Raw genomic sequence first — 72,089 nt, 5'->3', positions numbered from 1 at the left:
GACATCATCAAATGATTATGACATCAAATGATTATGACATCATCAAATGATTATGACATCAACAAAATGATTATGACATCATCCAATGATTAAGACATCATCCAATGTTTATGACATCATCAAATCATTATGACATCAACAAAATGATTATGACATCATCAAATGATTATGACATCAATAAAATGATTATGACATCATCAAATGATTATGACATCAACAAAATGATTATAACATCATCCAATGATTATGACATCATCCAATGATTATGACATCAACAAAATGATTATGACATCAACAAAATGAGTATGACATCATCAAATGATTATGACATCAACAAAATGATTATGACATCATCAAATGATTATGACATCAACAAAATGATTATGACATCATCAAATGATTATGACATCAACAAAATGATTATGACATCATCCAATGATTATGACATCATATGATTTTGACATCATCAAATGATTATGACATCAACAAAATGATTATGACATCATCAAATGATTATGACATCATCCAATGATTATGACATCATCAAATCATTATGACATCAACAAAATGATTATGACATCAACAAAATGATTATGACATCATCAAATGATTATGACATCAACAAAATGATTATGACATCATCCAATGATTATAATATCATCAAATCATTATGACATCAACAAAATGATTATGACATCATCAAATGATTATGACATCAACAAAATGATTATTACATCATCCAATGATTATGACATCAAATGATTTTGACATCATCAAATGATTATGACATCAACAAAATGATTATGACATCATCCAATGATTATGACTTCATCCAATGATTATGACATCACCAAATCATTATGAAATCAACAAAATGATTATGACATCATCAAATGATTATGACATCAACAAAATGATTATGACATCATCAAATGATTATGACATCAACAAAATGATTATGACATCATCCAATGATTATGACATCATATGATTTTGACATCATCAAATGATTATGACATCAACAAAATGATTATGACATCATCAAATGATTATGACATCATCCAATGATTATGACATCATCAAATCATTATGACATCAACAAAATGATTATGACATCAACAAAATGATTATGACATCATCAAATGATTATGACATCAACAAAATGATTATGACATCATCCAATGATTATAATATCATCAAATCATTATGACATCAACAAAATGATTATGACATCATCAAATGATTATGACATCAACAAAATGATTATTACATCATCCAATGATTATGACATCAAATGATTTTGACATCATCAAATGATTATGACATCAACAAAATGATTATGACATCATCCAATGCTTATGACTTCATCCAATGATTATGACATCATCAAATCATTATGAAATCAACAAAATGATTATGACATCATCAAATGATTATGACATCAACAAAATGATTATTACATCATCCAATGATTATGACATCAAATGATTTTGACATCATCAAATGACTATGACATCAACAAAATGATTATGACATCATTCAATGATTATGACATCATCCAATGATTATGACATCAACAAAATGATTATGACATCAACAAAATGATTATGACATCATCAAATGATTATGACATCAACAAAATGATTATGACATCATCAAATGATTATGACATCAACAAAATGATTATGACATCATCAAATGATTATGACATCAACAAAATGATTATGACATCATCAAATGATTATGACATCATCCAATGATTATGACATCAAATGATTATTGCATCATCAAATGATTATGACATCAACAAAATGATTATGACATCATCCAATGATTATGACATCATCCAATGATTATGTCATCATCAAATCATTATGACATCAACAAAATGATTATGACATCATCAAATGATTATGACATCAGCAAAATGATTATTACATCATCCAATGATTATGACATCAAATGATTTTGACATCATCAAATGATTATGACATCAACAAAATGATTATGACATCATCCAATGATTATGACATCATCCAATTATTTATTACTTCATCAAATCATTATGACATCAACAAAATGATTATGACATCATCAAATGATTATGACATCAACAAAATGATTATTACATCATCCAATGATTATGACATCAAATGATTTTGACATCATCAAATGATTATGACATCAACAAAATGATTATGACATCATCCAATGATTATGACATCATCCAATCATTATGACATCAACAAAATGATTATGACAACATCTAATGATTATGACATCATCAAATGATTATGACATCAACAAAATGATTATGACATCATCAAATGATTATGACATCAACAAAATGATTATGACATCATCAAATGATTATGACATCATCCAATGATTATGACATCAAATGATTGTGACATCATCAAATGATTATGACATCAACAAAATGATTATGACATCATCCAATGATTATGACATCAAATGATTATGACATCATCAAATGATTATGCCATCAACAAAATGATTATGGCATCATCAAATGATTATGACATCAACAAAATTATTATGACATCATCCAATGATTTATGACATCAAAAAAATGATTATGACATCATCAAATGATTATGACATCAACAAAATGATTATGACATCATCTAATGATTATGACATCATCTAATGATTATGACATCAACAAAATGATTATGACATCATCCAGTGATTATGACATCAAATGATTATGACATCATCAAATGATTATGACATCAACAAAATGAATATGACATCATCCAATGATTATGACATCATCAAATGATTATGACATCAACAAAATGATTATGACATCATCCAATGATTATGACATCAACAAAATGATTATGGCATCATCAAATGATTATGACATCAACAAAATGATTATGGCATCATCAAATGATTATGACATCAACAAAATGATTATGACATCATCAAATGATTATTACATCATCCAATGATTATGACATCAAATGATTTTGACATCATCAAATGATTATGACATCAACAAAATGATTATGACATCATCCAATGATTATGACATCATCCAATCATTATGACATCAACAAAATGATTATGACAACATCTAATGATTATGACATCATCAAATGATTATGACATCAACAAAATGATTATGACATCATCAAATGATTATGACATCAACAAAATGATTATGACATCATCAAATGATTATGACATCATCCAATGATTATGACATCAAATGATTGTGACATCATCAAATGATTATGACATCAACAAAATGATTATGACATCATCCAATGATTATAACATCAAATGATTATGACATCATCAAATGATTATGCCATCAACAAAATGATTATGGCATCATCAAATGATTATGACATCAACAAAATTATTATGACATCATCCAATGATTTATGACATCAAAAAAATGATTATGACATCATCAAATGATTATGACATCAACAAAATGATTATGACATCATCTAATGATTATGACATCATCTAATGATTATGACATCAACAAAATGATTATGACATCATCCAGTGATTATGACATCAAATGATTATGACATCATCAAATGATTATGACATCAACAAAATGAATATGACATCATCCAATGATTATGACATCATCAAATGATTATGACATCAACAAAATGATTATGACATCATCCAATGATTATGACATCAACAAAATGATTATGGCATCATCAAATGATTATGACATCAACAAAATGATTATGGCATCATCAAATGATTATGACATCAACAAAATGATTATGACATCATCAAATGATTATGACATCATCCAATGATTATCACATCAAATGATTATGACATCATCAAATGATTATGACATCAACAAAATTATTATGACATCATCCAATGATTATGACATCATCCAATGATTATGACATCATCAAATCATTATGACATCAACAAAATGATTATGACATCAACAAAATGATTGACATCATCAAATGATTATGACATCAACAAAATGATTATGACATCATCCAATGATTATGACATCAAATGATTATGACATTATCAAATCAATATGACATCAACAAAATGATTATGACATCAACAAAATGATTATGACATCATCCAATGATTATGACATCAAATGATTATGACATCATCAAATGATTATGACATCAACAAAATGATTATGATATCATCAAATGATTATGACATCAACAAAATGATTATGACATCAACTAATGATTATGACATCATCAAATGATTATGACATCAACAAAATGATTATGACATGATCCAATGATTATGACATCATCCAATGATTATGACATCAAATGATTATGACATCATCAAATCATTATGACATCAACAAAATGATTATGACATCAACAAAATGATTATGATATCATAAAATGATTATGACATCAACAAAATGATTATGGCATCATCAAATGATTATGACATCAACAAAATGATTATGACATCATCCAATGAATATGACATCATCCAATGATTATGACATCAAATGATTATGACATCATCAAATGATTATGACATCAACAAAATGATTATGACATCATCCAATGATTATGACATCATCCAATGATTATGACATCATCAAATCATTATGACATCAACAAAATGATTATGACATCAACAAAATGATTATGACATCATCAAATGATTATGACATCAACAAAATGATTATGACATCATCAAATGATTATGACATCAACAAAATGATTATGACATCATCAAATGATTATGACATCATCCAATGATTATGACATCAAATGATTGTGACATCATCAAATGATTATGACATCAACAAAATGATTATGACATCATCCAATGATTATGACATCAAATGATTATGACATCATCAAATGATTATGCCATCAACAAAATGATTATGGCATCATCAAATGATTATGACATCAACAAAATGATTATGACATCATCCAATGATTTATGACATCAAAAAAATGATTATGACATCATCAAATGATTATGACATCAACAAAATGATTATGACATCATCTAATGATTATGACATCATCGAATGATTATGACATCAACAAAATGATTATGACATCATCCAGTGATTATGACATCAAATGATTATGACATCATCAAATGATTATGACATCAACAAAATGATTAAGACATCATCCACTGATTATGACATCAAATGATTATGGCATCATCAAATGATTATGACATCAACAAAATGATTATGACATCATCAAATGATTATGACATCATCCAATGATTATCACATCAAATGATTATGACATCATCAAATGATTATGACATCAACAAAATTATTATGACATCATCCAATGATTATGACATCATCCAATGATTATGACATCATCAAATCATTATGACATCAACAAAATGATTATGACATCAACAAAATGATTATGATATCATAAAATGATTATGACATCAACAAAATGATTATGGCATCATCAAATGATTATGACATCAACAAAATGATTATGACATCATCCAATGAATATGACATCATCCAATGATTATGACATCATCAAATCATTGTGACATCAACAAAATGATTATGACATCAACAAAATGATTATGACATCATCAAATGATTATGACATCAACAAAATGATTATGACATCATCCAATGATTATGACATCAAATGATTATGACATCATCAAATGATTATGACATCAACAAAATGATTATGACATCATCCAATGATTATGATATCATCCAATGATTATGACATCATCAAATCATTATGACATCAACAAAATGATTATGACATCAACAAAATGATTATGATATCACAAAATGATTATGACATCAACAAAATGATTATGGCATCATCAAATGATTATGACATCAACAAAATGATTATGGCATCATCAAATGATTATGACATCAACAAAATGATTATGACATCATCCAATGATTTATGACATCAAAAAAATGATTATGACATCATCAAATGATTATGACATCAACAAAATGATTATGACATCATCTAATGATTATGACATCATCGAATGATTATGACATCAACAAAATGATTATGACATCATCCAGTGATTATGACATCAAATGATTATGACATCATCAAATGATTATGACATCAACAAAATGATTAAGACATCATCCACTGATTATGACATCAAATGATTATGGCATCATCAAATGATTATGACATCAACAAAATGATTATGACATCATCAAATGATTATGACATCATCCAATGATTATCACATCAAATGATTATGACATCATCAAATGATTATGACATCAACAAAATTATTATGACATCATCCAATGATTATGACATCATCCAATGATTATGACATCATCAAATCATTATGACATCAACAAAATGATTATGACATCAACAAAATGATTATGATATCATAAAATGATTATGACATCAACAAAATGATTATGGCATCATCAAATGATTATGACATCAACAAAATGATTATGACATCATCCAATGAATATGACATCATCCAATGATTATGACATCATCAAATCATTGTGACATCAACAAAATGATTATGACATCAACAAAATGATTATGACATCATCAAATGATTATGACATCAACAAAATGATTATGACATCATCCAATGATTATGACATCAAATGATTATGACATCATCAAATGATTATGACATCAACAAAATGATTATGACATCATCCAATGATTATGATATCATCCAATGATTATGACATCATCAAATCATTATGACATCAACAAAATGATTATGACATCAACAAAATGATTATGATATCACAAAATGATTATGACATCAACAAAATGATTATGGCATCATCAAATGATTATGACATCAACAAAATGATTATGACATCATCCAATGAATATGACATCATCCAATGATTATGACATCATCAAATCATTGTGACATCAACAAAATGATTATGACATCAACAAAATGATTATGACATCATCAAATGATTATGACATCAACAAAATGATTATGACATCATCCAATGATTATGACATCAAATGATTATGACATCATCAAATGATTATGACATCAACAAAATGATTATGACATCATCGAATGATTATGACATCATCCAATGATTATGACATCATCAAATCATTATGACATCATCAAATGATTATGACATCAACAAAATGATTATGACATCATCAAATGATTATGACATCAACAAAATGATTATGACATCATCAAATGATTATGACATCATCCAATGATTATGACATCAAATGATTGTGACATCATCAAATGATTATGACATCAACAAAATGATTATGACATCATCCAATGATTATGACATCATCAAATCATTATGACATCAACAAAATGATTATGACATCATCTAATGATTATGACATCATCAAATGATTATGATATCAAATGATTATGACATCATCAAATGATTATGACATCACCAAAATGATTATGACATCATCAAATGATTATGACATCAACAAAATGATTATGACATCAACAAAATGATTATGACATCATCTAATGATTATGACATTATCAAATGATTATGACATCAACAAAATGATTATGACATCATCCAATGATTATGACATCAAATGATTATGACATCATCAAATGATTATGACATCACAAAATGATTATGACATCATCTAATGATTATGACATCATCAAATGATTATGACATCAACAAAATGATTATGACATCATCTAATGATTATGACATCATCAAATGATTATGACATCATCTAATGATTATGACATCAACAAAATGAATATGACATCATTCAATGATTATGACATCATCAAATGATTATGACATCAACAAAATGATTATGACATCATCCAATGATTATGACATCAACAAAATGATTATGGCATCATCAAATGATTATGACATCAACAAAATGATTATGGCATCATCAAATGATTATGAAATCAACAAAATGATTATGACATCATCAAATGATTATGACATCAACAAAATTATTATGACATCATCCAATCATTATGACATCATCCAATGATTATGACATCATCAAATCATTATGACATCAACAAAATGATTATGACATCAACAAAATGATTGACATCATCAAATGATTATGACATCAACAAAATGATTATGACATCATCCAATGATTATGACATCAAATGATTATGACATTATCAAATCAATATGACATCAACAAAATGATTATGACATCAACAAAATGATTATGACATCATCCAATGATTATGACATCAAATGATTATGACATCATCAAATGATTATGACATCAACAAAATGATTATGACATCATCAAATGATTATGACATCAACAAAATGATTATGACATCAACTAATGATTATGACATCATCAAATGATTATGACATCAACAAAATGATTATGACATGATCCAATGATTATGACATCATCCAATGATTATGACATCAAATGATTATGACATCATCAAATCATTATGACATCAACAAAATGATTATGATATCATAAAATGATTATGACATCAACAAAATGATTATGGCATCATCAAATGATTATGACATCAAATGATTATGACATCATCAAATGATTATGACATCAACAAAATGATTATGACATCATCCAATGATTATGACATCATCCAATGATTATGACATCATCAAATCATTATGACATCAACAAAATGATTATGACATCAACAAAATGATTATGACATCATCAAATGATTATGACATCAACAAAATGATTATGACATCATCAAATGATTATGACATCAACAAAATGATTATGACATCATCAAATGAATATGACATCATCCAATGATTATAACATCAAATGATTGTGACATCATCAAATGATTATGACATCAACAAAATGATTATGACATCATCCAATGATTATGACATCAAATGATTATGACATCATCAAATGATTATGCCATCAACAAAATGATTATGGCATCATCAAATGATTATGACATCAACAAAATGATTATGACATCATCTAATGATTATGACATCATCTAATGATTATGACATCAACAAAATGATTATGACATCATCCAGTGATTATGACATCAAATGATTATGACATCATCAAATGATTATGACATCAACAAAATGAATATGACATCATCCAATGATTATGACATCATCAAATGATTATGACATCAACAAAATGATTATGACATCATCCAATGATTATGACATCAACAAAATGATTATGGCATCATCAAATGATTATGACATCAACAAAATGATTATGGCATCATCAAATGATTATGACATCAACAAAATGATTATGACATCATCAAATGATTATGACATCATCCAATGATTATCACATCAAATGATTATGACATCATCAAATGATTATGACATCAACAAAATTGTTATGACATCATCCAATGATTATGACATCATCCAATGATTATGACATCATCAAATCATTATGACATCAACAAAATGATTATGACATCAACAAAATGATTGACATCATCAAATGATTATGACATCAACAAAATGATTATGACATCATCCAATGATTATGACATCAAATGATTATGACATTATCAAATCAATATGACATCAACAAAATGATTATGACATCAACAAAATGATTATGACATCATCCAATGATTATGACATCAAATGATTATGACATCATCAAATGATTATGACATCAACAAAATGATTATGACATCATCAAATGATTATGACATCAACAAAATGATTATGACATCAACTAATGATTATGACATCATCAAATGATTATGACATCAACAAAATGATTATGACATGATCCAATGATTATGACATCATCCAATGATTATGACATCAAATGATTATGACATCATCAAATCATTATGACATCAACAAAATTATTATGACATCAACAAAATGATTATGATATCATAAAATGATTATGACATCAACAAAATGATTATGGCATCATCAAATGATTATGACATCAACAAAATGATTATGACATCATCCAATGAATATGACATCATCCAATGATTATGACATCAAATGATTATGACATCATCAAATGATTATGACATCAACAAAATGATTATGACATCATCCAATGATTATGACATCATCCAATGATTATGACATCATCAAATCATTATGACATCAACAAAATGATTATGACATCAACAAATTGATTATGACATCTTCAAATGATTATGACATCAACAAAATGATTATGACATCATCAAATGATTATGACATCAACAAAATGATTATGACATCATCAAATGATTATGACATCATCCAATGATTATGACATCAAATGATTGTGACATCATCAAATGATTATGACATCAACAAAATGATTATGACATCATCCAACGATTATGACATCAAATGATTATGACATCATCAAATGATTATGCCATCAACAAAATGATTATGGCATCATCAAATGATTATGACATCAACAAAATGATTATGACATCATCGAATGATTTATGACATCAAAAAAATGATTATGACATCATCAAATGATTATGACATCAACAAAATGATTATGACATCATCCAGTGATTATGACATCAAATGATTATGACATCATCAAATGATTATGACATCAACAAAATGATTAAGACATCATCCACTGATTATGACATCAAATGATTATGGCATCATCAAATGATTATGACATCAACAAAATGATTATGACATCATCAAATGATTATGACATCATCCAATGATTATCACATCAAATGATTATGACATCATCAAATGATTATGACAACACAAAATGATTATGACATCATCTAATGATTATGACATCATCAAATGATTATGACATCAACAAAATGATTATGACATCATCTAATGATTATGACATCATCAAATGGTTATGACATCAACAAAATGATTATGACATCATCCAATGATGATGACATCAAATGATTATGACATCATCAAATGATTATGACATCAACAAAATGATTATGACATCATCTAATGATTATGACATCATCAAATGATTATGACATCAACAAAATGATTATGACATCATCCAATGATTATGACATCAAATGATTATGACATCAACAAAATGATTATGACATCATCCAATGATTTTGACATCATCAAATCATTATGACATCAACAAAATGATTATGACATCAGCAAAATGATTATGACATCATCAAATGATTATGACATCAAATGATTATGACATTATCAAAATATTATGACATCAACAAAATGATGATGACATCATCCAATGATTATGACATCATCCAATGATTATGACATCATCAAATCATTATGACATCAAAAAAATGATTATGACATCATCTAATGATTATGACATCATCAAATGATTATGACATCAACAAAATGATTATGACATCATCCAATGATTATGACATCAAATGATTATGACATCATCAAATGATTACGACATCAACAAAATGATTATGGCATCATCAAATGATTATGACATCAACAAAATGATTATGACATCATCCAATGATTATGACATCAAATGATTATGACATCATCAAATCATTATGACATCAACAAAATGATTATGACATCATAAAATGATTATGACATCAACAAAATGATAATGGCATCATCAAATGATTATGACATCAACAAAATGATTATGACATCAACAAAATGATTATGACATCATCAAATGATTATGACATCAACAAAATGATTATGACATCATCCAATGATTATGACATCATCAAATCATTATGACATCAACAAAATGATTATGACATCATCTAATGATTATGACATCATCAAATGATTATGACATCAAATGATTATGACATCATCAAATGATTATGACATCACCAAAATGATTATGACATCATCAAATGATTATGACATCAACAAAATGATTATGACATCAACAAAATGATTATGACATCATCTAATGATTATGACATTATCAAATGATTATGACATCAACAAAATGATTATGACATCATCCAATGATTATGACATCACAAAATGATTATGACATCATCTAATGATTATGACATCATCAAATGATTATGACATCAACAAAATGATTATGACATCATCTAATGATTATGACATCATCAAATGATTATGACATCAACAAAATGATTATGACATCATCCAATGATTATGACATCAAATGATTATGACTTCATCAAATGATTATGACATCAACAAAATGATTATGACATCATCCAATGATTATGACATCAAATGATTATGACATCATCAAATGATTATGACATCAACAAAATGATTATGACATCATCAAATGATTATGACATCATCCAACGATTATGACATCAAATGATTATGACATCATCAAATCATTATGACACCAACAAGATGATTATGACATCAACAAAATGATTATGACATCATCAAATGATTATGACATCAACAAAATGATTATGACATCATCTAATGATGATGACATCATCAAATGATTATGAAATCAACAAAATGATTATGACATCATCAAATGATTATGACATCAACAAAATGATTATGACATCATCTAATGATTATGACATTATCAAATGATTATGACATCAACAAAATGATTATGACATCATCCAATGATTATGACATCACAAAATGATTATGACATCATCTAATGATTATGACATCATCAAATGATTATGACATCAACAAAATGATTATGACATCATCTAATGATTATGACATCATCAAATGATTATGACATCAACAAAATGATTATGACATCATCCAATGATTATGACATCAAATGATTATGACTTCATCAAATGATTATGACATCAACAAAATGATTATGACATCATCCAATGATTATGACATCAAATGATTATGACATCATCAAATGATTATGACATCAACAAAATGATTATGACATCATCAAATGATTATGACATCATCCAACGATTATGACATCAAATGATTATGACATCATCAAATCATTATGACACCAACAAGATGATTATGACATCAACAAAATGATTATGACATCATCAAATGATTATGACATCAACAAAATGATTATGACATCATCTAATGATGATGACATCATCAAATGATTATGAAATCAACAAAATGATTATGACATCATCAAATGATTATGACATCAACAAAATGATTATGACATCATCTAATGATTATGACATCATCAAATGATTATGGCATCATCAAATGATTATGACATCAACAAAATTATTATGACATCATCCAATGATTATGACATCAAATGATTATGACATCATCAAATCATTATGACATCAACAAAATGATTATGACATCAACAAAATGATTATGACATCATCAAATGATTATGACATCAACAAAATGATTATGACATCATCCAATGATTATGACATCATCAAATGATTATGACATCTACAAAATGTTTATGACATCATCCAATGATTATGACATCAAATGATTATGACATCATCAAATGATTATGACATCAACAAAATGATTATGACATCAAATGATTATGACATCATCAAATGATTATGACATCATCCAGTGACTATGACATCAAATGATTATGACATCATCAAATGATTATGACATCATCCAACGATTATGACATCAAATGATTATGACATCATCAAATCATTATGACATCAACAAAATGATTATGACATCAACAAAATGATTATGACATCATCAAATGATTATGACATCAACAAAATGATTATGACATCATCTAATGATGATGACATCATCAAATGATTATGACATCAACAAAATGATTATGACATCATCAAATGATTATGACATCAACAAAATGATTATGACATCATCTAATGATTATGACATCATCAAATGATTATGGCATCATCAAATGATTATGACATCAACAAAATGATTATGACATCATCCAATGATTATGACATCAAATGATTATGACATCATCAAATCATTATGACATCAACAAAATGATTATGACATCAACAAAATGATTATGACATCATCAAATGATTATGACATCAACAAAATGATTATGACATCATCAAATGATTATGACATCAATAAAATGATTATGACATCATCTAATGATTATGACATCATCAAATGATTATGACATCAACAAAATGATTATGACATCATCCAATGATTATGACATCATCAAATGATTATGACATCTACAAAATGATTATGACATCATCCAATGATTATGACATCAAATGATTATGACATCATCAAATGATTATGACATTAACAAAATGATTATGACATCAAATGATTATGACATCATCAAATGATTATGACATCATCCAATGATTATGACATCAAATGATTATGACATCATCAAATGATTATGACATCAACAAAATGATTATGACATCATCCAATGATTATGACATCAACAAAATGATTATTACATCATCCAATGATTATGACATCAAATGATTTTGACATCATCAAATGATTATGACATCAACAAAATGATTATGACATCATCCAATGATTATGACATCATCCAATCATTATGACATCAACAAAATGATTATGACAACATCTAATGATTATGACATCATCAAATGATTATGACATCAACAAAATGATTATGACATCATCAAATGATTATGACATCAACAAAATGATTATGACATCATCAAATGATTATGACATCATCCAATGATTATGACATCAAATGATTGTGACATCATCAAATGATTATGACATCAACAAAATGATTATGACATCATCCAATGATTATGACATCAAATGATTATGACATCATCAAATGATTATGCCATCAACAAAATGATTATGGCATCATCAAATGATTATGACATCAACAAAATTATTATGACATCATCCAATGATTTATGACATCAAAAAAATGATTATGACATCATCAAATGATTATGACATCAACAAAATGATTATGACATCATCTAATGATTATGACATCAACAAAATGATTATGACATCATCCAGTGATTATGACATCAAATGATTATGACATCATCAAATGATTATGACATCAACAAAATGAATATGACATCATCCAATGATTATGACATCATCAAATGATTATGACATCAACAAAATGATTATGACATCATCAAATGATTATGACATCAACAAAATGATTATGACATCATCCAATGATTATGACATCAACAAAATGATTATGGCATCATCAAATGATTATGACATCAACAAAATGATTATGGCATCATCAAATGATTATGACATCAACAAAATGATTATGACATCATCAAATGATTATGACATCATCCAATGATTATCACATCAAATGATTATGACATCATCAAATGATTATGACATCAACAAAATTATTATGACATCATCCAATGATTATGACATCATCCAATGATTATGACATCATCAAATCATTATGACATCAACAAAATGATTATGACATCAACAAAATGATTGACATCATCAAATGATTATGACATCAACAAAATGATTATGACATCATCCAATGATTATGACATCAAATGATTATGACATTATCAAATCAATATGACATCAACAAAATGATTATGACATCAACAAAATGATTATGACATCATCCAATGATTATGACATCAAATGATTATGACATCATCAAATGATTATGACATGAACAAAATGATTATGATATCATCAAATGATTATGACATCAACAAAATGATTATGACATCAACTAATGATTATGACATCATCAAATGATTATGACATCAACAAAATGATTATGACATGATCCAATGATTATGACATCATCCAATGATTATGACATCAAATGATTATGACATCATCAAATCATTATGACATCAACAAAATGATTATGACATCAACAAAATGATTATGATATCATAAAATGATTATGACATCAACAAAATGATTATGGCATCATCAAATGATTATGACATCAACAAAATGATTATGACATCATCCAATGAATATGACATCATCCAATGATTATGACATCAAATGATTATGACATCATCAAATGATTATGACATCAACAAAATGATTATGACATCATCCAATGATTATGACATCATCCAATGATTATGACATCATCAAATCATTATGACATCAACAAAATGATTATGACATCAACAAAATGATTATGACATCATCAAATGATTATGACATCAACAAAATGATTATGACATCATCAAATGATTATGACATCAACAAAATGATTATGACATCATCAAATGATTATGACATCATCCAATGATTATGACATCAAATGATTGTGACATCATCAAATGATTATGACATCAACAAAATGATTATGACATCATCCAATGATTATGACATCAAATGATTATGACATCATCAAATGATTATGCCATCAACAAAATGATTATGGCATCATCAAATGATTATGACATCAACAAAATGATTATGACATCATCCAATGATTTATGACATCAAAAAAATGATTATGACATCATCAAATGATTATGACATCAACAAAATGATTATGACATCATCTAATGATTATGACATCATCTAATGATTATGACATCAACAAAATGATTATGACATCATCCAGTGATTATGACATCAAATGATAATGACATCATCAAATGATTATGACATCAACAAAATGATTAAGACATCATCCACTGATTATGACATCAAATGATTATGGCATCATCAAATGATTATGACATCAACAAAATGATTATGACATCATCAAATGATTATGACATCATCCAATGATTATCACATCAAATGATTATGACATCATCAAATGATTATGACATCAACAAAATTATTATGACATCATCCAATGATTATGACATCATCCAATGATTATGACATCATCAAATCATTATGACATCAACAAAATGATTATGACATCAACAAAATGATTATGATATCATAAAATGATTATGACATCAACAAAATGATTATGGCATCATCAAATGATTATGACATCAACAAAATGATTATGACATCATCCAATGAATATGACATCATCCAATGATTATGACATCATCAAATCATTGTGACATCAACAAAATGATTATGACATCAACAAAATGATTATGACATCATCAAATGATTATGACATCAACAAAATGATTATGACATCATCCAATGATTATGACATCAAATGATTATGACATCATCAAATGATTATGACATCAACAAAATGATTATGACATCATCCAATGATTATGATATCATCCAATGATTATGACATCATCAAATCATTATGACATCAACAAAATGATTATGACATCAACAAAATGATTATGATATCACAAAATGATTATGACATCAACAAAATGATTATGGCATCATCAAATGATTATGACATCAACAAAATGATTATGACATCATCCAATGAATATGACATCATCCAATGATTATGACATCATCAAATCATTGTGACATCAACAAAATGATTATGACATCAACAAAATGATTATGACATCATCAAATGATTATGACATCAACAAAATGATTATGACATCATCCAATGATTATGACATCAAATGATTATGACATCATCAAATGATTATGACATCAACAAAATGATTATGACATCATCCAATGATTATGACATCATCCAATGATTATGACATCATCAAATCATTATGACATCATCAAATGATTATGACATCAACAAAATGATTATGACATCATCAAATGATTATGACATCAACAAAATGATTATGACATCATCAAATGATTATGACATCATCCAATGATTATGACATCAAATGATTGTGACATCATCAAATGATTATGACATCAACAAAATGATTATGACATCATCCAATGATTATGACATCATCAAATCATTATGACATCAACAAAATGATTATGACATCATCTAATGATTATGACATCATCAAATGATTATGATATCAAATGATTATGACATCATCAAATGATTATGACATCACCAAAATGATTATGACATCATCAAATGATTATGACATCAACAAAATGATTATGACATCAACAAAATGATTATGACATCATCTAATGATTATGACATTATCAAATGATTATGACATCAACAAAATGATTATGACATCATCCAATGATTATGACATCAAATGATTATGACATCATCAAATGATTATGACATCACAAAATGATTATGACATCATCTAATGATTATGACATCATCAAATGATTATGACATCAACAAAATGATTATGACATCATCTAATGATTATGACATCATCAAATGATTATGACATCATCTAATGATTATGACATCAACAAAATGAATATGACATCATCCAATGATTATGACATCATCAAATGATTATGACATCAACAAAATGATTATGACATCATCCAATGATTATGACATCAACAAAATGATTATGGCATCATCAAATGATTATGACATCAACAAAATGATTATGGCATCATCAAATGATTATGACATCATCCAATGATTATCACATCAAATGATTATGACATCATCAAATGATTATGACATCAACAAAATTATTATGACATCATCCAATGATTATGACATCATCCAATGATTATGACATCATCAAATCATTATGACATCAACAAAATGATTATGACATCAACAAAATGATTGACATCATCAAATGATTATGACATCAACAAAATGATTATGACATCATCCAATGATTATGACATCAAATGATTATGACATTATCAAATCAATATGACATCAACAAAATGATTATGACATCAACAAAATGATTATGACATCATCCAATGATTATGACATCAAATGATTATGACATCATCAAATGATTATGACATGAACAAAATGATTATGATATCATCAAATGATTATGACATCAACAAAATGATTATGACATCAACTAATGATTATGACATCATCAAATGATTATGACATCAACAAAATGATTATGACATGATCCAATGATTATGACATCATCCAATGATTATGACATCAAATGATTATGACATCATCAAATCATTATGACATCAACAAAATGATTATGACATCAACAAAATGATTATGATATCATAAAATGATTATGACATCAACAAAATGATTATGGCATCATCAAATGATTATGACATCAACAAAATGATTATGACATCATCCAATGAATATGACATCATCCAATGATTATGACATCAAATGATTATGACATCATCAAATGATTATGACATCAACAAAATGATTATGACATCATCCAATGATTATGACATCATCCAATGATTATGACATCATCAAATCATTATGACATCAACAAAATGATTATGACATCAACAAAATGATTATGACATCATCAAATGATTATGACATCAACAAAATGATTATGACATCATCAAATGATTATGACATCAACAAAATGATTATGACATCATCAAATGATTATGACATCATCCAATGATTATGACATCAAATGATTGTGACATCATCAAATGATTATGACATCAACAAAATGATTATGACATCATCCAATGATTATGACATCAAATGATTATGACATCATCAAATGATTATGCCATCAACAAAATGATTATGGCATCATCAAATGATTATGACATCAACAAAATGATTATGACATCATCCAATGATTTATGACATCAAAAAAATGATTATGACATCATCAAATGATTATGACATCAACAAAATGATTATGACATCATCTAATGATTATGACATCATCTAATGATTATGACATCAACAAAATGATTATGACATCATCCAGTGATTATGACATCAAATGATAATGACATCATCAAATGATTATGACATCAACAAAATGATTAAGACATCATCCACTGATTATGACATCAAATGATTATGGCATCATCAAATGATTATGACATCAACAAAATGATTATGACATCATCAAATGATTATGACATCATCCAATGATTATCACATCAAATGATTATGACATCATCAAATGATTATGACATCAACAAAATTATTATGACATCATCCAATGATTATGACATCATCCAATGATTATGACATCATCAAATCATTATGACATCAACAAAATGATTATGACATCAACAAAATGATTATGATATCATAAAATGATTATGACATCAACAAAATGATTATGGCATCATCAAATGATTATGACATCAACAAAATGATTATGACATCATCCAATGAATATGACATCATCCAATGATTATGACATCATCAAATCATTGTGACATCAACAAAATGATTATGACATCAACAAAATGATTATGACATCATCAAATGATTATGACATCAACAAAATGATTATGACATCATCCAATGATTATGACATCAAATGATTATGACATCATCAAATGATTATGACATCAACAAAATGATTATGACATCATCCAATGATTATGATATCATCCAATGATTATGACATCATCAAATCATTATGACATCAACAAAATGATTATGACATCAACAAAATGATTATGATATCACAAAATGATTATGACATCAACAAAATGATTATGGCATCATCAAATGATTATGACATCAACAAAATGATTATGACATCATCCAATGAATATGACATCATCCAATGATTATGACATCATCAAATCATTGTGACATCAACAAAATGATTATGACATCAACAAAATGATTATGACATCATCAAATGATTATGACATCAACAAAATGATTATGACATCATCCAATGATTATGACATCAAATGATTATGACATCATCAAATGATTATGACATCAACAAAATGATTATGACATCATCCAATGATTATGACATCATCCAATGATTATGACATCATCAAATCATTATGACATCATCAAATGATTATGACATCAACAAAATGATTATGACATCATCAAATGATTATGACATCAACAAAATGATTATGACATCATCAAATGATTATGACATCATCCAATGATTATGACATCAAATGATTGTGACATCATCAAATGATTATGACATCAACAAAATGATTATGACATCATCCAATGATTATGACATCATCAAATCATTATGACATCAACAAAATGATTATGACATCATCTAATGATTATGACATCATCAAATGATTATGATATCAAATGATTATGACATCATCAAATGATTATGACATCACCAAAATGATTATGACATCATCAAATGATTATGACATCAACAAAATGATTATGACATCAACAAAATGATTATGACATCATCTAATGATTATGACATTATCAAATGATTATGACATCAACAAAATGATTATGACATCATCCAATGATTATGACATCAAATGATTATGACATCATCAAATGATTATGACATCACAAAATGATTATGACATCATCTAATGATTATGACATCATCAAATGATTATGACATCAACAAAATGATTATGACATCATCTAATGATTATGACATCATCAAATGATTATGACATCATCTAATGATTATGACATCAACAAAATGAATATGACATCATCCAATGATTATGACATCATCAAATGATTATGACATCAACAAAATGATTATGACATCATCCAATGATTATGACATCAACAAAATGATTATGGCATCATCAAATGATTATGACATCAACAAAATGATTATGGCATCATCAAATGATTATGAAATCAACAAAATGATTATGACATCATCAAATGATTATGACATCATCCAATGATTATCACATCAAATGATTATGACATCATCAAATGATTATGACATCAACAAAATTATTATGACATCATCCAATCATTATGACATCATCCAATGATTATGACATTATCAAATCATTATGACATCAACAAAATGATTATGACATCAACAAAATGATTGACATCATCAAATGATTATGACATCAACAAAATGATTATGACATCATCCAATGATTATGACATCAAATGATTATGACATTATCAAATCAATATGACATCAACAAAATGATTATGACATCAACAAAATGATTATGACATCATCCAATGATTATGACATCAAATGATTATGACATCATCAAATGATTATGACATCAACAAAATGATTATGACATCATCAAATGATTATGACATCAACAAAATGATTATGACATCAACTAATGATTATGACATCATCAAATGATTATGACATCAACAAAATGATTATGACATGATCCAATGATTATGACATCATCCAATGATTATGACATCAAATGATTATGACATCATCAAATCATTATGACATCAACAAAATGATTATGATATCATAAAATGATTATGACATCAACAAAATGATTATGGCATCATCAAATGATTATGACATCAACAAAATGATTATGACATCATCCAATGAATATGACATCATCCAATGATTATGACATCATCAAATCATTGTGACATCAACAAAATGATTATGACATCAACAAAATGATTATGACATCATCAAATGATTATGACATCAACAAAATGATTATGACATCATCCAATGATTATGACATCAAATGATTATGACATCATCAAATGATTATGACATCAACAAAATGATTATGACATCATCCAATGATTATGACATCATCCAATGATTATGACATCATCAAATCATTATGACATCAACAAAATGATTATGACCTCAACAAAATGATTATGACATCATCAAATGATTATGACATCAACAAAATGATTATGACATCATCAAATGATTATGACATCAACAAAATGATTATGACATCATCAAATGATTATGACATCATCCAATGATTATAACATCAAATGATTGTGACATCATCAAATGATTATGACATCAACAAAATGATTATGACATCATCCAATGATTATGACATCAAATGATTATGACATCATCAAATGATTATGCCATCAACAAAATGATTATGGCATCATCAAATGATTATGACATCAACAAAATGATTATGACATCATCCAATGATTTATGACATCAAAAAAATGATTATGACATCATCAAATGATTATGACATCAACAAAATGATTATGACATCATCTAATGATTATGACATCATCTAATGATTATGACATCAACAAAATGATTATGACATCATCCAGTGATTATGACATCAAATGATTATGACATCATCAAATGATTATGACATCAACAAAATGAATATGACATCATCCAATGATTATGACATCATCAAATGATTATGACATCAACAAAATGATTATGACATCATCCAATGATTATGACATCAACAAAATGATTATGGCATCATCAAATGATTATGACATCAACAAAATGATTATGGCATCATCAAATGATTATGACATCAACAAAATGATTATGACATCATCAAATGATTATGACATCATCCAATGATTATCACATCAAATGATTATGACATCATCAAATGATTATGACATCAACAAAATTGTTATGACATCATCCAATGATTATGACATCATCCAATGATTATGACATCATCAAATCATTATGACATCAACAAAATGATTATGACATCAACAAAATGATTGACATCATCAAATGATTATGACATCAACAAAATGATTATGACATCATCCAATGATTATGACATCAAATGATTATGACATTATCAAATCAATATGACATCAACAAAATGATTATGACATCAACAAAATGATTATGACATCATCCAATGATTATGACATCAAATGATTATGACATCATCAAATGATTATGACATCAACAAAATGATTATGACATCATCAAATGATTATGACATCAACAAAATGATTATGACATCAACTAATGATTATGACATCATCAAATGATTATGACATCAACAAAATGATTATGACATGATCCAATGATTATGACATCATCCAATGATTATGACATCAAATGATTATGACATCATCAAATCATTATGACATCAACAAAATGATTATGACATCAACAAAATGATTATGATATCATAAAATGATTATGACATCAACAAAATGATTATGGCATCATCAAATGATTATGACATCAACAAAATGATTATGACATCATCCAATGAATATGACATCATCCAATGATTATGACATCAAATGATTATGACATCATCAAATGATTATGACATCAACAAAATGATTATGACATCATCCAATGATTATGACATCATCCAATGATTATGACATCATCAAATCATTATGACATCAACAAAATGATTATGACATCAACAAATTGATTATGACATCTTCAAATGATTATGACATCAACAAAATGATTATGACATCATCAAATGATTATGACATCAACAAAATGATTATGACATCATCAAATGATTATGACATCATCCAATGATTATGACATCAAATGATTGTGACATCATCAAATGATTATGACATCAACAAAATGATTATGACATCATCCAACGATTATGACATCAAATGATTATGACATCATCAAATGATTATGCCATCAACAAAATGATTATGGCATCATCAAATGATTATGACATCAACAAAATGAGTATGACATCATCGAATGATTTATGACATCAAAAAAATGATTATGACATCATCAAATGATTATGACATCAACAAAATGATTATGACATCATCCAGTGATTATGACATCAAATGATTATGACATCATCAAATGATTATGACATCAACAAAATGATTAAGACATCATCCACTGATTATGACATCAAATGATTATGGCATCATCAAATGATTATGACATCAACAAAATGATTATGACATCATCAAATGATTATGACATCATCCAATGATTATCACATCAAATGATTATGACATCATCAAATGATTATGACAACACAAAATGATTATGACATCATCTAATGATTATGACATCATCAAATGATTATGACATCAACAAAATGATTATGACATCATCTAATGATTATGACATCATCAAATGGTTATGACATCAACAAAATGATTATGACATCATCCAATGATGATGACATCAAATGATTATGACATCATCAAATGATTATGACATCAACAAAATGATTATGACATCATCTAATGATTATGACATCATCAAATGATTATGACATCAACAAAATGATTATGACATCATCCAATGATTATGACATCAAATGATTATGACATCAACAAAATGATTATGACATCATCCAATGATTTTGACATCATCAAATCATTATGACATCAACAAAATGATTATGACATCAGCAAAATGATTATGACATCATCAAATGATTATGACATCAAATGATTATGACATCATCAAATGATTATGACATCAACAAAATGATGATGACATCATGCAATGATTATAACATCATCCAATGATTATGACATCATCAAATCATTATGACATCAAAAAAATGATTATGACATCATCTAATGATTATGACATCATCAAATGATTATGACATCAACAAAATGATTATGACATCATCCAATGATTATGACATCAAATGATTATGACATCATCAAATGATTACGACATCAACAAAATGATTATGGCATCATCAAATGATTATGACATCAACAAAATGATTATGACATCATCCAATGATTATGACATCAAATGATTATGACATCATCAAATCATTATGACATCAACAAAATGATTATGACATCAACAAAATATTTATGACATCATCAAATGATTATGACATCAACAAAATGATAATGGCATCATCAAATGATTATGACATCAACAAAATGATTATGACATCAACAAAATGATTATGACATCATCAAATTATTATGACATCAACAAAATGATTATGACATCATCCAATGATTATGACATCATCAAATCATTATGACATCAACAAAATGATTATGACATCATCTAATGATTATGACATCATCAAATGATTATGACATCAAATGACTATGACATCATCAAATGATTATGACATCACCAAAATGATTATGACATCATCAAATGATTATGACATCAACAAAATGATTATGACATCAACAAAATGATTATGACATCATCTAATGATTATGACATTATCAAATGATTATGACATCAACAAAATGATTATGACATCATCCAATGATTATGACATCACAAAATGATTATGACATCATCTAATGATTATGACATCATCTAATGATTATGACATCAACAAAATGATTATGACATCATCTAATGATTATGACATCATCAAATGATTATGACATCAACAAAATGATTATGACATCATCCAATGATTATGACATCAAATGATTATGACTTCATCAAATGATTATGACATCAACAAAATGATTATGACATCATCTAATGATTATGACATCATCAAATGATTATGACATCAAATGATTATGACATCATCAAATGATTATGACATCACCAAAATGATTATGACATCATCAAATGATTATGACATCAACAAAATGATTATGACATCATCTAATGATTATGACATTATCAAATGATTATGACATCAACAAAATGATTATGACATCATCCAATGATTATGACATCAAATGATTATGACATCATCAAATGATTATGACATCATCAAATGATTATGACATCAACAAAATGATTATGACATCATCTAATGATTATGACATCATCAAATGATTATGACATCATCTAATGATTATGACATCAACAAAATGAATATGACATCATCCAATGATTATGACATCATCAAATGATTATGACATCAACAAAATGATTATGACATCATCCAATGATTATGACATCAACAAAATGATTATGGCATCATCAAATGATTATGACATCAACAAAATGATTATGGCATCATCAAATGATTATGACATCATCCAATGATTATCACATCAAATGATTATGACATCATCAAATGATTATGACATCAACAAAATTATTATGACATCATCCAATGATTATGACATCATCCAATGATTATGACATCATCAAATCATTATGACATCAACAAAATGATTATGACATCAACAAAATGATTGACATCATCAAATGATTATGACATCAACAAAATGATTATGACATCATCCAATGATTATGACATCAAATGATTATGACATTATCAAATCAATATGACATCAACAAAATGATTATGACATCAACAAAATGATTATGACATCATCCAATGATTATGACATCAAATGATTATGACATCATCAAATGATTATGACATCAACAAAATGATTATGACATCATCAAATGATTATGACATCAACAAAATGATTATGACATCAACTAATGATTATGACATCATCAAATGATTATGACATCAACAAAATGATTATGACATGATCCAATGATTATGACATCATCCAATGATTACGACATCAAATGATTATGACGTCATCAAATCATTATGACATCAACAAAATGATTATTATATCATAAAATGATTATGACATCAACAAAATGATTATGGCATCATCAAATGATTATGACATCAACAAAATGATTATGACATCATCCAATGAATATGACATCATCCAATGATTATGACATCATCAAATCATTGTGACATCAACAAAATGATTATGACATCAACAAAATGATTATGACATCATCAAATGATTATGACATCAACAAAATGATTATGACATAATCCAATGATTATGACATCAAATGATTATGACATCATCAAATGATTATGACATCAACAAAATGATTATGACATCATCCAATGATTATGACATCATCCAATGATTATGACATTGTCAAATCATTATGACATCAACAAAATGATTATGACATCAACAAAATGATTATGACATAATCAAATGATTATGACATCAACAAAATGATTATGACATCATCAAATGATTATGACATCAACAAAATGATTATGACATCATCAAATGATTATGACATCATCCAATGATTATAACATCAAATGATTGTGACATCATCAAATGATTATGACATCAACAAAATGATTATGACATCATCCAATGATTATGACATCAAATGATTATGACATCATCAAATGATTATGCCATCAACAAAATGATTATGGCATCATCAAATGATTATGACATCAACAAAATGATTATGACATCATCCAATGATTTATGACATCAAAAAAATGATTATGACATCATCAAATGATTATGACATCAACAAAATGATTATGACATCATCTAATGATTATGACATCATCTAATGATTATGACATCAACAAAATGATTATGACATCATCCAGTGATTATGACATCAAATGATTATGACATCATCAAATGATTATGACATCAACAAAATGAATATGACATCATCCAATGATTATGACATCATCAAATGATTATGACATCAACAAAATGATTATGACATCATCCAATGATTATGACATCAACAAAATGATTATGGCATCATCAAATGATTATGACATCAACAAAATGATTATGGCATCATCAAATGATTATGACATCAACAAAATGATTATGACATCATCAAATGATTATGACATCATCCAATGATTATCACATCAAATGATTATGACATCATCAAATGATTATGACATCAACAAAATTGTTATGACATCATCCAATGATTATGACATCATCCAATGATTATGACATCATCAAATCATTATGACATCAACAAAATGATTATGACATCAACAAAATGATTGACATCATCAAATGATTATGACATCAACAAAATGATTATGACATCATCCAATGATTATGACATCAAATGATTATGACATTATCAAATCAATATGACATCAACAAAATGATTATGACATCAACAAAATGATTATGACATCATCCAATGATTATGACATCAAATGATTATGACATCATCAAATGATTATGACATCAACAAAATGATTATGACATCATCAAATGATTATGACATCAACAAAATGATTATGACATCAACTAATGATTATGACATCATCAAATGATTATGACATCAACAAAATGATTATGACATGATCCAATGATTATGACATCATCCAATGATTATGACATCAAATGATTATGACATCATCAAATCATTATGACATCAACAAAATGATTATGACATCAACAAAATGATTATGATATCATAAAATGATTATGACATCAACAAAATGATTATGGCATCATCAAATGATTATGACATCAACAAAATGATTATGACATCATCCAATGAATATGACATCATCCAATGATTATGACATCAAATGATTATGACATCATCAAATGATTATGACATCAACAAAATGATTGTGACATCATCCAATGATTATGACATCATCCAATGATTATGACATCATCAAATCATTATGACATCAACAAAATGATTATGACATCAACAAAATGATTATGACATCATCAAATGATTATGACATCAACAAAATGATTATGACATCATCAAATGATTATGACATCAACAAAATGATTATGACATCATCAAATGATTATGACATCATCCAATGATTATGACATCAAATGATTGTGACATCATCAAATGATTATGACATCAACAAAATGATTATGACATCATCCAACGATTATGACATCAAATGATTATGACATCATCAAATGATTATGCCATCAACAAAATGATTATGGCATCATTGGATGATTATGACATCAACAAAATGATTATGACATCATCCAATGATTTATGACTAGTGTTGAGCATTCCGATACCGCAAGTATCGGGTATCGGCCGATATCAGCGGTATCGGAATTCCGATACTTAATTCCGATACTTTTTTCATATCGGATTCCGGGATCGGAATCGGAATAGGAAGTTCCCATCATGCTATGAGCCTGCTTGCTTTGATTAAGCCAATGGGAATCCTCCGAAGTGTGGGCACATCCTGTTAGGCATGTAGGCATGTTAACTATTGGCATGGCTGTGATTGGCTGCCGAAATGATGTCATGATGCACTATAAAAGCCACCGCAGCCGCCATTTCTGGTCACTCTGCTGTGAATTCAGTTAGGGACAGGCTGCTGTAGAAGACTGTGAGGGACAGTTAGAAATAGCGATTCTAAAAACAATATTGTGCTTTATCCAGGCTACATAAACCACCACTGTAGCTTGCTTTTCCCTAGCAGCGCTGTTTTCACAGCTGTCTGCAAGGGCTGTGTGAGTGCAGCTCACGCTGTGGAGTGGGTCCTGCAGCCACGTCAGGCTGTAGGCCACCCAGTGTGATCACTGCTGCCTCATACATCTTTTATTTTTTGAGCTGCATTTTTTAAATAATTTCAATCTAGTGTGCTTCCATCCGTATCCATATACGTTGGTTGCAAACACTAGTAGTAGACAGCGGAGCCTTTCTGCAGCCTTTCAGTGCTAGTGTCCACTTTGCTGCACTGTTCACGGCTGTCTGAGAGGTCTCTGACTGTGTGTGAGTGCAGCTCATGCTGAGTAGTGTGTCCTGCAGCTACGTCTGGCTGTAGGACGCTCAGCGTGCGTCACTGCCTCACACATATTTTTATTTGAGTGCAGCTCATTTTTTCTTCTATTAGTGTGCATCCATCCGTCTCCATCTACGGTGGTTGCAAACACTATATAGGAGTACACAGCGGAGCCTTTCTGCAGCCTGTCAGTGCCAGTGCCCACTTAGCTGCACTGTTGACGGCTGTCTGAGAGGTCTCTGACTGTGTGTGAGTGCAGCTCACGCTGAGTAGAGTGTCCTGCAGCTACGTCTGGTTGTAGGACGCTCAACGTGCGTCACTGCCTCACACATATTTGTCTCTGAGTGCAGCTCATTTTTTCTTCTCCTATTAGTGTGCATCCATCCGTATCCATCAACATTGGTTGGTTGCAAACACTATATAGGAGTAGATAGAGGAGCCTTTTTTTCTGGCTTGTGCCCTGCCGGCGCAGCCAGATTAGTATTACCCAATTTTTTTGGAGCCTCATCTTTTGCATTGTAGGTTACCTGCCTGCATTGTAATAGCTCCAAAAAGTTGGTGATACTATCAGTTTCAATTCTTTGTTCTCATACTTTGAGTTTGTTTCAAACAAAGAAACCACATAAAAAGTTCACCAAACACTACATTTTGAACTTGTGTAGGCCACATCAGCTCCTATTAAAGTCTAGTCCACACACACACACTTCATAAAATTAGTGTTTCTTGTACCTGTAACCAGCTGTTCAGGAATAAGCACACTAAGGCCCCCCTTTGTCCTTTTTTGCCTATCTTAAGCAGTCTTGCAAGATGAAGAAGGCAGGGAGTAAGGCGCGGGGGCGTGGGCGTGGGCGTGGAGTTTCAGCAGGGAGAGGACGTGGGGATTCTGCAGGGAGAGGACGTGGGGATTCTACAGGTAGAGGACGTGGGGATTCTGGGCCTGCTGCGGGCACCAGTGGATCAGCATCCCCCAGTTTTAGCAGGCAACAGTCCTTTATGCGCAGCTTTGTAGGACCTCAACGTACCCCACTGCTGCGGGAGGAACAAATTGAAGCCGTTGTCGGATGGATGGCAGCTAACGCATCGACTTCAATTACTTCCGCATCCTCTCAGGGTCAGAGCACCGAAGAGCAACCATCTGTCTCTTCACCACCTGCCAAAGTGCCCAGGCAGTCAGAGAGACATGGACAGGAGCCATCACAATCTCTACTTCTGTTCTCGGAATCTGTTGGCTTGGAAAGAGGGGGCCAGCCAAGCAGCATTCCTGAATGTGAAGAAGAGGGAGTATGCAGTGATGCGCAACTTCTTTGTCCCTCTGAATCTGAAGAGGCGAGTGGGCCAGTGCCTATGGTCAGCACACCTCAGTACGCATCAGATGATGACGAGACTCAGTTGCCACTTTCTGGTGCGTACGGTGCTGGCGAGACAACCCCGGAGAAGCAGCTGTTTGAAGAGGGGAGGGAAGATGATGAGGTCCTTGACCCATCATGGCGTGAGCAACAGGAAGGTGGTGGGAGCAGCTCGGAGGAAGAGATTCCCCTACCGGCCAAAACAGGAGGCAGAGGGAGGGGGAAGACTTGGTTGCCTGTACCCTCCACTTCGGCACCCGTTAGGAGCATTCCTCCTTCCAAAGGCAAACCGGGCGCTCACAAGAGTTGCAGTGCGTGGTCCTTTTTTGACACAGTTGCAGAGGACATTTGCTTTGTCAAATGCAAGCTGTGTCATCAGAGAGTCAAAAGAGGGAGAAATGTCAGCAACCTCAATACCACAAATATGTGGAAACATGTGCGCACCAAGCACGAGTTGGAGTTGCATAGACACCCTCAAGACGTAGGCCAACGTACAGCACCACCTACCACCTCTTCAGTTCGTGTTGGGCCCTCTTCCTCCAGCTCACACACTGCTGGTTCGGCTTCCTCACAGGATCGCCAAGGAAGAACCTCTGCCACTGTTGTCCGGAGACCCTGTCAGATTCCACCCATAACAGCACGTTCCCATCCATCACAGCCATCGGTAGCACAGGCATGGGATAAAAGGCGCCCTTACTCGGCAAACCATCCCCGAGCACAGTCTCTGAATGCTGGCATTGCCAAACTTCTGGCAGTTGAAATGCTGTCATTCAGGCTGGTGGACACTGACACCTTCCGGGACTTAATGGCATTGGCAGTCCCCCAATACAACGTGCCCAGCCGCTTTTATTTCAGCAGGCGAGCCGTCCCTGCCCTGCAGAAACATGTTGAGGGCAAAATAAAACATGCGCTACTAAACGCCGTTAGTAGCAAGGTCCACCTGACCACCGATGCGTGGACCAGTAACCATGGACAGGGACGATACCTTTCCCTCACTGCCCACTGGGTCAATGTTGTGGAGCCGGGTACGGATCTGGAGAGTGGCGCTGTACGTGTTCTTCCAACGCCACGGATTGCAGGACTCCAGTCTGTACACATAGACTCCTCCTCCTACTCAAGTTCCTCAGAAACAGCAGAGCAGGAGCCTGTTACGACCGATATGAGCACAGCCGTGGCCAAACGTCAACAGGCTGTACTCAAATTAATTTCTTTGGGGAATCGAAGCCACACAGCGCAGGAGCTCTGGAATGCTATCAAGCTGGAGAGCGATGTGTGGTTTGGGCCAGCGAATCTCCAGCCGGGCTTGGTAGTGTGTGACAATGGCCGAAATCTGGTGGCAGCTCTTGGCCTAGGCAACCTCACACACATCCCATGTCTGGCACATGTTCTTAACTTGGTCGTGCAGAGCTTTCTGAGGGACTATCCGGATCTTGATGCACTGTTGCACAAGGTCCGCATAGAGTGCGCTCACTTGCGACGTTCCAGCACGGCAAGATCGCGCCTCGCTGCTCTGCAGCGACGATTTGGCCTTCCAGAACATCGCATCATATGTGACCTACCCACCCGGTGGAATTCAACGTTACATATGTTGGAGCGGTTGTGTGAGCAGCAGGCAGCAGTCATGGAGTACCAGCTGCATCAGGCGCAAACAAGTCGCACTGTGCGCCGTTCACACTTCAGCACCATTGAGTGGGCCTCTATGAAGGACATCTGCCTCGTTTTGCGTGCCTTCGATGAATCCACGCGGATGGCGAGTGCAGATGATGCACTAGTCAGCATGACTGTCCCCCTTATCTGCCTGCTTCAACAAACACTGCAAGCACTAAGGGATGAGGTTTCAGAAGAGGTGGAGGATGAGGAGTCCCAAATGCCATCTGCTTCTGGACAGTCTGCGCTACGTGTTTCCTCACAAAGGCCTAGGCAGGGGACACTTTGTGAGGAGGATGAGGAGGAGTCGATGGAGGAGGAAGACATCTCTCCAGAGGAGGGAGGTACACAAACCTCTACTCAGTATGTACAGCGAGGGTGGGGTGATGCAGAGCAGGTCGAGGTCACGCCTCAAACAGGGGACAGCGGTTCTTTGGCAGTTGGGAGTCTGCAGCACATGGTTGATTTCATGCTGCAGTGCCTGAGAAACGACCGCCGCATCGCCCACATTCTCGTCTCGGCTGATTATTGGGTGTACACCCTCCTAGATCCTCGCTACCGGGACAGCGTACAAAGGCTCATACCAACGTTGAACCGGGAGCGTAAAATGCGGGAGTACGAAGAGTCACTGGTGCAGTCCATAATGTTTTCCATTCCACCCGACAGCATTGTTGCAAGTGCTTTACAAAGCAGCTCTGTGCGTCGAGGCAGTGGAGGAAACTCTGCACAAAGAGGGAGCAGAGGCAGTGCCGCAGCACAAGGCAAGACCACTATGGCCCAAATGTGGCAAAGTTTTGTGTGTCCACCACAATTGTCTACACCATCAGCGACGCCTCGAGTCAGCAGGAGGCAACGCTTCCGTCAGATGGTGTCAGACTACATGTCTTGCCCTGTCGCTGTACTCCCAGATGGCTCTTCCCCCTTCAAGTTTTGGGTCTCTAAGCTGGATACATGGCCAGAGCTTAGCCAGTATGCATTGGAGGTGCTGGCTTGCCCTGCTGCCAGTGTATTATCGGAACGTGTCTTTAGTGCCGCAGGTGGTGTACTAACAGACCGTCGCACGCGACTATCTTCCGATAATGTTGACCGGCTGACTTTTCTGAAAATGAACAAGGCCTGGATCTCCAAAGACTTTGCCATTCCTCTTACAGACTAAATTAGTGGTTGGCAACTGTATCCAGGTCTGCTGGTGTGTTCATTTTTCTACCACCTGAACTATAATCCCTGTGCTTCAACACAGCCAGTTGTCGCTCAGATGTGTCGTCTGCACAGAGAAACACACTAGCTCCTGTGTTACTGGGGTTCAGTAATGCCAGCTGATCCCCTGCTGTGTGGACGGCAGAGTCACCAGCTCCATCAACATTCAAACCACTACTGATTTTTAACCGTGCCCAACTTAGGTCTCTGGCTCCACTGTCTCTACTATTTCCCCTGACCTCCAACCCCGCCATCTACATCTCTGAAGTGGCGTCAGCACAATCTACACTTGTTCCTGTGTTCCTGTGGCTCAGTCCCATCAGTTTATCCCCTGATGTGTGTCCGGCAAGGTCTCCTGCTCTGTCCACATTCCCATAACCAGTAGTGGGAATGAGGACAGAGCTGGCGAACTTGCCGGACAAACATCAGGGGATCAACTGATGGGACTGAGCACCAGTAACACAGGAACAAGTGTAGATTGTGCTGACGCCACTTCAGAGATGTAGCTGGCGGGGTTGGAGGCCAGGGTAAATAGTAGAGACAGTGGAGCCAGAGGCCTAAGTGGAGCATGGTTAGAATCAGTAGTAGTCCACAACCTCCATAAAAACCGATGCCCATTGGCCTCTGCATGCGGCATGCGTAATCCTGGGCTCCAACAGCGTCAGTTGGTGTTCAGAAGTGTCGTCTCCACAGAGCCAAACACATTCGTTCAAGTGTTAGTGGGGTTCAGCACTGCCAGCTGTTCCCCTGCTGTGGAGATGGCAAGTCTCCTGCTGCATTCACCTGCCAAAATCCAGTAGGCCCCAGCCTGCTCCTCGCCTAATCCTGGGCTCCAACAGCGTCAGTTGGTGTTCAGAAGTGTCGTCTCCACAGAGCCAAACACATTCGTTCAAGTGTTAGTGGGGTTCAGCACTGCCAGCTGTTCCCCTGCTGTGGAGATGGCAAGTCTCCTGCTGCATTCACCTGCCAAAATCCAGTAGGCCCCAGCCTGCTCCTCGCCTAATCCTGGGCTCCAACAGCGTCAGTTGGTGTTCAGAAGTGTCGTCTCCACAGAGCCAAACACGTTCGTTCAAGTGTTAGTGGGGTTCAGCACTGCCAGCTGTTCCCCTGCTGTGGAGATGGCAAGTCTCCTGCTGCCTTCACCTGCCAAAATCCAGTAGGCCCCAGCCTGCTCCTCGCCTAATCCTGGGCTCCAACAGCGTCAGTTGGTGTTCAGAAGTGTCGTCTCCACAGAGCCAAACACGTTCGTTCAAGTGTTAGTGGGGTTCAGCACTGCCAGCTGTTCCCCTGCTGTGGAGATGGCAAGTCTCCTGCTGCCTTCACCTGCCAAAATCCAGTAGGCCCCAGCCTGCTCCTCGCCTAATCCTGGGCTCCAACAGCGTCAGTTGGTGTTCAGAAGTGTCGTCTCCACAGAGCCAAACACGTTCGTTCAAGTGTTAGTGGGGTTCAGCACTGCCAGCTGTTCCCCTGCTGTGGAGATGGCAAGTCTCCTGCTGCCTTCACCTGCCAAAATCCAGTAGGCCCCAGCCTGCTCCTCGCCTAATCCTGGGCTCCAACAGCGTCAGTTGGTGTTCAGAAGTGTCGTCTCCACAGAGCCAAACACATTCGTTCAAGTGTTAGTGGGGTTCAGCACTGCCAGCTGTTCCCCTGCTGTGGAGATGGCAAGTCTCCTGCTGCCTTCACCTGCCAAAATCCAGTAGGCCCCAGCCTGCTCCTCGCCTAATCCTGGGCTCCAACAGCGTCAGTTGGTGTTCAGAAGTGTCGTCTCCACAGAACCAAACACATTCGTTCAAGTGTTAGTGGGGTTCAGCACTGCCAGCTGTTCCCCTGCTGTGGAGATGGCAAGTCTCCTGCTGCCTTCACCTGCCAAAATCCAGTAGGCCCCAGCCTGCTCCTCGCCTAATCCTGGGCTCCAACAGCGTCAGTTGGTGTTCAGAAGTGTCGTCTCCACAGAGCCAAACACATTCGTTCAAGTGTTAGTGGGGTTCAGCACTGCCAGCTGTTCCCCTGCTGTGGAGATGGCAAGTCTCCTGCTGCCTTCACCTGCCAAAATCCAGTAGGCCCCAGCCTGCTCCTCGCCTAATCCTGGGCTCCAACAGCGTCAGTTGGTGTTCAGAAGTGTCGTCTCCACAGAGCCAAACACGTTCGTTCAAGTGTTAGTGGGGTTCAGCACTGCCAGCTGTTCCCCTGCTGTGGAGATGGCAAGTCTCCTGCTGCCTTCACCTGCCCAAATCCAGTAGGCCCCAGCCTGCTCCTCGCCTAATCCTGGGCTCCAACAGCGTCAGTTGGTGTTCAGAAGTGTCGTCTCCACAGAGCCAAACACATTCGTTCAAGTGTTAGTGGGGTTCAGCACTGCCAGCTGTTCCCCTGCTGTGGAGATGGCAAGTCTCCTGCTGCCTTCACCTGCCAAAATCCAGTAGGCCCCAGCCTGCTCCTCGCCTAATCCTGGGCTCCAACAGCGTCAGTTGGTGTTCAGAAGTGTCGTCTCCACAGAGCCAAACACATTCGTTCAAGTGTTAGTGGGGTTCAGCACTGCCAGCTGTTCCCCTGCTGTGGAGATGGCAGTCTCTCCTGCTGTCTCCGCATTACAAAGACAGTAGGCCTCTGCCTACACCCTCCTATTTCCTGGGCTTCAACACAGCCAGTTGTAGTTCGGAAGTGCCGTCCACACGGAAAGAGATACTTGCTCCCGTGTCTCAGTGGGGTTCAGTAACGTCAGCTGATCCCCTGCTGTGTGGATGGCAGTCTCTCCTGCTGTAAACTCATTCAAAATACAGTAGGCCTCTGCCTACACCCTCCTATTTCCTGGGCTTCAACACAGCCAGTTGTAGTTCGGAAGTGCCGTCCACACGGAAAGAGACACTTGCTCCCGTGTCTCAGTGGGGTTCAGTAACGTCAGCTGATCCCCTGCTGTGTGGATGGCAGTCTCTCCTGCTGTAAACTCATTCAAAATACAGTAGGCCTCTGCCTACACCCTCCTATTTCCTGGGCTTCAACACAGCCAGTTGTAGTTCGGAAGTGCCGTCCACACGGAAAGAGATACTTGCTCCCGTGTCTCAGTGGGGTTCAGTAACGTCAGCTGATCCCCTGCTGTGTGGATGGCAGTCTCTCCTGCTGTCACCTCATTCAAAATTCAGTAGGCCTCTGCCTACACCCTCCTATTTCCTGGGCTTCAACACAGCCAGTTGTAGTTCGGAAGTGCCGTCCACACGGAAAGAGACACTTGCTCCCGTGTCTCAGTGGGGTTCAGTAACGTCAGCTGATCCCCTGCTGTGTGGATGGCAGTCTCTCCTGCTGTCACCTCATTCAAAATTCAGTAGGCCTCTGCCTACACCCTCCTATTTCCTGGGCTTCAACACAGCCAGTTGTAGTTCGGAAGTGCCGTCCACACGGAAAGAGATACTTGCTCCCGTGTCTCAGTGGGGTTCAGTAACGTCAGCTGATCCCCTGCTGTGTGGATGGCAGTCTCTCCTGCTGTAAACTCATTCAAAATACAGTAGGCCTCTGCCTACACCCTCCTATTTCCTGGGCTTCAACACAGCCAGTTGTAGTTCGGAAGTGCCGTCCACACGGAAAGAGACACTTGCTCCCGTGTCTCAGTGGGGTTCAGTAACGTCAGCTGATCCCCTGCTGTGTGGATGGCAGTCTCTCCTGCTGTAAACTCATTCAAAATACAGTAGGCCTCTGCCTACACCCTCCTATTTCCTGGGCTTCAACACAGCCAGTTGTAGTTCGGAAGTGCCGTCCACACGGAAAGAGATACTTGCTCCCGTGTCTCAGTGGGGTTCAGTAACGTCAGCTGATCCCCTGCTGTGTGGATGGCAGTCTCTCCTGCTGTCACCTCATTCAAAATTCAGTAGGCCTCTGCCTACACCCTCCTATTTCCTGGCCTTCAACACAGCCAGTTGTAGTTCGGAAGTGCCGTCCACACGGAAAGAGATACTTGCTCCCGTGTCTCAGTGGGGTTCAGTAACGTCAGCTGATCCCCTGCTGTGTGGATGGCAGTCTCTCCTGCTGTAAACTCATTCAAAATACAGTAGGCCTCTGCCTACACCCTCCTATTTCCTGGGCTTCAACACAGCCAGTTGTAGTTCGGAAGTGCCGTCCACACGGAAAGAGATACTTGCTCCCGTGTCTCAGTGGGGTTCAGTAACGTCAGCTGATCCCCTGCTGTGTGGATGGCAGTCTCTCCTGCTGTCACCTCATTCAAAATTCAGTAGGCCTCTGCCTACACCCTCCTATTTCCTGGGCTTCAACACAGCCAGTTGTAGTTCGGAAGTGCCGTCCACACGGAAAGAGATACTTGCTCCCGTGTCTCAGTGGGGTTCAGTAACGTCAGCTGATCCCCTGCTGTGTGGATGGCAGTCTCTCCTGCTGTCACCTCATTCAAAATTCAGTAGGCCTCTGCCTACACCCTCCTATTTCCTGGGCTTCAACACAGCCAGTTGTAGTTCGGAAGTGCCGTCCACACGGAAAGAGATACTTGCTCCCGTGTCTCAGTGGGGTTCAGTAACGTCAGCTGATCCCCTGCTGTGTGGATGGCAGTCTCTCCTGCTGTAAACTCATTCAAAATACAGTAGGCCTCTGCCTACACCCTCCTATTTCCTGGGCTTCAACACAGCCAGTTGTAGTTCGGAAGTGCCGTCCACACGGAAAGAGATACTTGCTCCCGTGTCTCAGTGGGGTTCAGTAATGTCAGCTGATCCCCTGCTGTGTGGATGGCAAAGTCTCCTGCTGCCTACACAGTCGTACCACTACTGATTTTTAACCGTGCTCCAATTAGGCCTGTGGCTCCACTGTCTCTCGTATTTCCCCTGTCCTCCAACCCTGCCAGTTACAGCTCCGAAGTGGCGTCTGCACAATCCACACTTGTTCCTGTGTTACAGGTGTTCAGTCCGATCAGTTAATCCCCTGATGTGTGTCCGGCAATGTCGCCTGCTCTGTCCACATTCCCATTATCGGAATGTGGACAGAGCAGGCGACATTGCCGGACACACATCAGGGGATTAACTGACCGGACTGAACACCTGTAACACAGGAACAAGTGTGGATTGTGCAGACGCCACTTCGGAGCTGTAACTGGCGGGGTTGGAGGACAGGGGAAATACGAAAATCAGTGAATCCACAGGCCTAAGTGGAGCTTGGTTCAAATTAGTAGTCTACAACCGATCTTAAAATTTCTTCAATGCAGCCTAAGCCTGCTCCGTGCTTGTCCCTGGGCTTCAACACAGCCAGTTGTTGCTCGGAAGTGCCGTCTTCACAGAGTAAAACACTAGCTCCTGTGTTTGTGGGGTTCAGTAACGTCAGCTGTTCCCCTGCTGTTTTGATGGCAATCTGTCCTGCTGCCTCCCAATTGACAGCACATCAGGCCTCAGCCTGCTAAGTGCTTGTCCTGGGCTCCAACATCGCCAGTTGCTGCTCATAACTGACTTTGGCACGGGTACTCCCTCCTGCCCAGCTTGGTTCCAGCCCTGCCTGCTGTTTCCGGGAAGTGTCAATGTCAGTTTGCCACCCCAAGTTGCCATGTCGTGTTGCGGTTGGGTTAGCCGAGGCTAGGGTGCCAGCAGTTTAGGTGCTTCCTATGTGGACTGCGGGTTCTGGTAAGAAAGGTTTGTTCCATAGTGCCAGTAGGACAAGCACCCCCTGTAGGACTGTGTGATTCGGTAACTGCGGCCAGCTTGCGGCATGCCAACTTTGCTTTTCAGGGGTAACTTCTGATACCCCTCCGGGTTCCAGCACCGTCAGCTGGTTCTCATCAGAGCCTTTGGCCTAGGTGCCTCCATCTCGGTATCCGAGTTCCAGCAACGTCTGCTGGTCCTTGGTAGTGCTTTGTAGCACAGGTACCTCCTGCTTAGTAACCGGGTTCCAGCACCGTCAGCTGGTCCTCGGTTGTGCCATTGGCTCTTATTCCTTCTGCTGCCCCTCCGGGTGCCAGCACTGTCAGCTGGTCCTCGCTATTTCCATTTGCTCTTGCAGCTTATGCTACCCCTCCGGGTTCCAGCACCGTCAGCTGGTTCTCGTCAGAGCCTTTGGCCTAGGTGCCTCCATCTCGGTATCCGAGTTCCGGCAACGTCTGCTGGTCCTTGGTAGTGCTTTGTAGCACAGGTACCTCCTGCTTAGTAACCGGGTTCCAGCACCGTCAGCTGGTCCTCGGTTGTGCCATTGGCTCTTATTCCTTCTGCTGCCCCTCCGGGTGCCAGCACTGTCAGCTGGTCCTCGCTATTTCCATTTGCTCTTGCAGCTTATGCTACCCCTCCGGGTTCCAGCACCGTCAGCTGGTTCTCGTCAGAGCCTTTGGCCTAGGTGCCTCCATCTCGGTATCCGAGTTCCGGCAACGTCTGCTGGTCCTTGGTAGTGCTTTGTAGCACAGGTACCTCCTGCTTAGTAACCGGGTTCCAGCACCGTCAGCTGGTCCTCGGTAGTGCCATTGGCTCTTGTTCCTTCTGCTGCCCCTCCGGGTGCCAGTACCGTCAGCTGGTTCAAGAGGACAAAGAACAGGAAGACAACCACCAAGATGCAGAACAACAAGAGAGAGAAGACAAAGAAGCATAAAAAAAACAAAGCAGAAGAACATTAAGCATAAGACTAATACTCTGAGCAAATGATATTATCTTATTTATAAGCAGAAGAAGACTAAGCAGTGTATGGGGGTGAGTCCGTTCCTCCTCGTGGTGCCCCTGGAAAAGGCCTGCTTCTGCAGGCCAAACTGAACGCGGACAAATCCTGTTGTAAATCTTTTGTGACAGGCAGAACGGAAGGTGTAAACTTCTAACTTTTCTAGATAACAACTACAGGAATGCCTGACACAAACAAGAATATGATGAAGAAGAATAGGAAGAAGATGAAGAAGCTGAATATGTAGAATAATAATTGTTGAATAAGAAGAATATGAAGAATGTAAGAAAAGGAAGAAGAAGAAGAAGAAGAAGAAGAAGAAGAAGAAGAAGAAGAAGAAGAAGAAGAATGTAAAAAAAGGAAGTAGAAGAAGAAGAAGAAGAATGTAAAAAAAGGAATAAGAAGAAGAATGTAAAAAAAGGAAGTAGAAGAAGAAGAAGAAGAATGTAAAAAAAGGAAGTAGAAGAAGAAGAAGAATGTAAAAAAAGGAAGTAGAAGAAGAAGACATACATGTCTGGCAAAATATAAATGAGGCTAACATAGTCAATATCTTTGTAACTCCTAACATCTTTAAAAAAAAAAGTTTAATTCCTGCTATTCCATTTGATTGGGCTAAACCTCTATGGCTTTAATGTCTCCTCCACCTCCCACAATACATTCTACATTATTCTTAGTTGTTTTTCTTCATGTAGAATTAACCTACAAGGAAAGAAAGGTTTTTTTTTAATTCCGATATTTTGGCCCCATTGACTTGCATTGGTTCCCGGTATCGGAATCGGCGATACCGATACTTTTTTTTAAGATCGGCCGATCCATTCCGATCCGATATTTTCAAGTATCGGCTGGTATCGCTCAACTCTATTTATGACATCAAAAAAATGATTATGACATCATCAAATGATTATGACATCAACAAAATGATTATGACATCATCTAATGATTATGACATCATCTAATGATTATGACATCAACAAAATGATTATGACATCATCCAGTGATTATGACATCAAATGATTATGACATCATCAAATGATTATGACATCAACAAAATGATTAAGACATCATCCACTGATTATGACATCAAATGATTATGGCATCATCAAATGATTATGACATCAACAAAATGATTATGACATCATCAAATGATTATGACATCATCCAATGATTATCACATCAAATGATTATGACATCATCAAATGATTATGACATCACAAAATGATTATGACATCATCTAATGATTATGACATCATCAAATGATTATGACATCAACAAAATGATTATGACATCATCTAATGATTATGACATCATCAAATGGTTATGACATCAACAAAATGATTATGACATCATCCAATGATGATGACATCAAATGATTATGACATCATCAAATGATTATGACATCAACAAAATGATTATGACATCATCTAATGATTATGACATCATCAAATGATTATGACATCAACAAAATGATTATGACATCATCCAATGATTATGACATCAAATGATTATGACATCAACAAAATGATTATGACATCATCCAATGATTTTGACATCATCAAATCATTATGACATCAACAAAATGATTATGACATCAGCAAAATGATTATGACATCATCAAATGATTATGACATCAAATGATTATGACATTATCAAAATATTATGACATCAACAAAATGATGATGACATCATCCAATGATTATGACATCATCCAATGATTATGACATCATCAAATCATTATGACATCAACAAAATGATTATGACATCATCTAATGATTATGACATCATCAAATGATTATGACATCAACAAAATGATTATGACATCATCCAATGATTATGACATCAAATGATTATGACATCATCAAATGATTACGACATCAACAAAATGATTATGGCATCATCAAATGATTATGACATCAACAAAATGATTATGACATCATCCAGTGATTATGACATCAAATGATTATGACATCATCAAATCATTATGACATCAACAAAATGATTATGACATCATAAAATGATTATGACATCAACAAAATGATAATGGCATCATCAAATGTTTATGACATCAACAAAATGATTATGACATCAACAAAATGATTATGACATCATCAAATGATTATGACATCAACAAAATGATTATGACATCATCCAATGATTATGACATCATCAAATCATTATGACATCAACAAAATGATTATGACATCATCTAATGATTATGACATCATCAAATGATTATGACATCAAATGATTATGACATCATCAAATGATTATGACATCACCAAAATGATTATGACATCATCAAATGATTATGACATCAACAAAATGATTATGACATCAACAAAATGATTATGCCATCATCTAATGATTATGACATTATCAAATGATTATGACATCAACAAAATGATTATGACATCATCCAATGATTATGACATCACAAAATGATTATGACATCATCTAATGATTATGACATCATCAAATGATTATGACATCAACAAAATGATTATGACATCATCCAATGATTATGACATCAAATGATTATGACTTCATCAAATGATTATGACATCAACAAAATGATTATGACATCATCTAATGATTATGACATCATCAAATGATTATGACATCAACAAAATGATTATGACATCATCCAATGATTATGACATCAAATGATTATGACATCAACAAAATGATTATGACATCATCCAATGATTTTGACATCATCAAATCATTATGACATCAACAAAATGATTATGACATCAACAAAATGATTATGACATCATCAAATGATTATGACATCAAATGATTATGACATCATCAAATGATTATGACATCAACAAAATGATTATGACATCATCCAATGATTATGACATCAAATGATTATGACATCATCAAATGATTATGACATCAACAAAATGATTATGACATCATCTAATGATTATGACATCAAAAAAATGATTATGACATCAATAAAATGTTTATGACATCATCTAATGATTATGACATTATCAAATGATTATGACATCAACAAAATGATTATGACATCATCCGATGATTATGACATCAAATGATTATGACATCATCAAATGATTATGACATCAACAAAATGATTATGACATCATCTAATGATTATGACATTATCAAATGATTATGACATCAACAAAATGATTATGACATCATCTAATGATTATGACATCATCAAATGATTATGACATCAACAAAATGATTATGACATCATCCAATGATTATGACATCAAATGATTATGACATCAACAAAATGATTATGACATCATCCAATGATTATGACATCAAATGTTTATGACATCATCAAATGATTATGACATCAACAAAATGATTATGACATCATCCAATGATTATGACATCAAATGATTATGACATCATCAAATGATTACGACATCAACAAAATGATTATGACATCATCTGATGATTATGACATCAACAAAATGATTATGACATCATCCAATGATTATGACATCATCCAATGATTATGACATCATCAAATCATTATGACATCAACAAAATGATTATGACATCAACAAAATGATTATGACATCATCAAATGATTATGACATCAACAAAATGATTATGACATCATCCAATGTTTATGACATCAAATGATTATGACATCATCAAATGATTATGACATCAACGAAATGATTATGACATCATCCAATGATTATGACATCATCCAATGATTATGACATCATCAAATCATTATGACATCAACAAAATGATTATGACATCAACAAAATGATTATGACATCATCAAATGATTATGACATCAACAAAATGATTATGACATCATCAAATGATTATGACATCAACAAAATGATTATGACATCATCAAATGATTATGACATCATCCAATGATTATGACATCAAATGATTATGACATCCTCAAATGATTATGACATCAACAAAATGATTATGACATCATCTAATGATTATTACATTATCAAATGATTATGAAATCAACAAAATGATTATGACATCATCTAATGATTATGACATCATCAAATGATTATGACATCAACAAAATGATTATGACATCATCCAATGATTATGACATCAAATGATTATGACATCAACAAAATGATTACGACATCATCCAATGATTATGACATCAAATGTTTATGACATCATCAAATGATTATGACATCAACAAAATGATTATGACATCATCCAATGATTATGACATCAAATGATTATGACATCATCAAATCATTATGACATCATCAAAATGATTATGACATCATCTAATGATTATGACATCATCAAATGATTATGACATCAACAAAATGATTATGACATCATCCAATGATTATGACATCAAATGATTATGACATCATCAAATGATTACGACATCAATAAAATGATTATGACATCATCTGATGATTATGACATCAACAAAATGATTATGACATCATCCAATGATTATGACATCATCCAATGATTGTGACATCATCAAATCATTATGACATCAACAAAATGATTATGACATCAACAAAATGATTATGACATCATCAAATGATTATGACATCAACAAAATGATTATGACATCATCCAATGTTTATGACATCAAATGATTATGACATCATCACATGATTATGACATCAACAAAATGATTATGACATCATCAAATGATTATGACATCATCAAATGATTATGACATCATCAAAATGATTATGACATCATCTAATGATTATGACATCATCAAATGATTATGACATCAACAAAATGATTATGACATCATCCAATGATTATGACATCAAATGATTATGACATCATCAAATGATTACGACATCAATAAAATGATTATGACATCATCTGATGATTATGACATCAACAAAATGATTATGACATCATCCAATGATTATGACATCATCCAATGATTGTGACATCATCAAATCATTATGACATCAACAAAATGATTATGACATCAACAAAATGATTATGACATCATCAAATGATTATGACATCAACAAAATGATTATGACATCATCCAATGTTTATGACATCAAATGATTATGACATCATCACATGATTATGACATCAACAAAATGATTATGACATCATCCAATGATTATGACATCATCAAATGATTATGACATCAACAAAATGATTATGACATCATCAAATCATTATGACATCAACAAAATGATTATGACATCATAAAATGATTATGACATCAACAAAATGATAATGGCATCATCAAATGATTATGACATCAACAAAATGATTATGACATCAACAAAATGATTATGACATCATCAAATGATTATGACATCAACAAAATGATTATGACATCATCCAATGATTATGACATCATCAAATCATTATGACATCAACAAAATGATTATGACATCATCTAATGATTATGACATCATCAAATGATTATGACATCAAATGATTATGACATCATCAAATGATTATGACATCACCAAAATGATTATGACATCATCAAATGATTATGACATCAACAAAATGATTATGACATCAACAAAATGATTATGACATCATCTAATGATTATGACATTATCAAATGATTATGACATCAACAAAATGATTATGACATCATCCAATGATTATGACATCACAAAATGATTATGACATCATCTAATGATTATGACATCATCAAATGATTATGACATCAACAAAATGATTATGACATCATCAAATGATTATGACATCAACAAAATGATTATGACATCATCCAATGATTATGACATCAAATGATTATGACTTCATCAAATGATTATGACATCAACAAAATGATTATGACATCATCTAATGATTATGACATCATCAAATGATTATGACATCAACAAAATGATTATGACATCATCCAATGATTATGACATCAAATGATTATGACATCAACAAAATGATTATGACATCATCCAATGATTTTGACATCATCAAATCATTATGACATCAACAAAATGATTATGACATCAACAAAATGATTATGACATCATCAAATGATTATGACATCAAATGATTATGACATCATCAAATGATTATGACATCAACAAAATGATTATGACATCATCCAATGATTATGACATCAAATGATTATGACATCATCAAATGATTATGACATCAACAAAATGATTATGACATCATCTAATGATTATGACATCAAAAAAATGATTATGACATCAATAAAATGTTTATGACATCATCTAATGATTATGACATTATCAAATGATTATGACATCAACAAAATGATTATGACATCATCCGATGATTATGACATCAAATGATTATGACATCATCAAATGATTATGACATCAACAAAATGATTATGACATCATCTAATGATTATGACATTATCGAATGATTATGACATCAACAAAATGATTATGACATCATCTAATGATTATGACATCATCAAATGATTATGACATCAACAAAATGATTATGACATCATCCAATGATTATGACATCAAATGATTATGACATCAACAAAATGATTATGACATCATCCAATGATTATGACATCAAATGTTTATGACATCATCAAATGATTATGACATCAACAAAATGATTATGACATCATCCAATGATTATGACATCAAATGATTATGACATCATCAAATGATTACGACATCAACAAAATGATTATGACATCATCTGATGATTATGACATCAACAAAATGATTATGACATCATCCAATGATTATGACATCATCCAATGATTATGACATCATCAAATCATTATGACATCAACAAAATGATTATGACATCAACAAAATGATTATGACATCATCAAATGATTATGACATCAACAAAATGATTATGACATCATCCAATGTTTATGACATCAAATGATTATGACATCATCAAATGATTATGACATCAACAAAATGATTATGACATCATCCAATGATTATGACATCATCCAATGATTATGACATCATCAAATCATTATGACATCAACAAAATGATTATGACATCAACAAAATGATTATGACATCATCAAATGATTATGACATCAACAAAATGATTATGACATCATCAAATGATTATGACATCAACAAAATGATTATGACATCATCAAATGATTATGACATCATCCAATGATTATGACATCAAATGATTATGACATCCTCAAATGATTATGACATCAACAAAATGACTATGACATCATCTAATGATTATGACATCAAAAAAATGATTATGACATCAACAAAATGATTATGACATCATCCGATGATTATGACATCAAATGATTATGACATCATCAAATGATTATGACATCAACAAAATGATTATGACATCATCTAATGATTATTACATTATCAAATGATTATGAAATCAACAAAATGATTATGACATCATCTAATGATTATGACATCATCAAATGATTATGACATCAACAAAATGATTATGACATCATCCAATGATTATGACATCAAATGATTATGACATCAACAAAATGATTACGACATCGTCCAATGATTATGACATCAAATGTTTATGACATCATCAAATGATTATGACATCAACAAAATGATTATGACATCATCCAATGATTATGACATCAAATGATTATGACATCATCAAATCATTATGACATCATCAAAATGATTATGACATCATCTAATGATTATGACATCATCAAATGATTATGACATCAACAAAATGATTATGACATCATCCAATGATTATGACATCAAATGATTATGACATCATCAAATGATTACGACATCAATAAAATGATTATGACATCATCTGATGATTATGACATCAACAAAATGATTATGACATCATCCAATGATTATGACATCATCCAATGATTGTGACATCATCAAATCATTATGACATCAACAAAATGATTATGACATCAACAAAATGATTATGACATCATCAAATGATTATGACATCAACAAAATGATTATGACATCATCCAATGTTTATGACATCAAATGATTATGACATCATCACATGATTATGACATCAACAAAATGATTATGACATCATCCAATGATTATGACATCATCAAATGATTATGACATCATCAAATCATTATGACATCACAAAATGATTATGACATCAACAAAATGATTATGACATCATCAAATGATTATGACATCAACAAAATGATTATGACATCATCAAATGATTATGACATCAACAAAATGATTATGACATCATCAAATGATTATGACATCATCCAATGATTATGACATCAAATGATTATGACATCATCAAATGATTATGACATCAACAAAATGATTATGACGTCATCCAATGATTATGACATCATCCAATGATTTTGACATCAACAAAATGATTATGACATCAACAAAATGATTATGACATCATCCAATGATTATGACATCAAATGATTATGACATCATCAAATGATTATGACATCAACAAAATGATTATGACATCAACAAAATGATTATGACATCATCAGATGATTATGACATCAACAAATCATTATGACATCAACAAAATGATTATGACATCAACAAATGATTATGACATCAACAAAATGATTATGACATCATCAAATGATTATGACATCATCCAATGATTTTGACATCAACAAAATGATTATGACATCATCCAATGATTATGACATCAAATGATTATGACATCATCAAATGATTATGACATCAACAAAATGATTAAGGCATCATCAAATGATTATGACATCAACAAAATGATTATGACATCATCCAATGATTATGACATCATCCAATGATATGACATCATCAAATCATTATGACATCAACAAAATGATTATGACATCAACAAAATGATTATGACATCATCAAATGATTATGACATCAACAAAATGATTATGACATCATCCAATGATTATGACATCATCAAATGATTATGACATCAACAAAATGATTATGACATCATCCAATGATTATGACATCATCCAATGACTATGACATCATCAAATCATTATGACATCAACAAAATGATTATGACATCAACAAAATGATTATGACATCATCAAATGATTATGACATCAACAAAATGATTATGACATCATCAAATGATTATGACATCATCCAATGATTATGACATCAAATGATTATGACATCATCAAATGATTATGACATCAACAAAATGATTATGACATCATCCAATGATTATGACATGAAATGATTATGACATCATCAAATGATTATGACATCAACAAAATGATTTTGACATCATCCAATGATTATGACATCAACAAAATGATTATGACATCATCAAATGATTATGACATCAACAAAATGATTATGACATCATCTAATGATTATGACATCATCTAATGATTATGACATCAACAAAATGATTATGACATCATCCAATGATTATGACATCAAATGATTATGACATCATCAAATGATTATGACATCAACAAAATGATTATGACATCATCCAATGATTATGACATCAAATGATTATGACATCATCAAATGATTATGACATCAACAAAATGATTATGACATCATCTAATGATTATGACATCATCAAATGATTATGACATCAAAAAATGGTTATGACATCATCCAATGATTATGACATCAAATGATTATGACATCATCTAATGATTATGACATCATCAAATGATTATGACATCAACAAAATGATTATGACATCAAATGATTATGACATCATCTAATGATTATGACATCATCAAATGATTATGACATCAACAAAATGATTATGACATCAAATGATTATGACATCATCTAATGATTATGACATCATCAAATGATTATGACATCAACAAAATGATTATGACATCATCAAATGATTATGACATCAACAAAATGATTATGACATCATCCAATGATTATGACATCAACAAAATGATTATGGCATCATCAAATGATTATGACATCAACAAAATGATTATGGCATCATCAAATGATTATGACATCATCAAAATGATTATGACATCATCCAATGATTATGACATCATCCAATGATTATGACATCAAATGATTATGACATCATCAAATCATTATGACATCAACAAAATGATTATGGCATCATCAAATGATTATGACATCATCCAATGATTATGACATCAAATGATTATGACATCATCAAATCAATATGACATCAACAAAATGATTATGACATCATCCAATGATTATGACATCAAATGATTATGACATCATCAAATGATTATGACATCAACAAAATGATTATGACATCATCAAATGATTATGACATCAACAAAATGATTATGACATCATCTAATGATTATGACATCATCAAATGATTATGACATCAACAAAATGATTATGACATCATCCAATGATTATGACATCATCCAATGATTATGACATCAAAGATTATGACATCATCAAATCATTGTGACATCAACAAAATGATTATGACATCAACAAAATGATTATGACATCATAAAATGATTATGACATCAACAAAATGATTATGGCATCATCAAATGATTATGACATCAACAAAATCATTATGACATCATCAAATGATTATGACATCATCCAATGAATATGACATCATCCAATGATTATGACATCAAATGATTATGACATCATCAAATCATTATGACATCAACAAAATGATTATGACATCAACAAAATGATTATGACATCACAAAATGATTATGACATCAACAAAATGATTATAGCATCATCAAATGATTATGACATCAACAAAATGATTATGACATCATCCAATCATTTTGACATCAACAAAATGATTATGACATCATCAAATGATTATGACATTAACAAAATGATTATGACATCATCCAATGATTATGACATCAAATGAATATGACATCATCAAATGATTACGACATCAACAAAATGATGATGACATCATCCAATGATTATGACATCATCAAATCATTATGACATCAACAAAATGATTATGACATCATGTAATGATTATGACATCATCAAATGATTATGACATCAACAAAATGATTATGACAACATCCCATGATTATGACATCAAATGATTATGACATCATCAAATGATTATGACATCAACAAAATGATTATGACATCATCAAATGATTATGACATCAACAAAATGATTATGACATCATCAAATGATTATGACATCAACAAAATGTTTATGGCATCATCCAATGATTATGACATCAAATGATTATGACATCATCAAATGATTATGACATCAACAAAATGATTATGACATAATCTAATGATTATGACATCATCAAATGATTATGACATCAACAAAATGATTATGACATCATCCAATTATTATGACATCATCAAATGATTATGACATCATCAAATGATTATGACATCAACAAAATGATGATGACATCATCCAATGATTATGACATCAACAAAATGATTATGGCATCATCAAATGATTATGACATCAACAAAATGATTATGGCATCATCAAATGATTATGACATCAACAAAATGATTATGACATCATCAAATGATTATGACATCATCCAATGATTATCACATCAAATGATTATGACATCAACAAAATTATTATGACATCATCCAATGATGATGACATCATCAAATCATTATGACATCAACAAAATTATTATGACATCAACAAAATGATTGACATCATCAAATGATTATGACATCAACAAAATGATTATGACATCATCCTAGGATTATGACATCAAATGATTATGACATCATCAAATCATTATGACATCAACAAAATGATTATGACATCAACAAAATGATTATCACATCATCTAATGATTATGACATCATCAAATGATTATGACATCAACAAAATGATTATGACATCATCCAATGATTATGACATCAAATGATTATGACATCATCAAATGATTATGACATCAACAAAATGATTATGACATCATCAAATGATTATGACATCAACAAAATGATTATGGCATCATCAAATGATTATGACATCAACAAAATCATTATGACATCATCAAATGATTATGACATCATCCAATGATTATGACATCATCCAATGATTTTGACATAAAATGATTATGACATCATCAAATCATTATGACATCAACAAAATGATTATGACATCAACAAAATGATTATGACATCATCAAATCATTATGACATCAACAAAATGATTATTACATCAACAAAATGATTATGACATCATCAAATGATTATGACATTAACAAAATGATTATGACATCATCCAATGTTTATGACATCAAATGATTATGACATCATCAAATGATTATGACATCATCAAATGATTACGACATCAATAAAATGATTATGACATCATCTGATGATTATGACATCAACAAAATGATTATGACATCATCCAATGATTATGACATCATCAAATGATAATGACATTAACAAAATGATTATGACATCATCCAATGTTTATGACATCAAATGATTATGACATCATCAAATGATTATGACATCATCAAATGATTACGACATCAATAAAATGATTATGACATCATCTGATGATTATGACATCAACAAAATGATTATGACATCATCCAATGATTATGACATCATCCAATGATTGTGACATCATCAAATCATTATGACATCAACAAAATGATTATGACATCAACAAAATGATTATGACATCATCAAATGATTATGACATCAACAAAATGATTATGACATCATCCAATGTTTATGACATCAAATGATTATGACATCATCAAATGATTATGACATCAACAAAATGATTATGACATCATCCAATGATTATGACATCATCCAATGATTATGACATCATCAAATCATTATGACATCAACAAAATGATTATGACATCAACAAAATGATTATGACATCATCAAATGATTATGACATCAACAAAATGATTATGACATCATCAAATGATTATGACATCAACAAAATGATTATGACATCATCAAATGATTATGACATCATCCAATGATTATGACATCAAATGATTATGACATCATCAAATGATTATGACATCAACAAAATGATTATGACGTCATCCAATGATTATGACATCATCCAATGATTATGACATCATCAAATCATTATGACATCAACAAAATGATTATGACATCAACAAAATGATTATGACATCATCAGATGATTATGACATCAACAAAATGATTATGACATCATCCAATGATTATGACATCAAATGATTTTGACATCATCAAATGATTATGACATCAACAAAATGATTATGACATCATCCAATGATTATGACATCAACAAATCATTATGACATCAACAAAATTATTATGACATCATCTAATGATTATGACATCATCAAATGATTATGACATCAACAAAATGATTATGACAACATCCCATGATTATGACATCAAATGATTATGACATCATCAAATGATTATGACATCAACAAAATGATTATGACATCATCAAATGATTATGACATCAACAAAATGATTATGACATCATCAAATGATTATGACATCAACAAAATGTTTATGACATCATCCAATGATTATGACATCAAATGATTATGACATCATCAAATGATTATGACATCAACAAAATGATTATGACATCATCTAATGATTATGACATCATCTAATGATTATGACATCAACAAAATGATTATGACATCATCTAATGATTATGACATCATCAAATGATTATGACATCAACAAAATGATTATGACATCATCTAATGATTATGACATCATCAAATGATTATGACATCAACAAAATGATTATGACATCATCTAATGATTATGACATCATCAAATGATTATGACATCAACAAAATGATTATGACATCATCCAATGATTATGACATCAAATGATTATGACATCATCAAATGATTATGACATCAACAAAATGATGATGACATCATCTAATGATTATGACATCAACAAAATGATTATGGCATCATCAAATTATTATGACATCAACAAAATGATTATGGCATCATCAAATGATTATGACATCAACAAAATGATTATGACATCATCAAATGATTATGACATCATCCAATGATTATCACATCAAATGATTATGACATCAACAAAATTATTATGACATCATCCAATGATTATGACATCATCAAATCATTATGACAACAACAAAATGATTATGACATCAACAAAATGATTGACATCATCCAAGGATTATGACATCAAATGATTATGACATCATCAAACATTATGACATCAACAAAATGATTATGACATCAACAAAATGATCATGGCATCATCAAATGATTATGACATCAACAAAATCATTATGACATCATCAAATGATTATGACATCAACAAAATGATTATGACATCATCCAATGATTATGACATCAAATGATTATGACATCATCAAATCATTATGACATCAACAAAATGATTATGACATCAACAAAATGATTATGACTTCATAAAATGATTATGACATCAACAAAATGATTATGGCATCATCAAATGATTATGACATCAACAAAATGATTATGACATCATCCAATGATTATGACATCATCAAATCATTATGACATCAACAAAATGATTATGACATCAACAAAATGATTATGACATCATCAAATGATTATGACATCAAATGATTATGACATCATCCAATGATTATGACATCATCCAATGATTATGACATCATCAAATCATTATGACATCAACAAAATGATTATGACATCATCTAATGATTATGACATCATCAAATGATTATGACATCAACAAAATGATTATGACATCATCCAATGATTATGACATCAAATGATTATGACATCATCAAATGATTATGAAATCAATAAAATGATTATGACATCATCAAATGATTATGACATCAAAAAAATGATTATGACATCAACAAAATGATTATGACATCATCTAATGATTATGACATTATCAAATGATTATGACATCAACAAAATGATTATGACATCATCCGATGATTATGACATCAAATGATTATGACATCATCAAATGATTTTGACATCAACAAAATGATTATGACATCATCTAATGATTATGACATCATCAAATGATTATGACATCAACAAAATGATTATGACATCATCTAATGATTATGACATCATCAAATGATTATGACATCAACAAAATGATTATGACATCATCCAATGATTATGACATCAAATGATTATGACATCATCAAATGATTATGACATCAACAAAATGATTATGACATCATCTAATGATTATGACATCATCAAATGATTATGACATCAACAAAATGATTATGACATCATCCAATGATTATGACATCAAATGATTATGACATCAACAAAATGATTATGACATCATCCAATGATTATAACATCATCAAATGTTTATGACATCAACAAAATGACTATGACATCATCCAATGATTATGACATCATCCAATGATTATGACATCATCAAATCATTATGACATCAACAAAATGATTATGACATCAACAAAATGATTATGACATCATCAAATGATTATGACATCAACAAAATGATTATGACATCATCCAATGATTATGACATCAAATGATTATGACATCATCAAATGATTATGACATCAACAAAATGATTATGACATCATCAAATGATTATGACATCAACAAAATGATTATGACATCATCAAATGATTATGACATCAACAAAATGATTATGACATCATCAAATGATTATGACATCATCCAATGATTATCACATCAAATGATTATGACATCAACAAAATTATTATGACATCATCCAATGATGATGACATCATCAAATCATTATGACATCAACAAAATTATTATGACATCAACAAAATGATTGACATCATCAAATGATTATGACATCAACAAAATGATTATGACATCATCCTAGGATTATGACATCAAATGATTATGACATCATCAAATCATTATGACATCAACAAAATGATTATGACATCAACAAAATGATTATGACATCATCTAATGATTATGACATCATCAAATGATTATGACATCAACAAAATGATTATGACATCATCCAATGATTATGACATCAAATGATTATGACATCATCAAATGATTATGACATCAACAAAATGATTATGACATCATCAAATGATTATGACATCAACAAAATGATTATGACATCATCTAATGATTATTACATCATCAAATGATTATGACATCAACAAAATGATTATGACATCATCCAATGATTATGACATCATCCAATGATTATGACATCAAATGATTATGACATCATCAAAATGATTATGACATCAACAAAATGATTATGGCATCATCAAATGATTATGACATCAAATGATTATGACATCATCAAAATGATTATGACATCAACAAAATGATTATGACATCATAAAATGATTATGACATCAACAAAATGATTACGGCATCATCAAATGATTATGACATCAACAAAATCATTATGACATCATCAAATGATTATGACATCATCCAATGATTATGACATCATCCAATGATTATGACATAAAATGATTATGACATCATCAAATCATTATGACATCAACAAAATGATTATGACATCAACAAAATGATTATGACATCATCAAATCATTATGACATCAACAAAATGATTATTACATCAACAAAATGATTATGACATCATCAAATGATTATGACATTAACAAAATGATTATGACATCATCAAATGATTACGACATCAATAAAATGATTATGACATCATCTGATGATTATGACATCAACAAAATGATTATGACATCATCCAATGATTATGACATCATCCAATGATTGTGACATCATCAAATCATTATGACATCAACAAAATGATTATGACATCAACAAAATGATTATGACATCAACAAAATGATTATGACATCAACAAAATGATTATGACATCATCAAATGATTATGACATCAACAAAATGATTATGACATCATCAAATGATTATGACATCAACAAAATGATTATGACATCATCAAATGATTATGACATCATCCAATGATTATGACATCAAATGATTATGACATCATCAAATGATTATGACATCAACAAAATGATTATGACGTCATCCAATGATTATGACATCATCCAATGATTATGACATCATCAAATCATTATGACATCAACAAAATGATTATGACATCAACAAAATGATTATGACATCATCAGATGATTATGACATCAACAAAATGATTATGACATCATCCAATGATTATGACATCAAATGATTTTGACATCATCAAATGATTATGACATCAACAAAATGATTATGACATCATCCAATGATTATGACATCAACAAATCATTATGACATCAACAAAATGATTATGACATCATCTAATGATTATGACATCATCAAATGATTATGACATCAACAAAATGATTATGACAACATCCCATGATTATGACATCAAATGATTATGACATCATCAAATGATTATGACATCAACAAAATGATTATGACATCATCAAATGATTATGACATCAACAAAATGATTATGACATCATCCGATGATTATGACATCAAATGATTATGACATCATCAAATGATTATGACATCAACAAAATGATTATGACAACATCCCATGATTATGACATCAAATGATTATGACATCATCAAATGATTATGACATCAACAAAATGATTATGACATCATCAAATGATTATGACATCAACAAAATGATTATGACATCATCCGATGATTATGACATCAAATGATTATGACATCATCAAATGATTTTGACATCAACAAAATGATTATGACATCATCTAATGATTATGACATCATCAAATGATTATGACATCAACAAAATGATTATGACATCATCTAATGATTATGACATCATCAAATGATTATGACATCAACAAAATGATTATGACATCATCCAATGATTATGACATCAAATGATTATGACATCATCAAATGATTATGACATCAACAAAATGATTATGACATCATCTAATGATTATGACATCATCAAATGATTATGACATCAACAAAATGATTATGACATCATCCAATGATTATGACATCAAATGATTATGACATCAACAAAATGATTATGACATCATCCAATGATTATAACATCATCAAATGTTTATGACATCAACAAAATGACTATGACATCATCCAATGATTATGACATCATCCAATGATTATGACATCATCAAATCATTATGACATCAACAAAATGATTATGACATCAACAAAATGATTATGACATCATCAAATGATTATGACATCAACAAAATGATTATGACATCATCCAATGATTATGACATCAAATGATTACGACATCATCAAATGATTATGACATCAACAAAATGATTATGACATCATCAAATGATTATGACATCAACAAAATGATTATGACATCATCAAATGATTATGACATCAACAAAATGATTATGACATCATCAAATGATTATGACATCATCCAATGATTATCACATCAAATGATTATGACATCAACAAAATTATTATGACATCATCCAATGATGATGACATCATCAAATCATTATGACATCAACAAAATTATTATGACATCAACAAAATGATTGACATCATCAAATGATTATGACATCAACAAAATGATTATGACATCATCCTAGGATTATGACATCAAATGATTATGACATCATCAAATCATTATGACATCAACAAAATGATTATGACATCAACAAAATGATTATGACATCATCTAATGATTATGACATCATCAAATGATTATGACATCAACAAAATGATTATGACATCATCCAATGATTATGACATCAAATGATTATGACATCATCAAATGATTATGACATCAACAAAATGATTATGACATCATCAAATGATTATGACATCAACAAAATGATTATGACATCATCTAATGATTATTACATCATCAAATGATTATGACATCAACAAAATGATTATGACATCATCCAATGATTATGACATCATCCAATGATTATGACATCAAATGATTATGACATCATCAAAATGATTATGACATCAACAAAATGATTATGGCATCATCAAATGATTATGACATCAAATGATTATGACATCATCAAAATGATTATGACATCAACAAAATGATTATGACATCATAAAATGATTATGACATCAACAAAATGATTATGGCATCATCAAATGATTATGACATCAACAAAATCATTATGACATCATCAAATGATTATGACATCATCCAATGATTATGACATCATCCAATGATTATGACATAAAATGATTATGACATCATCAAATCATTATGACATCAACAAAATGATTATGACATCAACAAAATGATTATGACATCATCAAATCATTATGACATCAACAAAATGATTATTACATCAACAAAATGATTATGACATCATCAAATGATTATGACATTAACAAAATGATTATGACATCATCAAATGATTACGACATCAATAAAATGATTATGACATCATCTGATGATTATGACATCAACAAAATGATTATGACATCATCCAATGATTATGACATCATCCAATGATTGTGACATCATCAAATCATTATGACATCAACAAAATGATTATGACATCAACAAAATGATTATGACATCAACAAAATGATTATGACATCAACAAAATGATTATGACATCATCAAATGATTATGACATCAACAAAATGATTATGACATCATCAAATGATTATGACATCAACAAAATGATTATGACATCATCAAATGATTATGACATCATCCAATGATTATGACATCAAATGATTATGACATCATCAAATGATTATGACATCAACAAAATGATTATGACGTCATCCAATGATTATGACATCATCCAATGATTATGACATCATCAAATCATTATGACATCAACAAAATGATTATGACATCAACAAAATGATTATGACATCATCAGATGATTATGACATCAACAAAATGATTATGACATCATCCAATGATTATGACATCAAATGATTTTGACATCATCAAATGATTATGACATCAACAAAATGATTATGACATCATCCAATGATTATGACATCAACAAATCATTATGACATCAACAAAATGATTATGACATCATCTAATGATTATGACATCATCAAATGATTATGACATCAACAAAATGATTATGACAACATCCCATGATTATGACATCAAATGATTATGACATCATCAAATGATTATGACATCAACAAAATGATTATGACATCATCAAATGATTATGACATCAACAAAATGATTATGACATCATCAAATGATTATGACATCAACAAAATGTTTATGACATCATCCAATGATTATGACATCAAATGATTATGACATCATCAAATGATTATGACATCAACAAAATGATTATGACATCATCTAATGATTATGACATCAACAAAATGATTATGACATCATCTAATGATTATGACATCATCAAATGATTATGACATCAACAAAATGATTATGACATCATCTAATGATTATGACATTATCAAATGATTATGACATCAACAAAATGATTATGACATCATCTAATGATTATGACATCATCAAATGATTATGACATCAACAAAATGATTATGACATCATCCAATGATTATGACATCAAATGATTATGACATCATCAAATGATTATGACATCAACAAAATGATGATGACATCATCTAATGATTATGACATCAACAAAATGATTATGGCATCATCAAATGATTATGACATCAACAAAATGATTATGGCATCATCAAATGATTATGACATCAGCAAAATGATTATGACATCATCAAATGATTATGACATCATCCAATGATTATCACATCAAATGATTATGACATCAACAAAATTATTATGACATCATCCAATGATTATGACATCATCAAATCATTATGACAACAACAAAATGATTATGACATCAACAAAATGATTGACATCATCAAATGATTATGACATCAACAAAATGATTATGACATCATCCAAGGATTATGACATCAAATGATTATGACATCATCAAACATTATGACATCAACAAAATGATTATGACATCAACAAAATGATCATGGCATCATCAAATGATTATGACATCAACAAAATCATTATGACATCATCAAATGATTATGACATCAACAAAATGATTATGACATCATCCAATGATTATGACATCAAATGATTATGACATCATCAAATCATTATGACATCAACAAAATGATTATGACATCAACAAAATGATTATGACATCAACAAAATGATCATGGCATCATAAAATGATTATGACATCAACAAAATAATTATGGCATCATCAAATGATTATGACATCAACAAAATGATTATGACATCATCAAATGATTATGACATCAACAAAATGATTATGACATCATCAAATGATTATGACATCAACAAAATGTTTATGGCATCATCCAATGATTATGACATCAAATGATTATGACATCATCAAATGATTATGACATCAACAAAATGATTATGACATCATCTAATGATTATGACATCATCAAATGATTATGACATCAACAAAATGATTATGACATCATCCAATTATTATGACATCATCAAATGATTATGACATCATCAAATGATTATGACATCAACAAAATGATGATGACATCATCCAATGATTATGACATCAACAAAATGATTATGGCATCATCAAATGATTATGACATCAACAAAATGATTATGGCATCATCAAATGATTATGACATCAACAAAATGATTATGACATCATCAAATGATTATGACATCATCCAATGATTATCACATCAAATGATTATGACATCAACAAAATTATTATGACATCATCCAATGATGATGACATCATCAAATCATTATGACATCAACAAAATTATTATGACATCAACAAAATGATTGACATCATCAAATGATTATGACATCAACAAAATGATTATGACATCATCCTAGGATTATGACATCAAATGATTATGACATCATCAAATCATTATGACATCAACAAAATGATTATGACATCAACAAAATGATTATGACATCATCTAATGATTATGACATCATCAAATGATTATGACATCAACAAAATGATTATGACATCATCCAATGATTATGACATCAAATGATTATGACATCATCAAATGATTATGACATCAACAAAATGATTATGACATCATCAAATGATTATGACATCAACAAAATGATTATGGCATCATCAAATGATTATGACATCAACAAAATCATTATGACATCATCAAATGATTATGACATCATCCAATGATTATGACATCATCCAATGATTATGACATAAAATGATTATGACATCATCAAATCATTATGACATCAACAAAATGATTATGACATCAACAAAATGATTATGACATCATCAAATCATTATGACATCAACAAAATGATTATTACATCAACAAAATGATTATGACATCATCAAATGATTATGACATTAACAAAATGATTATGACATCATCCAATGTTTATGACATCAAATGATTATGACATCATCAAATGATTATGACATCATCAAATGATTACGACATCAATAAAATGATTATGACATCATCTGATGATTATGACATCAACAAAATGATTATGACATCATCCAATGATTATGACATCATCAAATGATAATGACATTAACAAAATGATTATGACATCATCCAATGTTTATGACATCAAATGATTATGACATCATCAAATGATTATGACATCATCAAATGATTACGACATCAATAAAATGATTATGACATCATCTGATGATTATGACATCAACAAAATGATTATGACATCATCCAATGATTATGACATCATCCAATGATTGTGACATCATCAAATCATTATGACATCAACAAAATGATTATGACATCAACAAAATGATTATGACATCATCAAATGATTATGACATCAACAAAATGATTATGACATCATCCAATGTTTATGACATCAAATGATTATGACATCATCAAATGATTATGACATCAACAAAATGATTATGACATCATCCAATGATTATGACATCATCCAATGATTATGACATCATCAAATCATTATGACATCAACAAAATGATTATGACATCAACAAAATGATTATGACATCATCAAATGATTATGACATCAACAAAATGATTATGACATCATCAAATGATTATGACATCAACAAAATGATTATGACATCATCAAATGATTATGACATCATCCAATGATTATGACATCAAATGATTATGACATCATCAAATGATTATGACATCAACAAAATGATTATAACGTCATCCAATGATTATGACATCATCCAACGATTATGACATCATCAAATCATTATGACATCAACAAAATGATTATGACATCAACAAAATGATTATGACATCATCAGATGATTATGACATCAACAAAATGATTATGACATCATCCAATGATTATGACATCAAATGATTTTGACATCATCAAATGATTATGACATCAACAAAATGATTATGACATCATCCAATGATTATGACATCAACAAATCATTATGACATCAACAAAATGATTATGACATCATCTAATGATTATGACATCATCAAATGATTATGACATCAACAAAATGATTATGACAACATCCCATGATTATGACATCAAATGATTATGACATCATCAAATGATTATGACATCAACAAAATGATTATGACATCATCAAATGATTATGACATCAACAAAATGATTATGACATCATCAAATGATTATGACATCAACAAAATGTTTATGACATCATCCAATGATTATGACATCAAATGATTATGACATCATCAAATGATTATGACATCAACAAAATGATTATGACATCATCTAATGATTATGACATCATCTAATGATTATGACATCAACAAAATGATTATGACATCATCTAATGATTATGACATCATCAAATGATTATGACATCAACAAAATGATTATGACATCATCTAATGATTATGACATCATCAAATGATTATGACATCAACAAAATGATTATGACATCATCTAATGATTATGACATCATCAAATGATTATGACATCAACAAAATGATTATGACATCATCCAATGATTATGACATCAAATGATTATGACATCATCAAATGATTATGACATCAACAAAATGATGATGACATCATCTAATGATTATGACATCAACAAAATGATTATGGCATCATCAAATGATTATGACATCAACAAAATGATTATGGCATCATCAAATGATTATGACATCAACAAAATGATTATGACATCATCAAATGATTATGACATCATCCAATGATTATCACATCAAATGATTATGACATCAACAAAATTATTATGACATCATCCAATGATTATGACATCATCAAATCATTATGACAACAACAAAATGATTATGACATCAACAAAATGATTGACATCATCAAATGATTATGACATCAACAAAATGATTATGACATCATCCAAGGATTATGACATCAAATGATTATGACATCATCAAACATTATGACATCAACAAAATGATTATGATATCAACAAAATGATCATGGCATCATCAAATGATTATGACATCAACAAAATCATTATGACATCATCAAATGATTATGACATCAACAAAATGATTATGACATCATCCAATGATTATGACATCATCAAATCATTATGACATCAACAAAATGATTATGACATCAACAAAATGATTATGACATCATCAAATGATTATGACATCAAATGATTATGACATCATCCAATGATTATGACATCATCCAATGATTATGACATCATCAAATCATTATGACATCAACAAAATGATTATGACATCATCTAATGATTATGACATCATCAAATGATTATGACATCAACAAAATGATTATGACATCATCCAATGATTATGACATCAAATGATTATGACATCATCAAATGATTATGAAATCAATAAAATGATTATGACATCATCAAATGATTATGACATCAAAAAAATGATTATGACATCAACAAAATGATTATGACATCATCTAATGATTATGACATTATCAAATGATTATGACATCAACAAAATGATTATGACATCATCCGATGATTATGACATCAAATGATTATGACATCATCAAATGATTTTGACATCAACAAAATGATTATGACATCATCTAATGATTATGACATCATCAAATGATTATGACATCAACAAAATGATTATGACATCATCCAATGATTATGACATCAAATGATTATGACATCATCAAATGATTATGACATCAACAAAATGATTATGACATCATCTAATGATTATGACATCATCAAATGATTATGACATCAACAAAATGATTATGACATCATCCAATGATTATGACATCAAATGATTATGACATCAACAAAATGATTATGACATCATCCAATGATTATAACATCATCAAATGTTTATGACATCAACAAAATGACTATGACATCATCCAATGATTATGACATCATCCAATGATTATGACATCATCAAATCATTATGACATCAACAAAATGATTATGACATCAACAAAATGATTATGACATCATCAAATGATTATGACATCAACAAAATGATTATGACATCATCCAATGATTATGACATCAAATGATTATGACATCATCAAATGATTATGACATCAACAAAATGATTATGACATCATCCAATGATTATGACATCTTCCAATGATTATGACATCATCAAATCATTATGACATCAACATAATGATTATGACATCAACAAAATGATTATGACATCATCAAATGATTATGACATCAACAAAATGATTATGACATCATCAAATGATTATGACATCAACAAAATGATTATGACATCATCAAATGATTATGACATCATCCAATGATTATCACATCAAATGATTATGACATCAACAAAATTATTATGACATCATCCAATGATGATGACATCATCAAATCATTATGACATCAACAAAATTATTATGACATCAACAAAATGATTGACATCATCAAATGATTATGACATCAACAAAATGATTATGACATCATCCTAGGATTATGACATCAAATGATTGTGACATCATCAAATCATTATGACATCAACAAAATGATTATGACATCAACAAAATGATTATGACATCATCTAATGATTATGACATCATCAAATGATTATGACATCAACAAAATGATTATGACATCATCCAATGATTATGACATCAAATGATTATGACATCATCAAATGATTATGACATCAACAAAATGATTATGACATCATCAAATGATTATGACATCAACAAAATGATTATGACATCATCTAATGATTATTACATCATCAAATGATTATGACATCATCAAAATGATTATGACATCAACAAAATGATTATGACATCATAAAATGATTATGACATCAACAAAATGATTATGGCATCATCAAATGATTATGACATCAAATGATTATGACATCATCAAAATGATTATGACATCAACAAAATGATTATGACATCATAAAATGATTATGACATCAACAAAATGATTATGGCATCATCAAATGATTATGACATCAACAAAATCATTATGACATCATCAAATGATTATGACATCATCCAATGATTATGACATCATCCAATGATTATGACATAAAATGATTATGACATCATCAAATCATTATGACATCAACAAAATGATTATGACATCAACAAAATGATTATGACATCATCAAATCATTATGACATCAACAAAATGATTATTACATCAACAAAATGATTATGACATCATCAAATGATTATGACATTAACAAAATGATTATGACATCATCCAATGTTTATGACATCAAATGATTATGACATCATCAAATGATTATGACATCATCAAATGATTACGACATCAATAAAATGATTATGACATCATCTGATGATTATGACATCAACAAAATGATTATGACATCATCCAATGATTATGACATCATCCAATGATTGTGACATCATCAAATCATTATGACATCAACAAAATGATTATGACATCAACAAAATGATTATGACATCAACAAAATGATTATGACATCAACAAAATGATTATGACATCATCAAATGATTATGACATCAACAAAATGATTATGACATCATCAAATGATTATGACATCAACAAAATGATTATGACATCATCAAATGATTATGACATCATCCAATGATTATGACATCAAATGATTATGACATCATCAAATGATTATGACATCAACAAAATGATTATGACGTCATCCAATGATTATGACATCATCCAATGATTATGACATCATCAAATCATTATGACATCAACAAAATGATTATGACATCAACAAAATGATTATGACATCATCAGATGATTATGACATCAACAAAATGATTATGACATCATCCAATGATTATGACATCAAATGATTTTGACATCATCAAATGATTATGACATCAACAAAATGATTATGACATCATCCAATGATTATGACATCAACAAATCATTATGACATCAACAAAATGATTATGACATCATCTAATGATTATGACATCATCAAATGATTATGACATCAACAAAATGATTATGACAACATCCCATGATTATGACATCAAATGATTATGACATCATCAAATGATTATGACATCAACAAAATGATTATGACATCATCAAATGATTATGACATCAGCAAAATGATTATGACATCATCAAATGATTATGACATCAACAAAATGTTTATGACATCATCCAATGATTATGACATCAAATGATTATGACATCATCAAATGATTATGACATCAACAAAATGATTATGACATCATCTAATGATTATGACATCATCTAATGATTATGACATCAACAAAATGATTATGACATCATCTAATGATTATGACATCATCAAATGATTATGACATCAACAAAATGATTATGACATCATCTAATGATTATGACATCATCAAATGATTATGACATCAACAAAATGATTATGACATCATCTAATGATTATGACATCATCAAATGATTATGACATCAACAAAATGATTATGACATCATCCAATGATTATGACATCAAATGATTATGACATCATCAAATGATTATGACATCAACAAAATGATGATGACATCATCTAATGATTATGACATCAACAAAATGATTATGGCATCATCAAATGATTATGACATCAACAAAATGATTATGGCATCATCAAATGATTATGACATCAGCAAAATGATTATGACATCATCAAATGATTATGACATCATCCAATGATTATCACATCAAATGATTATGACATCAACAAAATTATTATGACATCATCCAATGATTATGACATCATCAAATCATTATGACAACAACAAAATGATTATGACATCAACAAAATGATTGACATCATCAAATGATTATGACATCAACAAAATGATTATGACATCATCCAAGGATTATGACATCAAATGATTATGACATCATCAAACATTATGACATCAACAAAATGATTATGACATCAACAAAATGATCATGGCATCATCAAATGATTATGACATCAACAAAATCATTATGACATCATCAAATGATTATGACATCAACAAAATGATTATGACATCATCCAATGATTATGACATCAAATGATTATGACATCATCAAATCATTATGACATCAACAAAATGATTATGACATCAACAAAATGATTATGACATCAACAAAATGATCATGGCATCATAAAATGATTATGACATCAACAAAATAATTATGGCATCATCAAATGATTATGACATCAACAAAATGATTATGACATCATCCAATGATTATGACATCATCAAATCATTATGACATCAACAAAATGATTATGACATCAACAAAATGATTATGACATCATCAAATGATTATGACATCAAATGATTATGACATCATCCAATGATTATGACATCATCCAATGATTATGACATCATCAAATCATTAAAACATCAACAAAATGATTATGACATCATCTAATGATTATGACATCATCAAATGATTATGACATCAACAAAATGATTATGACATCATCCAATGATTATGACATCAAATGATTATGACATCATCAAATGATTATGAAATCAATAAAATGATTATGACATCATCAAATGATTATGACCTCAAAAAAATGATTATGACATCAACAAAATGATTATGACATCATCTAATGATTATGACATCATCAAATGATTATGACATCAACAAAATGATTATGACATCATCCAATGATTATGACATCAAATGATTATGACATCATCAAATGATTATGAAATCAATAAAATGATTATGACATCATCAAATGATTATGACCTCAAAAAAATGATTATGACATCAACAAAATGATTATGACATCATCTAATGATTATGACATCATCAAATGATTATGACATCAACAAAATGATTATGACATCATCCAATGATTATGACATCAAACGATTATGACATCATCAAATGATTATGACATCAACAAAATGATTATGACATCATCTAATGATTATGACATCATCAAATGATTATGACATCAACAAAATGATTATGACATCATCCAATGATTATGACATCAAATGATTATGACATCAACAAAATGATTATGACATCATCCAATGATTATAACATCATCAAATGATTATGACATCAACAAAATGACTATGACATCATCCAATGATTATGACATCATCCAATGATTATGACATCATCAAATCATTATGACATCAACAAAATGATTATGACATCAACAAAATGATTATGACATCATCAAATGATTATGACATCAACAAAATGATTATGACATCATCCAATGATTATGACATCAAATGATTATGACATCATCAAATGATTATGACATCAACAAAATGATTATGACATCATCCAATGATTATGACATCTTCCAATGATTATGACATCATCAAATCATTATGACATCAACATAATGATTATGACATCAACAAAATGATTATGACATCATCAAATGATTATGACATCAACAAAATGATTATGACATCATCAAATGATTATGACATCAACAAAATGATTATGACATCATCAAATGATTATGACATCATCCAATGATTATGACATCAAATGATTATGACATCATCAAATGATTATGACATCAACAAAATGATTATGACATCATCCAATGATTATGACATCAAATGATTATGACATCATCAAATGATTATGCCATCAACAAAATGATTATGGCATCATCAAATGATTATGACATCAACAAAATGATTATGACATCATCCAATGATTATGACATCAATAAAATGATTATGACATCATCAAATGATTATGACATCAACAAAATGATTATGACATCATCCAATGATTATGACATCATCCAATGATTATGACATCAATTGATTATGACATCATCAAAATGATTATGACATCAACAAAATGATTATGACATCATAAAATGATTATGACATCAACAAAATGATTATGGAATCATCAAATGATTATGACATCAACAAAATCATTATGACATCATCAAATGATTATGACATCATCCAATGATTATGACATCATCAAATCATTATGACATCAACAAAATGATTATGACATCAACAAAATGATTATGACATCATCAAATGATTATGACATCAACAAAATGATTATGACATCATCAAATGATTATGACATCAACAAAATGATTATGACATCATAAAATGATTATGACATCATCCAATGATTATGACATCAAATGATTGTGACATCATCAAATGATTATGACATCAACAAAATGATTATGACATCATCCAATGATTATGACATCAAATGATTATGACATCATCAAATGATTATGCCATCAACACAATGATTATGGCATCATCAAATGATTATGACATCAACAAAATGATTATGACATCATCCAATGATTTATGACATCAAAAAAATAATTATGACATCATCAAATGATTATGACATCAACAAAATGATTATGACATCATCTAATGATTATGACATCATCTAATGATTATGACATCAACAAAATGATTATGACATTATCCAGTGATTATGACATCAAATGATTATGACATCATCAAATGATTATGACATCAACAAAATGATTAAGACATCATCCACTGATTATGACATCAAATGATTATGACATCATCAAATGATTATGACATCATCAAAATGACTATGACATCATCCAATGATTATGACATCATCAAATGTTTATGACATCAACAAAATGGTTATGACATCATCCAATGATTATGACATCAAATGATTATGACATCATCTAATGATCATGACATCATCAAATGATTATGACATCAACAAAATGATTATGACATCAAATGATTATGACATCATCTAATGATTATGACATCAACAAAATGAATATGAC

Source organism: Dendrobates tinctorius, unplaced genomic scaffold (genome assembly GCF_039654945.1).
Source record: "Dendrobates tinctorius isolate UK_male_01 unplaced genomic scaffold, ASM3965494v1 ptg000019l, whole genome shotgun sequence".
Taxonomy (NCBI): domain Eukaryota; kingdom Metazoa; phylum Chordata; class Amphibia; order Anura; family Dendrobatidae; genus Dendrobates; species Dendrobates tinctorius.
Note: the sequence above shows the minus strand (reverse complement) of the source record.